This window comes from Lagopus muta, chromosome 1, assembly GCF_023343835.1.
Source record: "Lagopus muta isolate bLagMut1 chromosome 1, bLagMut1 primary, whole genome shotgun sequence".
In the NCBI taxonomy this organism is placed as follows: domain Eukaryota; kingdom Metazoa; phylum Chordata; class Aves; order Galliformes; family Phasianidae; genus Lagopus; species Lagopus muta.
This window is the reverse complement of record NC_064433.1, coordinates 169888489-169960577: the sequence shown is the minus strand read 5'-3', so window position 1 is coordinate 169960577 and position 72089 is coordinate 169888489. Positions and strand designations below refer to the sequence as shown.

The following is a 72089-nucleotide window of genomic DNA, read 5'->3' as shown; positions in this document are numbered from 1 at the left end:
TCACAGCAGAACAACACCAAGAAAGGACACTTGTATTTTAGATAGAGATAATTAAAATATTGGAATCATATTTTTTGTACTCATTTGCCATTATCTATTATTACTTTTCTATCTGTAGTGCTTTGTGAAATGTCCTTTGCTATCCAGCTTCCTGGTAGGCTGAATTCTTAAGAAATAGTTAAACTGCCTTAAAAATACTTTTGGAACTGATTTTCAGAGGAGAAACTCCTATTTTCATCGTCTAATTGTTGCTTCCACACAGTTTGAGGACAGCTTTTAAACTGAATTTTGCACAAAGATATATTTATGAGTAAATAAAGTTTTGGGTTTTTTTTTCAGATATTTCATGGTTTATTTATCACGTTAAGTAATTCAGCATTCGTGAGCGTGGGATGCCTAGACTAGAAACTTGGCATTTCTCTCATATAGATCAGTGCTGATTCACTTCACATACAGTGAAGTAATAGTCTTTCTAAATTTCATGAATTCCCTGGGTAGTCAATGGAGAGACAAAATGAGAGTAAAAGTCGTTTCATTCTAAATTAAAGGTTTAAAACATGTTAGACACAAATCCTTTTTCTGTGTTGGAAGTTGAAATTATCTGTTGCAAGTAGGCTTGTCCAAATGCAGGTAGTATGATTCTTTTCTTACCTTTTAGCACCTCATAACCCATAGTGTTTCTGCTGGCTTTTTTTTTTTTTTTTCATTTTTCATTTTGCTGCTCTCTGTTGCCAGCTTAGATGAAATATTTAATGTGCTGTTCTACATAATAAAATTGGACATGCAGAGAGGGGCTAGTTTGGCCTATATCAGTTGTATATTGTATATGATTGAATTAGCCCTGTGAAAACTGGTATTGAAGTTGGATGGATCTGCAATTAGAGCAGCACTTCTGAAGATGAGAATGGAGAGAGGATCTCTGAAATCAAATTGATTGTGTCGGCGTTTATTTCCTTAGGACATACAGCCATCCTCTATGCATCGACCACTATCTCTGAAGACCATCAGGTGCTGAAAGAATTTGGAGCCTGAATGAAAGTCTTCAAAAAAGCATGTCGAACTTCTTGGGTTTATTTTATGAATAAAAACAAGCAGAGTCAAAGTCCATCTGTGTCCCCAGCAAGCTTTGAGACACTGGTGTTAACAGAATAATATCTTACATGTTTCAGCATGACTAAGGAAGAAAAAATTGCTACAGAGAAGAATGGTTGACAAGAAGCAGCTTGCTGCTTTTACAAGTAGCTATTAAAAGTAGACACCAGGTTAACCAACATAAAGTCATGAATATATTTTTAAAATAAGAGCCTGGGTAAAAGGAAAGTTCAAAACCAAAATGATAATGCTCCCAATAACAAGTAATGAAGGCTTCTAATCAACAAAGTAGGATTCTAGTACTTGTGTGGACTCTCCACGATTAATGGGATCTGTCTGCGTTAGAACAAGCAGACACCAACTTTCTTGACCAAGGGATGATAATCAAGAGCATGAGGAAACATGAGTTGCATTGGTACTCACCCTTTTCTTGTGGAGATTAAAGACTACTCTCTTCCTTCACCATTACACCACTTTTTCAAAACCCTATCTGAGATGTGACAGCTATCTTTTCCACAGTAGCTTGGGTATTACGCAACTAATAAAAGATGGAAAGGTCAGTATTGGTTACTTCTGCTTTCCAACATATTTTTAATCCAACTTTCTTCCCACTAGCTGATCCCTTCACTCGGCTACCTTGGCAAGAACACTTGCCTCACTTTCCTCTGAAATTATGATATTACTTAAAAACATGAATTGGGACAGAGAAGTGAAGTTGAGGAAACATTAGTCAATGACTCCTATACCATTAAAGGATACCTGATGGTTGGGGACTACAACAGGCCATCTGATCAAGGGTAGTCTTTTTGCTGATATGCTGAGAGATGCAGTTGATTATTGGAAAGGACGTCATCCAGAGGCATCTGTACAGACTTGAGAAGTAGACTTGTGAACCAAATGAGGTTCAACAAGACCAAGTGGAAGGTGCTATACGTGGGGCAATCCCACATGTAAGTACAGACTGCCAGAAGAACTCCTTGAGAGCAGCCAAGTCTGGGACCCCCAGTACAGGAAGGATGCGGAACTGTTGGAGCTAATCCAGAGGAGGTCCACAAAGTTGATCAGAGGGCTGGAGCACATTCATTAGAAGGACAAGCTGATGGAGACTGGCTTTTTTAGACTGGCAAAGACAAGGCTCTGGGGAGAACTCAATGAGGCCTTCCAGTACTTGAAGAGAGCTTATAAACAGGAGATAAATTGACTTTTTATGTGAGAAGACGGTGATGAGACAAGAGGGAATGGTTTTAAACTTAAAGAATGGAGATCCAAGTTATATTATATAATTCTATGATTTTATGATTCTAGGATTCTATGACTCAGTTTCTTTCTCTGGAAGAGTGGCTTAAGTTTCTTCCTTAGTTTGCAGGATTGAGAGACATCTTATGATGTAGGAACTATGGAGCAAGCACGAGTTAAGTGCATAATGGCACAGATATCAAATAAAATCTGGGCAACTCTGGGCATACACAGAAGCAGGCTTTGGTGTGGTGAAAAGTAATTTTCAAAAATAGACAATAGCATAGCTTTTAAGAGTCTCTAGGGTTAAGTAGATGCTGCTCAGTGATTCTCAGGGTCCAAATTCTGCCAAGTCCCGCTTAAGGCTCATAACTCCTTTTTTGGATCTAGCTCTTAGCTTCATCTAAATTACTTTCAAAAGTCACTGTATTTATAGTTGTCCATTAGAACATATGAATTAGTGCATAAACATCAAGTCACTTCAATGGGCATATGCTATGTATTTTCTCACTTTGAGTTGAGAAGGGTAGAGTAAGACAAGCTTATGATTCATTTAGAAATTTGCAGACAAAGGAGTATTAATGTGATATGTTGGCAAAATTCTCTATAAGTTGTGAGTTGTTCTTTTTCTGTTGTTGTTCAGGTTTCTTGTTTGTTTGTTTGTTTGTTTTTTCCCTGTGCATTTCAAAGATTTAATATGAGAGAAGTAATTAACTATTTTCCAGGAAATTTTTTCCAGGAATTTTGAATGTCAAAAGAATCAAATTTATATAAGTTTATATAAATTTGATGTTAAATTCTGAGTTTAAAAATAGTCATATATGTTCAGATCTGTAATGTAGAATAGTAGTTTACTGTTTCTTTATCGCATTTGCTATCAGTGATGTATTTGATTCTGCTGATTCAAACATCTCTTGAAGTATTTGTATCCAGAAAAATGCAGTGTTATAGTAGCAGGATGTTCAGTGTTAAAATCAGATAGTTTATTTTCGTAATTCATACTCAACAGATTTAAACATACAGATACCATAAATAATTTAAATTAAAAGGGTTTCAAATTTTCAACATTAAACACATTACTCTTCATTCTATAAAATCCAAATAAATATTATGCCTGTTATATTTTTATGAGATGAGGGAGATCATCCATAACAAAAATCCCTCCCTTCTCTCACCTCCTTAAATCTTTCTGGAGCGCACCGTAAAAGTCTTTTTTTTTTTTTTTTTTTACCTTGGTCTTGACAGTATGGAATAAAAATGAACATTAAAAATTACACTTTCATTTCACCTTTTTAATGTCTTTCTAAAGTTGTGAGACCCATTTTAGGTCTGCCACCATACGTGGAACTTTCACTGTCTCCGAGTTTTGCAAAGTTATGCCCATAATCTCTCAATTTCCAGAAAACGTAAATCATAAACAGCTCTTACATATTCTGAAGTGATCACAGAGGTGATGAGTGTAGTGTCACCACAAAGCTGGGATGCTGCTAAGCTTTACAAGGAAGCTAATACCACTTTGAAACAAAAACACAGATTAAATAATAAAATACGGTGTTCAGAGGGAAGAAGGTTAGACCAAGGAATACTTTTGAAAAGGGTAACTTCACTTTTTTTCAATATACTGTCCTGAAAAGATGGGTTATTTATAATAACAGGTAAAATACAAAAATTCTCTCCTTTTCTCGCAGGGAAAATAATAATAATAATAATAATAAATGAAAACTGCTTCCAAGTAATTTCTGAATCTCTGTGGAATCTTCACAGAGAAGATTTATTACAAAGATTATTTCTTTCTAATCCTAAGGCATTCCTACATATTATTTCACATCCTTCATATGCATAAATCACAATCCATAGCAGCAAAGCGACCCAATACAGTCTGAAAAGATTGTCTTTCATGGGATATTTGGTTTATGTGTAAAAAATGTTTAATCATATGGTATATCCTGAATAAACGCTGGACTGTACCTTAGAGATAGAGACTGTATTTTAGAAGATAGAGGAGGTGCTGTAAAGACAAATGTATAGAGTTTAACAACAGTCAATTAGTAAATCATGAAATACAAATGTTCATGAATCATTCACTACAATTACATTTCAAAAAAGTATTTGTGTAAAGTATTGCACAGGTCCTACATATACCAATCTCATTTCTACAGGATATCTGCAGATGTTTTTTCTCACACTGGACTGTGTTTGTTTAAACATTCATTTTTTAGTAAGACATTTTAAATCAAAGTTTGTGTCAAAGCGAGATTCAGATCCCACTGTATAACACTATTTACAACATATTATATTCATTTCCATTTCAGCCAGATTAAAGAAGCCCAAGCACACTGCTATTTATAGGCAATATAATTTTAAGAATCTAGAGACTATGCTCAACATTTTCATGACAGTACCTAAAATGGATTTATGTGATTTCTGTGGTGTTTAAATCCCAAACAATGATTCGAATCAGATATTGCTGAAGGCTGGAGTTTCTGGCTCCACATACATTATTGTATACGTAATAATCTTCATCTGACTTTGGTCAAAATATCTATTGATTTGTTAAGAATTCAGTACTTTAAAAGTCTGTTCTCTTGGTGGTTCAAAATAGAGGGGAAGTGTTTTACAGTTTGCAAAATCACTTTGCTTATTTTGTTCCAGCAACTCTGTGAGTCAGAAATCAGACAGCTGATGAAATTGGAGATGCAGGGCACATTCCAAATAATTCAAGTCAATAAGCTCTGTGCTGTGTGGCAGAGCCGTAGAAAACATTTTCTCACCTGTTATCACATTAAATAGCTGTCTGAATTACATGGATGTCTTTGACTGTCATAACGAAACTGAGAAAAATGAAGAAAATATTTGATTTGGTAGAAGATTTTTTTGATGTTCATTTCCAGGAGGCTGCAGATATTTTAGGCTCTTGGCTTTTAAAAAATACAGGAAAATAAAAAGGAAAATAAAAACTTGGTAAATTGTCAAATGAAAACAATAATTGTGGGTGTGGGGAGGGGTGAGGGGAGACAAAGAGAAAAAATGAGAACTCCAAGAACTTTCAAGTAGGTATTCTATCATTACAATTGATTGGGGTTGGTTAGGGATAAGATAAGGGTAAGGGATAGGGTTAGGGATAAGGGTGAGGGTTAGTTTTAGGGATACTGTTAGCTTAGGGTTAGTTTTAGGGTAGTGTTAGGTTTAGGGTTAGGGTTAGGATTAAGATTAAGGTTAAGGTAAGGGTTAGGGTTAAGGCTGGAGTTCGTTTTCCAATTAGGGTTACGGTTAGTGTCAGTGTCAGTGTCAGGGTTAGGGTATAGGTGAGGGCAAGGTTAGGTTTTGGGATAGTGTTAGGGATAGTTTTAGGGCTAGGGTTAGGGTAGGGGATAGGGATAGGCTTTGGTTTAGGGTATGGCTAAGGTTCAGTTTAGGGTTATATTAGGTTTAGGGTTAGGGTTAGGGTTAGGGTTAGGTTAGGGTTAGGGATAGGCTTTGGTTTAGGGTATGGTTAGGGTTCAGTTTAGGGTTATATTAGGTTTAGGGTTAGGGTTAGGGTTAGGGTTAGGTTAGGGTTAGGCTTAGGCTTAGGCTTTGGCTTAGGCTTAGTCTTAGGGTTAGGCTTAGGCTTAGGGCTAGGGCTAGAGTTAGGGTTAGGGATAGAGTTTGGGTAGGGTTAGGTTTAGGCTTAGGTTTACGGTTGGTTTAGGGTTATGGTATGAGTAAATATTTAGGGTTAGGATTGTTGGTAAGGCTATGAGTAGGGTTAGGTTTATGTTTTGAGTTATGGTTTGTGTTGAAGTTGAGTAGGTGTTTGGGTCTGGTTTAGGTTTAGGGTTAGTGTTAGATCTAGTTTTTGGGAGTGGGTTATTGTTGGGGGTGGTTTTAGGTTTAAGTTAAGGTTTTGGTTTGGGTTAGCATTAGTTCTATGGTAGGTCTAGGGTAAGGGTCAGGATCAGTGTTTGTCTTATTGCTAGTGTTAGTATTAGGGTTAGTGTTAGTGTTAGGATTAGGTTTAGGGTTAGGTTTAGGTTTAGTTTTAAAACTAGTCTTAGGAATATGGTTAGGGTTATGCTTAGGGTTAATGTTAGGGGTTAGTGTTTGTTTTAGGGTTAAGTTTAAGGTTAGTATTAACTTTAGGTTTAGGGTTAAGGTTACAGTTAGGGTTAGTGTCATGAGTTAGTGTTTCATTTAGGGTTAAATTTAGCTGTAATTTTGGAGTGGCCAGGGAGGTGATTGGTCCTCTCTTCTCTGCCCTCCTCAGGGCCCATTTGGAATTCTCAGGTCTTGGGTCTTGAATACAAGAAAGTCAGAGTTCTGTTGGAGGCTATCTAGAGTGGTGAGGTGCTGGAACAGGCTTCCCAGAGATGCTGTGGATGTCCTGTCATTGGATATGTTCAAGGCCAGGTTGGATGGGGCACTGGGCAGCCTGGTCTAATATTGAATGTAGAGGTTGGTGGCCCTTCCTGTAGTGGAGCGGTTGGAGCTTGGTGATCCTTGAGGTCCCTTCTAACCCAAGCCATTCTATGATTCTATGATTCTATGATATTTTCTTTTTTTTAAAGATGATTTTATTAATATTTGTATGCCAAATATTATAAGAAAAAATAATCTTAGATCTGTTCCAAAAACTTCCAGTCTTCCTCACTTAAATGAAAGTGTCAGACTACATAACATATAATTAGATTCCACATTCCAAAGCCATGCCTAGATAGCTATATGGAACCATGGTCACACTGAATGCAGTATGCACAAAGCTGGTTGCATACGTAGGCACTAAGAGATTGCCCTGGTGGATTAAGACCAGGTATATAGTAGAGTAAAATCCTGAAAGAATTCATGCTGTCTTCTTTTAAATTGTAAAGAAAAAAAAAAAAAAAAAAAAAAAAAAAAGTGATTTGATAGAGCTTTGGAGCTTATCCTAGTAGCAGATGCTTGACAAGAAGGGAAGGAACAAAGCACTGGGAGGCCAGTGATGAGTAATGAAGGACCTTCAGTAAATCCACCCTGCTTCACCTCTTCCTTTGGAACATATCAGAAATATTTCTCTGAAAGTGACAGAGCTGTCTCATTGAAATCTGCCTGAGATCAGCGTGTTCTCTTCTATCATGTCTCTGGGCTTATAAAACACATGTATACCTCAAGCACTGTAGAAGCAAAACACACTGTTACATCTCTGTATTTTTTTTTTTTTTAGAGACATCCAGTAATTTCTCAGTTACTGAGAATCTACAAATCTGATATGATCTGTGAAAACTTAATTCCTGTCGACATAATCTGTGTTCAACTAGGAACTTAAAGATTGATTTAAGAATGTAAATTTTACCTTAAATATTGAAAATTCTTGTCTAGAAAGATGATTGATTAAGACATTGTATTTAACTAGTGAACTTGTCTGGACTGGAAAAAGGGATCTACAGATTCTCTTTCTTCAGAGCTAAATGGCTTCAATATTTTATTTTATTTTATTTTATTTTATTTTATTTTATTTTATTTTATTTTATTTTATTTTATTTTATTTTTTGTCATAATGATTAGCCAACTGTGAGAATCAGACTGACTACACTCTGGTATTTTTACTGAGATGTGACTTTTTTTTTTTCTCACCATGCCCATTAAACTATGTCTCCCAGTGCCATATCTGTACTATTCTTGAATGCCTCCACGGATGGGATGGTGACTAAACTGCCTCCCTGGACAGCCTGTCCCAGTCTTCATCACTTCTTCTGAGAAGAAGTTTTTTGTAATATCCAACCTGAACCTCCCCTAGTGCAACTTGAGGCTATTACTGCTGGTCCTATTGCTTGTTATGAGGGAGAAGAGGCCAAATTCCATGCCACAATGTCCTTTCATGTAATTGTTGAGGGCAATACGGTCTACCCTGAGCCTCCTCTTCTTGAGAATGAATAATCCCAGTTCCCTCAGCTGCTCCCTGTAAGAGTTGTGCTCCAGATCCTTCACAACTTCATCGCCCTTCTCTGGACACACTCCAGGGCCTCAGTATCTTTTTGAAGCAAAAACTGCAGTACTCGATGTGCAGCCACATCAGGGACAACTACTGGGAAATGATCACCTTCCTGCCCCTTCTGGCAACACTATTTCTGATACAAGCCAGGGTACCACTGACTTTCTTCATATTAAACTCAGAGATGATTTCACTTTAAACAAAAGGGATATTTGCCTTTGACTTCAAAAGATGGTTTCCAGCTCTGACAATTTTCTTGTAGACACACACCCAGTGATCTACTAAACCACACAAGTGCATTATTATCTCCAACTATTTAATGTCTTTCTACTTCAGAACAGATTGAATATTTATAAAGGAATTCTGTTAATTACGAAGAATGGGCTTGTGTTTCTCACGTAACATGCTTCATAATTTAGTTTAAAGAGATCATCAATATGAGTGACTGCAGAGACAGAAAGGATGCATAGTAGAAATCAGAGCAAGCTTTATGCTTTCTGCTTGTGTTGAGTTTTTCTGTACTGTTTGTGTGTCAGATCAATAAATACATGTTAGAGAGCAACAAGAAACAATTCATTTTCATGATTGCCAGCAATAAAAACATGTCCAGGAGACAGGATGTGCTGTCAATGGCATTATCACTGGAAGTCTTTTACTTTCCATTAAATCACATTCTCATTAAACTACATTCAAAACAGAGGCAAATGTAACATATAGCTGGTAATAGGAAAGCATGTGTCTTTATGTGTACATGGACATGTTTAAAGCATAAACAGAATATGAGGAGAAAGGTATGAGATAGTGGTAATTTCATAACACATTATTTATCTTAATATGATTTTTGTATATCAACAATTATCAGTGAAATCATGAAATAATTGAAATAAATGAATTATCATTTCATTTATTTAAGAAAGAACAATAAAAAACGCATTCACAATCCATTTATAGTATGATGTAGTGTGATATAATGTATTCCAACTTTATTTTAAATAGATTTCATGCAAGTCTCTGTTGTATAGTTACTAGAGACCCTTGATATTTGTGAACTCCTTGGGCTTTATTTATAAACATTCATATGTGAATTTTCAACTGTGAGAATTTCAGCTATGAGAATTTTCAGCTACAAGATATGTTTTATTGTCTTGTGGTAGCAATGGTGACGGGAGGACAGTTGGACTAGATGATCTTGTAGGTCCTTTCCAACCTTGTGATTCTATGATTCTATGATTCATTATGGGACAAACTTTCTATTGCTTGAGTTCTCCGGATGATGTGACATTGCTAGTAATGTATGGGGCAGTATGCTAAGAAAAAAAGTAATGTGAAATCTTGCAATGGCACAGTCATTTGTACATATTTGCATTATCTGCATTGTTTGCAAATGGCATGAAGCAGAGCTAAACTTAACTAAATTATCTGTTAATGATATATTTTCTCAGGAAGCTCATTGAGTATCTAATTGAGCTTACTGAAGCTCTGCTTCTGCTTTCCATTCTCCATCTCCTTCAGACATAGAAGATTCCCCAAATCAGTTATAACAAATTTATCTTGTATTTATTTCTGGAAGAAGCATAATTTCACCTTGAATTCATTGTGGTCCAGATTCCCAGCCTACCTGATCTGACTGAAGCCACATAGCCACATCCTTCCTTCAGTTGATATCAATTACAGTGTCTTCACTTCAGTGAAGCAAAGCACAGGCTCTAGGCTGGAGTATTCTGTGCTGCTTAGTACTGAGAAGTTGGTTTTCTTGTTAGCTGCTGCCCTCTTCCTAACTTAGTAGGAGGGAGGGGAAGTTATTTGAAAAGACATAAGAAGTCTTTTCTCTTCTGCAATATTTGTGGTCCCACAGTCTTCTTTGCAGAATAGAGCCAGAATGATATATAAAATGTGAATATTTTCTCTTGCAAAAGATGTTGTTATCCATTCTATTTTTACTCTCTATATTCAAGTCTATCAGCTAAAGAAGCTGAAAATTATTAGATGTATAAACAAAGCTGTGACTTCTTGTCAATTCTGCCTAAGAGAATGGTTCCCTTTCTGCATCATTCCAGTCTTTCATGGTTTGATGTGAAGGAGTATCCTCAGAAGGTTATGATTTGACCATGATGCCATGAATGACAGAAAGCACATTTCTTTCTTACCTTTTTTGATGTTGCAGCATCTTCATTTTTCAATTCAGTTTTCAGTGCTGTGCTGACTGGAAAAACAGTGCATTAAAAAAATTAAAAAAAAAAAAAAGTTTAGAAAGCAATACACATCAGAAGAAATCAAAGTTAATCCAAATAAAATCCACAATAAATTCATGAATACAGTGATTTACAGAAAAAAAAAAAAAGTATCTAATTTCTCTTTTAAGGTTTACATTTTAAATCCAGAATCTATTTAAACAAATACATAACTTTGCTCATAAGGTTGAAAGAGAAAGATTAAATATTTCGTTTATTGTGAGATTCTACTGACTGGAAACTGTTACATATGTGACCTTATATTAAACATAGCAGGATCAGTGAACTTTGAATTTGTGATAGTAAATTACTTTCCCATCCAGATCAGGTGATTTTTGCACTGCTGTGTCCATTAGGTAGTAAAGTTCAGTTCTGCTTTTAACTGTGAGTCAGTAGATAGGTGGTGATAGTAGGTGGATAGGCAATGTGTGATATTTGATTTTTTGTACTTTTTATTACCTGAACTGCTAACAGAAATTTCATTTAAATATCCACCAGCCATGTCCTTGCTTCTAGTTGAGCCGTCTTTGCGGGTGATGACTATTCATAAATATGATAGCAATATCTCAGAGCTGCCTTACATTAAGGCAATATTTTCACTGACTTTCAATGAACAATTTTCTGCCTTTTTTCAGAGGTAGAAAAAGGAAGGTAGTATTCACGAACTCTCAGGCATAGAAAATATCTAGTACTGACATCCTATTAAAAATATATTCCTAACTTCATTTCTTCCAAAACTTTGCCTTTCTGAAGACCTGACTGCCTAGGGCTGTGACACTTGTACAGTGACTGAAAAAAAGATGCCATGAACTAAGGGGGTAGATTCATACCCAAAATCCTTAGATCTGAGACGAAGGAAGTGAGACATGGACCGGGATGGGATTCATAGCAGCAGTAAAGTTGTACTGCACTAGGGTGATAATAGCATAGAAGGAGGGGAGAAGAATTGGCAATGTGTCACTTCCAGGATTCATGTACTTCAAATGATTCTGTTTTGTTGTCAATCAAGGCACATTTGTGTAAATCTTATCATCTACAAATCTATACTCAAGTTGATTGTTCGTGATCACATTCGCTAAATCATATTATTAATCTCCACACTGGTTAATGATCAAGCACTGCTAGAACTCATCTCTTTGATCTACCTCATACTATCAATAAATGTTAGGTCTCTATTAAATATAACTGAGTGAAAATCTATCTGTCATTTCCTGCAGCCACATCAATTTCTACTAAACATAACTGAGTGAAATATATTTGTCATTTCCTGCAACAACATTAATGATGAGCCCTAATAGAGTTCCTGTGCCCCCAGGGGCTCACACAGTTCTTTCCTGAAGGTGAACCCAAAGCTACGGTCCTGCCATTCCAGAGCTGTTTGCTAAAGCCTTGGAGGTAGGATGACACTGCAAAAGCATGTCAGTATGCTCATGTTTTGGGGAGTTGCGTGGTATGATCAGTCACTACTCTTTCCATTCTGTCTCTGTGCAGAAAACTTTTTTTTTTTTTTTAAGAGAAACATGGGATAAGGAGGAAAATACAGCAAGCTTGAAGCACTCAGCAAAAAATGTGGGTTGGCAAAAAAACAATGATTTGGGACTCCTACTACATTGTCTCTCTGAACGGGATGAACTGGATTCCAGGGTAAAGCCCCGTATGAAGCTGTAATCACTGAGGTTTGATGAGAAAAGTCTGAGCACTGCTATCCCCTCCCATGCTGGTGTGCACTCAAGAGAGGAAGAGATGAAGAATCCTAATATGGATATATCTGCAGAGCCAGCTTGCATAATACTGGCCCTGCAGATATAGAGGATAGCACAGCTGAGCAAGTCACTAAGGCTTTTCCTGGAGCAGTCTTCTCAGCTTCAACAGCTAAATTCTGTCTTGGTGACATTGAATAGGACAACTGAGAAAACTTACTACAGTCTTGAGCACACAGAAATGTTCCAGTGTTGCTTAAGGCCAGTTCAACACTTGAGACAATTCTATTTCTACCTAAGTTAAGCTGCAAAGTAATGATTGTATTTTTATTTTCCAGATATTGTTTTCTTTTTGATATGTCTCATTTATATTTAGGTCTTCTGCACGTGACAGCACTGATTCAGTGTTTGAGATCCCACTACATATCAGTGTGCCAGTATCTCTTTCTTTAAAAAATCCATCCGCAAATTGACAGGCAGTGAAAAGGTGTGAGATGCTTACAGTCTTAATGACATCTAAAGCAGCAAACATCGGCATGAATAACTGAGAAGATAGTATATTATTACCTACTCTTAGAAAATAGATTTTTTTTTACAGTCAATTTTTACCAGTGAATAAAGAACATACACTCAGACAAACCATCAGACTGAAGGCCAAATCACCGCTGAGAATTCACTTTGTTATAGTTTCCAATGACACCACTGACAGAGAGTTTAAATGCAAAACAAACAACTTGAAAGTTAGAACAAAATGTCTATTAAAGGAAGACTTCATTATATCAAAATGCTCAGAAAAGCTCTTACTCAAGCATCCTTCAGTCTTTCTGATATGCAGTAAGCACAAAATATTTTTTTTCCCATAATTAAATTTTTTTATTCAAAAAACTGTTCTGCAGCTCAGTCCCAGAGATATTTGACCATGGCTTTCTGATAAGTCTGCTCTGCCTCCTGTGTGGTGTCTGGTTTGGTGATATGCTAGATATGAACTGAAATGATTCTGGAAATATTTATTATTGCCCATTGAAAAGTTCTGATGACTTCATTCTCCCTTCACACCCCATGTTGGCATCCATCAGTTCACCATTATTGCAAGAGTGGAGGGTGGTCTTCATTTTGATTCACTAAATGTTAACACTAAAATGTGAAAATGATGATTTGGAGATCCCTTCCCTAGGGCAGTGGTCACAGTACTTAATTTGCTGGTGTTCAAGAAGTGTCTAGACAACATTCTTAGTCATACGGTTTAGTTTCTGGGTGGTCCTGTGTGGGACTAGGAGCTGGACTTGATTAGGTGTATGGATCTCTTCCAAACTGGGATGTTTTGTGATTCTATGATTTTTTGAAGATAAATATAAAAGTCACATGTTATGAAAGAGTTACTGAATTAACGGAACTTTTGCAAGTCTAATTTCAAAATGTACAAATTTTAGGACTAATTCACGTGGCCATGAAATGTTTTAATCAGTATAAGAAGCCAACATGTATGTCTAAAGTGTGAAGGATCTATTCTGAACATATGTAAAAAACAATTTCCAGTGCTGAAAATTAGTCACAGTTTGCATGACAAAGGTCTAAAACAGCATAAAGGAACAATTTACAGTGTTTGTTCTCTCCAGCTGTCCTGCATGATACATTAACTAGTACACATAAGTTTTCTATGACTATTCTTGCTTTGATTCATAGCTTATTAATCTATGATTTTGTTCAAGAGTGCTGCCAGGAAGCTTAATAGAGCTTTTAAGTCTTGTCTGGTTGTCTGTTAATCAAGCTGCCCACTATCTATGAAAAACTGCTCTTGGCACTGGACTTCAAACAAGTCAAGGTATAGAACCTTTACATTTTTTATAAGGTGTAGAAACATGCAGCTAGATCTCCAGAAGTTGTTCTGTGTCTGATCAAGAATGTTATCCTGGAGCTGATTTTCAATAGAGTTTTAATGAGGAACAAATTTAAGAAGTCCTAGAATCTAGAGTAAGGTCATTAATTATTATTTAATACTCTTATTTAACTTAAACTTAATATCTGTATATAAAAAAATAAATTTTTACATAGAATACTAGCTATCAACAACCTGCCATCAAGACATGAAGGTTTCTGTTGTTTAAGCACTTGAGGTTTTTGATATCTTTGAGTAAGCTTTGTTACATTGGAACCTGAAGTTTTGAGTATTGTAATTCTTTCACAATAGTATTTACCAGGCAAAATGCTTTTATATTGACAAGACACCAGTTTACAAGACATATTACACTCAAATATGTTTGGCAAGCTTTGTGAACAGATAGAAAAAGTTCTTGTCAGTGCCAAGAGAAAGGAAAATTAAAAGGAAAAACATTACTGTATTCCATGGCAGGAAAAAACCACCATGCACATATTACATAGAATAGATGCTAAAATTAAACACTGGTTATGTGTTATCTACTATGGAGAGATGCCCTTAGAAGGAGTGAATCATTTTTTCCTAAAATGGACAATGAAAACAGTCAGAGCAATCTACTTCAACTTCTTATAGATACTAAATCTAAACAAGTTGCCCAGATGTATATATTTATATTTTCAATTGTACATATACAGAGTCAAATAAGAGGAATCCCATCCATAAATTCACGTGAATTTTGACACTTGCTAATTAAAGCAAGAAAGATCAGATGTAAGTACAAGGGCAGCTCCAAAAGTAATGCATTCTATTTCATTATGTTGACAACGTCAAAGGCGGATGTTGGTGGTATGTCAGTAGAGGTTGAACTTTCCTGCCAATATTCCATTACACTTCATTTCTGTGTGATAGATGGCAGCAGAAGAGCAGTGTGATACAATGGCATCTGACATGGAAGTGTGTATGAAGCAAGGGTGTGTCACTGAATTCCTCCATGAGGAAAAAAATTTCACACATTTGGCATTCATTGATGCTTGCTTAATGTTTATGGAAATCGTTCAGTTAATGCTAGTGCGATGAGGTTGTGGATGTTTCAGAAATGGTATTGTTATATCAGCTGTGAAAAAGTGGATCACCTCCAATGGTGCAGATTTTAAAAAACACAGCATGCAGTCTCTTGTTCTTCACTGGTGAAAATGCATAGCAATTAGTGGTGACTATGTTGAAAAATATTTTCCTGTAGTTGAAAATTTGCTCTATTAAACAGTGTCATTGTACACTTCCTATCTATTGTTTCCACAGAAATAAATAGGGGGCATTATTTTCAGAGAGACCTACATATATTGCATAAAAAGGATAAATGAAATTGCTAACAATGGAAAAGCACGGAAATTTTAAGAGCTAGGATAGAAGCAGGCTCAAGGCAGATAGGATCGTGTCCATTGTTCTTTTTTCTCAACTGCATGTAAAGTCTGGTGACCTAAAGAATGGAGACAGACATTCTCAAAGGAAATGGAAGGATCCCAGTAGATTCCTCGATTTTACCGCAGTGTTATAGGAAGACGTAGTCCTAAATTGCTCAACTGCATTATGGCATTTTCAAAGAATCCTAGGTAGAAGAGCAGCAGAAGAGAGCAGCAGAAGACATTACTACTCGGTAAGTGGTAAGTTCTAGCACTTCAGAGGAATTCAATAGGAAAGAAAGACTTTGCACTAAGTTTAAATTAAAGCCTATGCTAATTGGTGATAATCTTCTACTGTTGTGGTCAGTTGTTCATGAACCCTCAAAGTTTTGGAATTTCAGTTTAGACAAAATGAAAGACTTAAGACCTTTTAAATGTATTTCTTCATATAAATAAAATAGTTCCTTGAAGCCAACAAAAAATATATTTAGGCACAGATTCAGTAGAGCATTTCACTCAATTTTGTAATCACAAATTTTAATATCTAAAATGCATTCTAATGGAAAATTTCAAAGGACTTAGAACTGCAAATACTCTGTTGGCCTCTGACTTTCATTTGCTTATTACCTTTGTAGTATACAAAATACTTCAAGCACAAGCACAATAAATGTTAACCTGCTGAATTAGAATGGGAAACAAGACTGCAAATCTATCTGATTCTGCCTCAGGAAGGGTCAGCTTAAAAAGAAAAGCAGACATCTCTAAGACTGGTGCAATCTGATGCTCTTCAAAAACAAATTTTTTGCTCTTTTGAAGTGATGCTTAAACCCCAGGTATTTGCTGTTGGAATTTCTAAGTATTTGGAGAGAGTAAAGGTATGAAATTTTATAAATGTGATTTCCTACTGATGGGAAAAATTCCAGCAAGGGTCAAGGCAGACAATGCCTTCAGGAGTGTGATTTCTTGAATAATAGAATTGTAGGATCATAGAGTGGCTTAGGATTGTGGGCACATTCAAGATCCTCTAGTTCCAACTCCATGGCATGTGCAGTGCCACCCATCAGCTGCCTAGAGATCCATTCAAACCAGCATTGAACACCTCCAGGGATGGGGCATCCACAACTTCTCTGGACAGCCTGTGACAGTGCCTCACCACTCTCTGAATAAATAATTCCCTCCTAACATCTAACCTAAATTTCTCCTCTTTTAGTTTAAAGCCATTCCTCTTTGTCCTATGAATATAAGACTGTGTAAAAAGTTGGTCCCCCTCCTGCTTGTAAGCTCCCTTCAAGTACTACTTCAAGAAAGGCTGCAATGAGGTCTTCCCGGAGCCTTTTCTTCTCTGAGCTAAACAAGTCCAGCTCCTCAACTTTTCTTCATAGGAAAGGTGCTCCAGACCTCTGATCATCTTCGTGGCCTCCTTTGAACCCACTCTAACAGCTTCAAAAAAAGAAGAGTAGATTTCAGTAAGCTTAGGTGAACCAAGAGTTCTGTTAGAAATCCTAGAACTTAAGCATCTGAATCCTTCTTGTCTCTTACATGAAACCCAACTTTCTGGTAGTATATTGTACAGAAATCTAGGTTGTGTTTTGTAATTAATATGCAGGGGATGGGAGGAGGAAAACAATTCAGAAGGCCTCAGACTAAAGTCTTAAATTTCATGACATAGTCAACATATCAGAGATCACTGACTCAGTTTTTAAAACACGCAGACAGTCCGTGGGCTTTCTGGCTCTCATGTACATATTGCTAAGTGAATGAAGTCAATACTGAGGGATTTTTAGTGACTCACTCCCCCATTAAATATTCTTCGTTGGTACTAGGCTGATTCATAAGTGGGTGATCAGGACTTCAGTATCTTAAAGATGATCCACGTGTCTTCTAGGTCATCAGTTTAAAAAGATTGATTTAAATGAGCTCATTACATCTGTTTTAAATGATTAGAAATGGCTTTAGCTCACAGTTGTAACTGTTGACCAATCTACAGGTTGCTCAAAAGAGCTCTGAATCACCACCTGTTTGATTCTGCTTTATCTGACTGCTTTTATAAGAATAATCTATATAGACATGTACCAACATATGTTCATATGTTCCCCTGTCAAAAAATCTAAAGTTTATCAGTGGGACTAATGCTACATCTCCTGTTCCAGAACTTTTCTGAATTGATTACTATCAAAAGTCTGTAAAAACAACCTATTTAAGTGTATGCTTGTTCTCATTATGATTACTGTAAAGTTATATGATCTTTCAAAACGCTGTTTTTATCAGCTTGTCTGGCTGTCACAAACTCTTTCTAAGAAGTCCATAAAATATCACTTAGAAGCAACCTCAGTGTCAGTATGCTTATATCTACTTATAAACAGAAGAGTGTAGGGTCTAGAAATCAAATATAGCTAAAACCAAATAAATGTTTCAAGTTCATAACCTCCTGATACAGACAAAAAGCTGCTTATCATTGTTCTAAAGGCTACACAAATGGACAGTGGAATTGTTAAGTGGGAAGAAAAGTTCAGAAACAACTGTCAAGCTGTGGGCTTCTAGGTGAAAACATTCAAGCCACTGAGGACCAATGGTCAGATTCATGAAAAGACAGATATATGAACTTCGTGTCAATGCCATGACCCTCTGTGTGAGTTGAATGGAATGGAATAGGATAGGATAAGATGGAGAATGGAACAGAGAATGGAATGGAATGGAATGGAACGGAATGGAATGGAATGGAATGGAATGGAATGGAATGGAATAGTTCAATTGGAAGGGACTTACAAAGATCAAGTCCAACTGCTTGACCAGTTCAGGGCTAACCATAATTTAAAGCAAGTTATTGAGGATATTGTCCAAATGCCTCTTGAACATTAACAGGCATGGAACATCAGTCACCTCTCTAGGAAGCCTGTTCCAGTGTTTGAACACTGTCACAGTAAAGAAATTTTTCTTGATGTCCAGTCTGATTCTCCCCTGGCATAGTTTTGTGACTTTCCCATATGTCTTGTCCTTAGTTCCCAAGGAGAAGAGAACAACGCCTCTCTCTCTGCTTCCTCTCCTCAGAAGATGGCAGAGCAAAATGCTTCCTTGAGCAGAACAAATTAATCCATGTGGGCTAAGGTCCTAGCATACTTATAATTTACGAACTATACTGCACTGTACAGAGATGGCCTAAACTTGCATACCACCTGTCTTATGTAAAAGGCAATTCAGTTAACAGACACATTTCCTGCTTATACACAGCTCTTTCTGCTTTCTCAGTCTTATCTTTTCAAGGGACACAAAAGGGTAAGCTTAGAAAAATACATATACTATTTTAACAAAATGGCTTATAAAGTTTTCCACAAAGCTTCAGCAGGTTTTAATGCTGCCATTATAAATCAGAGTTTCCTGAATAAATTATTTGCTATTTTCCAAAAGCAATCTCTCTTGTTTTGCTAGAGTTCTTTTGATCTATATATCTCTCTTTCAGTTCAGTACAGCAAAGCCAGTGATTTCAGAAGAGATAGCAATGTCCACATACTCTGCAGGTTCTATTTACTAAATAAGGAACAAAGAGCAGAGGAAATTTTGCCAAAGCTGACTCTGTCTGGCTCCTGATCATAAATGAGTTTATAAAATTGAAGAAAACTCCCTCAACTCTGGAGAGAAAATCCTGAAGCATTAATATGAAACACTGTTTCTGATCTCATATGAAAAACACACTCTCTGTAGAGGACTGCAGGTACAGAGTTCAGAATCAAGAGGTATATAAAGTAAATTTTGGACGAATTGCATACAGGCAGCTTTTAACTGCAGCCTAGAGCACTCACCCATATCTGAAGGAAAGATGCCACGTTTATCGTCCTACAAATTTTAAATTACTTTAATGGGATACAGGAAGCTGTGAATTCTTCAAAAGTCAGTGTCACCTACAGAAAATAAATGTCCTCTGTTCTCTCTTTAGAGCGCTGTAGTGTGAGACAATACATGAATTCTTAGAAATAACATTTCTTATTATTTAGTAACGTTTGAACTTTGTAGACATTTGTAAGACATCTGTGTACAGGAGGATGTTGAAAAGACAAACCATAAGGGTTTGAAAGCTTGGATTCAACAACCTCCTATGTTTGTAGGAGTACCAGATTTACAGTTTTCCTCTCCTAGAAATAAAAATTAAAGGAAAAGCAGTTCAATTCTGATGTGAGTACTTCTCTCACTTTTTTAATTGAACCTGCTACCCTGTGAGTAACAGAAATAAAGATTTTTTGAGCCAGAGCGAGTAGGCTTTTTTTTTTTTTTTCTTTTTTTTTCTAGGAAGCCGAATAAAATGCTACTGCACCAGAGAGGGGAAGCATAATTGTAGTCCCTGCTAAGTTGTCCATTTTGTGTCCATATTAATCAAAACCAGGATAAGGCTCATTCCCTAGCTTTAAGCAGGATTACTGCTGTCATGGAATTGTATGGTGCATACTATACATTACTCCTTGTGAGATTCAGAACCATTTTTATCCTGCAGTCCCACTCACACAATATAAAAACACTGAGCACACATTGATTTCTTACAATAAATTTGTGGTCATTTTGGAAAAAGCAGTTATGTTGACCATTTATTACTGTGATTTGAGAAGTCATTTGCCACTCGGGGGCAAAGCAGATGGAAATATGAAGAGAAAACTGAAACACCTCATCAAAAAACACTCTGAGATGCACTGTCTGCAACAAAGCCACCAAATGCCCACACCATCTAATTAAGCTGCTATGATTGCTGCTGCCTTCTCATTCACCCATCCTTCTGCAAATGTGAAAGGCTTATTTATTTTCTTTATGGTCTCCAACTTCATGAGCTGAAGTATGACTGACAGTCATCTGGGGCTGGTTCTGTATATTATGTCTCCGTTCTGTTTCTCACTATTACTTATAGCAATACAAAACTGAGGGTAGAACACTGAGTCACTACAACCAGATCCTGCCAGCCATTCCTTTCTTGAGCAGTAGGCCTCAGCTGTGTGTTGCACCACCTCTAATAAACACCGGTGTTCGGATAGAGTAGTTGCTTAGGAGAGAAGTTGTTTCTAGACAATATTTTAACTATTTAGGCTACTTTTCAGGAGAAAATAATATCCCACTTTAGTCTGTATGTGTACCCATTGTAGTTGCACTTTCTGATGATTTCTGTCCAGTTTCAGCCAAATCTGATGCTGTGAGAAAGGCCTCACAGTTCCTGCAAGTTTCATGAATACAGATAATTGCATAAAAAAAAAGCACTTCTTTGGCAGAGAGAAAGGCACAACCGAAGCTCTCTGCTTTTCTCACTGACTGCACGGATCCCCATCCCTCCCAACAGGTTAATTCTGAGTGCAGACAATATTAGAAAACCAGAAATCTAACCTCTACGCACAAGCAAGACATGCTTCAGTAATTCTTCTGCTTTTGTAAAGGATTGTTAACCTGCTTTTTCCTAAAGCCCTATCCAAACTAAGGAAAAGAAATACTATCAAATTACTTTGATATACTCCTTGGCTAACATTGGCCTTTGAAGTGTTTGAAGTTCTAAGAGGAAGTAATAAACAGGAGCTAACAGATTGTAAATATGTCTTATTTTCCTAATCTAGACAAAGCCTAAATAAGTGGAATAGTGGCCAGTTGAAAGCCTGTGGCTTTACATCAATCCTAAAGTCTAGATATGAGCATTTTCAACCTAACTACGCTGAAAGCAAGTAGTGGAAACTTCTTTCATGATATGAATGACTTGAGTGGCAATATAGCCTATGTCTATGCTAAAGAATATAAGAATTTTGCACCATAAATATGCTGTTTGTCAGACTTGTTACCATTGAGTCATCCGGATATTGTAACTCTACATCACCGATGTCTATCAAATGTGTCTGTTTGGAAAGACAGTGCTTTTGAGAAATATTACACAAGTTTCTCAGATGGAGAAAATCAAAGACACTCCTGAGCTCTCAGAGAGCTATGCACAATCCAAGTTGCAGTTCTGGTCTCCAGCAAATTTTGAATAATTTCCTTCTTCTATGCATATGCCAGAACTTCAGGTCCCAGCAATCAGATCAGTATTTCTTCGTGTAGTGTTGAAGATCAGAAGCAGTCTTCTGTTCCAATACAGCAAAACAGCAACTCCATATGTTGTCAGCTAATCCACAGGTAGCCTAGAACATGAATGAATAAGCATCTAGCCTAACTCTAGACTTCTCAAATATGAGTACAACAAACAATCTGTGATTTCTCCACTAAGATGAAAATTGTTCGAATGCCTATTCAGAATGAAATTCTGTTTGACCCTCTGCTTCATCAATAAAGTCACTACATTACATAAGTGACCAAGTACTCTGGATAAAATGTGTTTTTCAACTCAAGGACTGTTTACTCTGTCTACTAAGAGATCTGAGACACTTATATTGCATTAGATAATGACCACTACAAACACTTAGACATGGGAGCCTGAATCTGAATTATTGCCTTCAAGACAAATAAAAAAAAAGTGCCCATTGTGCTGACAAAAGTGAGAGACTCTCCTTGGAAAGAGAAAGATTTAATTGTATCTATTGCATTTCCAGCTAGAGATCTGTAAAAGAAGATTGAAATGCTTGATAGGACAGGAGTAATAGTGAGAAAATATACAGACTATGGTTAGTAACAGAGAGCTCCTTGGTTTGCTCTCTGAAAACCACTGAAGAAATATAAAAAATGTTACTGTTCTGCACAGAGGAAAATGGGCAAGAAGTAATACTCAGCAGAAGGTCAATGGAGTTATCTCATGAAGAAACAGAAACAAACTGGGGAGCACTGATTAATGTGGGTTATACTACAAATGCACTATAATGTTCTGAGATTCAGGCCATAAGTTCAAGGGCAACTGGAATGTATTTGATATAGTAGTCATGGAACTGGAATGGAGAGCATTAAATTACGTGCAGAATAAAGCAACAAGGGTATGTGGTAGTCTGCTGCTAGAGATCGCTGTAATGGCAGTCATGCTGAAGGCAACCCATGAAAGGATATCAAAAGGAAAAGTGAATCAGTTTCTTCTAATACAGCAACATGGGATTTCATGTTAACATTAACATTCATGACATATTGTGAAACCACACAGTGTTTTCTCAAGTACTGTGACCTATCATAGATGCAAAGAGCTTATAACCCAGTACAGAAATGATATGCTGATCTAAGGCAAGCTCAAGTGCAAAAGTTATTGCTGAAACTAGCACTGAGTGTAAATGGCTTAAAGGAGGAATGTATGCAAGAGATATGGGAGTTTTACTGGTCAGAACTGCAATGCTATTAGGTTACTATGACAGACTTCATAGCACAGGCTCTAAAACAAGGTGGTAGCAGCAAAAGTGATGTTAAGGAAAAGAGTCAAGCACAGAGCAGGAAGAGAGATACAGATATAGGATCAAGAAAGCACTCATCAAATCAGACGTAACACAGAGGCATGGGGATTTCTGTGGATCAGTAGGACTGTAGATCCAGTGGGACTGGTTATATACTGCACTAATTCTGACCAAAAAGATGAGCAATTGATGACACAAAGGATCTTTAATGAGCTCTTCCATGAAAGCCACATCTACATTGTTTACAAGTGATAAACAAATGGTCATAGGCTTTGGAATATGTCCATTTTTCTTGTAACTTAAGTGGCCCCTAAACTGCAAGAAAGATGTTAGAAAATGATTCTGTACGACCGGGATACTGAATGTACCTCACACCTCGTTCCTGAATGTTTGTTCTGCAACATTTCGATACAGACTAACTTGAATACTCTTTTGGGGAGTGATTCCAACAATGCAATTAGATTTGTTGCTGTCAGTCATAACAACTTTGCAGTATCACAAATATTGCTGTACAAAAATGACTTATTCATATGCAGAGTCTACACAAGTCTAATTGCCATCAGATCAATCATGCTTTTGTGTGTGTGACCTTTTATTCAGGCATTATTTATTTGTCATGAAGCTTCCTGTCAAGATATTTTGATAGGGCAAAAATACAGTCAGTGTTTTTCAGGCATATCTTGTCTTACATGGATCAATTTGCATTCTGAGTAAGCGTCAGGTGAAAATTCATGCAGTCGTATTTCAAAATGTACCAAGTGCTTTGAATGCTAACCAGTCCAAACCTTTCTGATAACAGGATATTTTATTTTGTTCATTGTTCACCACAGCAGATGTTAGGACATAAGTCATGAAAAACTTTACAGTCAGGTTCTTTTGCTAAGTTGCATGTAAAGTTTGGAAACGTAGGATGAAAACATCTCTGCCTTTTTTAAAAGCAGAAGAATAATGAGTATAAAGTGATTCACTAGAAAGGAAAAATAATTTCCTCACTAAGAGAGACAGAACCTGCAATAGATGGACAGCTGTCACCAAAAATTAAAAACTGTAATTTCCCAACTGAGTATTATCAGAATGAGAATTAACAGGGTTGATATTATTGTGCCAGAAGTTAAAATGGAGTTTAAATGGTTAAAATTTGCATGTACTCAGGCATTAGACTGCCATTTTCCCACCCATGCTGATTTCTAGTGCAGGCTTCCTTTAGCATGTTTGACCCAATAGCTGTCGTCTGTGAATTGATAGGACAAAACGCAAGACCCTGTTTTAACAAAGAAACTCTAGTATGCAAGTAAGCAGTACAAATTATACAAAAAATCCAGCTCCAACAGTGCACAACATTAACATCCCCGCTTCTCCCCCCCTTCCACTTCCAAGCAGGAATAATTCTGACACGAGCGATTTTGATGCCATATATGGAGTTGTGAAGTTAGGTTCCCAAATCTGTCTAAGCCATGAACAAGGAAACTTTATTTTAAAGCAAACTGTAGTGACTGGCACCCTGAGCCATCAGCATCATTTCTGGTGCAAGAGTTTGGCAGCTCATGCACTGCATTTTGAGCATGGCAATTAAAGAAATACAAAGCCAGTGTTCATTTAATTTAATATATCATTAAACTTATCATAATAAAAATAAAACATTACAATAAAAGTAGAAATGAACAAGTAACTGAAGAACAGTTCACTGTCTGGAAATAATGAAAAATATTTTAAAATCAAGGACCAGACTAAAAGATAAACTCTCTTCCTACTGAAACCCAAGTGTGTTTTTATCTCACTGTAGCATTCTCCTGCTAAAGCCACATAAAGCCACATCTTGTAATTCACTTTTTCCACCTCTCCCTGTTCTGTCAGGTCAAATTTGCAAATGTCAGACATGCTGGGAGAGCATGGATGAAAAGCTGGACACAAGCCAGCAGTGTGTGCTAGAAGATTGGGAAGCCAACAGTGTCATGGGTGGCATCAAAAGAGGGATGACCAGTGTGGAGAGGGAGGTGATGGTCTCCCTCTGCTCTGCCCTCATGAGGCAGTCTGGACTATTGCATCCATGTCTGGGGATCCCAGTATAAGAAAGATGTGGAGCTATTAGAACAGGTCCAGAGGAGGCTATGAAGATGACCAGAGGGTTGGAGCACCACCCCATGAAGAAAAGTAGAGGGAACTGGGCTCATTTAGCTTGGAGAAGAGGAGGCTTTGGGGAGACCTCGTTGCAACCTCTCAGTACTTGAAGGGAGCTTACAAGCAGGAAGGGGACCATCTTTTTAGACAGTCTGATATTCATAGGACAAGGAGAAATGACTTTAAAGTAAAAGAGGAGAAATTTAGATTAGATGTTAAGAGGAAATAATTTATTTAGAGATTGGTGAAGCACTGTCACAGACTGTCCAGAGAAGATGTAAATGCCCCATCCCTGGAGGTTTTCAAGGCTGGATTGGATGGAGCTCTGGGCAGCCTGAGCTGATGGAGGCAACATTGTCCACAGCTGGGAGGTTTGAGTCTCTTCCCAATTAAGCCATTCTGTCATTCAATGATTCTATGCTTAGAGCAGGCCTGGAGTAAACTGGGGAGCTGATCCAGTAGGTCAAGGTCAGCACCAAGGAGGCAAGAATGTGGGTGCAGGCACGATTATGACACATAACTGGCCGTGCTGCATCTCCTCAGCTTGAAAGCAGCTGCCAAAGGAAAGATGTTGCATGCCACCATTTCAACCCCCACAGGAGTCATGGGCAAGGAGCTGATCCTACACTCCTTCTGGTCAGCTCCTTAGGCCAGTCAGAAAAACTCTGAGGAGAAGGAGGTACTCAGGGCTCCAACACTTGCTACCCGGTATATAAATCCCCTTTCTTTTTGGCTAGCTAACAAGCCAGCACAAGGTTTGCAGCACATCTGCCTGCAAATCACTCAGAACAGCAGTGTGTGCCAGTGCAGCTCTCTCTGGGAACACTCTGAAAGGGGGAGGAAGGAGGGAGGCAGTGCCAGAGAGAAAGATCATCATGATGATATCAGAAACTATGTTGTTTTTTCTTTTTCTTCTGCTCTTCTCTTTAATTATTCCATATTCAGAGAGGGAATATGTATCTGTGTTTGTATAGAAAAAAAGTAGCCTCTTATTTCACTACTGGTAGGAGAGACCATTACATGCCATGCAAAATATCCTTTTGCAGACAGGAGATTGGGATGATTTTTTAATTACTACTTTAAAATGAAACCAAAGCCTGCCTCCACCCATTAAAATCAACTAAGTCCTGCTATTTGCCACACAGACTGAGATTTCATCCTGTGAGTTATAATTGCTCTCTTAATTACACTGGGTGCATTAAAAATTTAACAGAGAGTAAGTGAAAAAGTTGAATTTGTTCTAAGTTATCTGAAATAAAAAAAAAATAGACCAAATCTCCTGATAAATATTATTGTACCAGAGGATGCAGGAAAACCTGTATGCAAAATCTGAGGATTACTGATGAATCTAATCCCACTCTCCTCCCCCACCAAAGAAACCAAGTACTCCTTCACCCATGATGCTCCCAAGATAAATGTGAAGTATGACGTGAATTTTCATCCATTTAAATTTTGTTAATCTTTGAGAAATTCCAAATCTTCTGATTTGGAAATCAAGAAGGTCAGGCATTACCTGCTCAGGCCGCCCTTCATTTTGTCATTTAAACAGTCAATCAATCATACAAATAAAACCTTCCAGCAGATCAGGATCAATCACTATTATTGCAGTTTATAAACAGTCACAGTAGTTCAAACCTTTTAAATCACTGCCTATTATGAGCTCTGCTTCTTGCAAGATATCAATTGATTACTAGCCACATAACTCACTGGCAGGCTGTCAAAAGCAGTCTTTTGACAAGTGATTCATTTAATGACTAGGAAGATGTTCAGACAGCCCAAAAAGGCTATATTTGTATGCTGCCAATATTCCAGTCCTTTTATTAAAAAATGAAATGAAATAAAATGAAATGAAACCAGTACAATGAAGTAAAGAAAAATAAAAAAATCAATGTCAACATTTCTTTGTCACTCTTACTTTTCTCTTATATTATTTCTGGAGATACTATGTGGATAACCTCTTTGAGAAGACCTATTTTTTATAAAGGATGTGTTAGTATAGAAAAACAAAGAAACTTTTATAAAATCTGGTATTGAGTGTTGTGACAAAAAATCTTTGTGTGATAAACACATTTCAATATCATACATAATTAGTAAAACCAAATTAAACCATCTAATGCATCAAAACAAACTGAATAGTTAAAAACTAAAAATAGTCACCATCAATACTGCATTTCCTTAGATCACTTCTTTTGCTTTTGCAAGACATTGACTTGAGGCAATTGTCTTTATTTCATAGTTAGGACTCATTGATAAGATTTCCATCTGCCTTTCTATGTTCTCCTAATGACCAGCTTCACTCTAACACTTAGATTCTTGTCTCAGCTTGTCTTGCTGTATGTGAACTCTAATAACACATGTAGCTGGAACACCAATGGCACATGACATCTCTCAGAAGATAATGTTTTATACATAATTAAATGCTCTAAATAGATTTAAAGCTGGTTTTGAAGAATCATACACGAAAAAATGTAGTGGCAAAACTCAGAAAATGCAGGCTTGGTAAACTTTGCTTCCTTGCCTTGAAATATCTTTGACTGGGAGGAATTTTTAACAGATGAGAGCCTGAACTCAAAATATCTTGATATCTTCAGACTAAATCCTGAAAAGAATACCGGATCTCACAACCATTGCAGTCTAAAAGCCAAAGCAAATTCCTTCTCATAAAGGTTGGGAAAATGTTAAACCTTCATTTAGTGAAAGTTTTGGTTTTGTATGAACCTCCTTTGCAAGGAGATTTTTTGGGACATTTGCACCCCCCCAGGCCCCTCTTGAAGGGGAATATGAAGAATAAGACAAAAAGGAACACAACTTTATGAAGAGTTGAGTTCTGCCCCTCTTACAGCCTGCACACTGTCCCTTGCTTGGGCACTAACACTATGGAGATCACCAAGGTGGTGAGAGAAAAGGCAGATTTCCTCCTCCAAACCAACCTTTAATGTACAATTACATCTCATGAGAAGAAATGAGTTAGAATAGGTCACAATGATTGGGATGCCTGATTTCTTTGATTCTTGTCAGATTTTGAGCAAGCTTCTTATCCTCCATAAGCACTTTATCCAACCATGGCGTATTATGACTGCAGCTAAGAAAAGAAACTGTGGCAAGAACTTGTTATTAAGCTACATTCTATTTTCTAAATGTATACACTAGCTCTTGAGAGTCCTGCCAGCAAGCAGATTAGTAGCCTCATAATCCCCGAGGAGCACCCAAAATGTTTGATTTTGTTCAACTGATTTCTGCAGAAGAAAGAACATACAGTAATGGCATTTTGTCTGTGAGAAAACACATGCCCTCAATTTTCCTTATAAGCCTTACCAAAAGTGGTTGTTTTCTCATAGCAGGTCCTGAAGTTCCACATATATGGGCTATTTCTGGGCAACAGTAGAGATATCTTCAGAAATAAACAACATTATTCTCAGAAAGGAATGATGAGGGAAAAAAAAAAAAAAAAAAAAAAAAAAAAAAAGCTACATGTTGGAAAAAGCCTTCTTGTTGTCTTTTCTCTGTGGAACTATCTCTTTACAGGTTTCCATTTTGTTCTCTGTACAGTTGTATAGATTCCTTCCCAGAGTGATGGATGCTCAGCTGGCAACCACTGCCCTTCTTCTGTAAAGCAGAGGCTCCTTGGCAGCACACGGGCAGTTAGGGCAAGTTGCTTCCATCTGATGAGCCCAGCTGCTGCAGCATGAGCATCTTGTAAGGCATGCTGAGTTGGTGCTGTGCTCTCCTGTGGAAGCTGTGTGTACCTCGAGCACATCTTGCTTTTTGAACTGCATATCTCAGAGTAGTCCCTAAAGCTAACATGAAGACAAGACGTGACAGAAGCTGGATGGAAAAACACATTCTACAAGGGAAGATGTGGAATTTGATTCTCCTTCCTGTTTCATTTCTACTGAAATATATTCCCTTAGAATTTAATCACTTGCAGAGTGTCCAACAGGACTGTGATGGCTGTCCGCTATATGACCCTGGTTGCTCATCATGGACAGTGTTTGTTTCTTTCAACATCACTGACCAGGCATTAGAAAGCACAAGTGTAAGAATGGCTGATTTAAATGTGTTTATTGCCACTATGTCATGGCTCTTCGTGAAATACCTGGCAGAGACCCTAAGTTCACCTTGGGTTGTTTCTGTGTGTGCATATTTCTCTAATTTGTTCAGAATATAAACATAGATTTAATCATGCATCTCCAACCTTCAGATTAATAATAAAAAAGTCTTTTTTTCTGGGAGAAGCGATGTCTCTGCTACTGTGGCCTTTTCATGTGGCCCAGCGGCCTGGTGGTTTGCAAAATGAGATGAATCATCATAACTCTGACATTGCAATGGAGTGCCTATCAGCAGAATATCTTCCTTTAGGCAACAGTGACAGGAAAACAAGTTTTCCCCCTCATTTTCATCTCTGCCAGCATGCTGGGCCTGTTTCCTTTACCACAGACACAAAGGCTCAGAGAAATGTAAAATCTTTCTCCTTTTAAAGGCATTTTAGAATTGCAGAGCTTGACCAAACACAGTCTGTCGGTGATGAAAAGCTGTTTGCTGCCAGAGCTGATTGGGCTGGGCAGGGTTCTGCATCTTCCTCCAACTAAGAAAGCAGCAGCCTTGCTATGGCTTGGCTAATGCCTAATTGTGAGAATCACTAACAGTCCTTTCCCTCCTCCACATTCGGTCACAGGATCCTGCAGTTTTAGGACCCCTTAGTGTACGAAGAGCAGTGGCCTTCTTCAGGCCACCACACTTATAGGCAATCTTCATGCAGGCAGAGCTACCAGGAGGCTAAGGCAGACAAGCAGTCGATTAGATTTGTGGCTCTCATTTACTAAGCACAAAGATCTACTGCACAAACAGACCTGGACTCACTGTTCATGCCTACTAAGTTATTCACTTCCTAAAATACCATATCTTAATGAGCGTGTAAACAGATGTGTGAGAGATGGAGCCACACAGGACTCTGTGTTTACATTAACAAGTTTGGCAAATGCTGCTTCTTTCCACATGTGAGCAATTGTTGAAAGGACTTGCAGCTTTTCACTCTTCCTCCACAGAAGCCCCATTGCTAGAATCAACATTTTAGCAGCCTATCGGTTTTTATAAGCATGGTGTATATGAAATAGAAGCATGGAGCTTGAGTGATGGCAAATACATTTAAATGTTCATCACAGTCGTGGTCTTCAGGGCAAAAAGTATGAATGACAGAAATTTCCATCTCCGCTGTGGAAGAGCAAGCTGAGCCTTGCACTTAATGCACAGACAGATTTTGTAACACTCATGAATATACTCATATTTTTCAGCTCAGCATCTTAGCTTTCATCCTTCCAGAAAATATTCCCAATAGCAGTCATCTCTCTGGGATCATATAAAACACCAAACTTCAACTAAATATAATTTAAATCAGTTAATAATGTATTACTGATGTCTACATTAAATTTGCTCTTAAATGTTTGTATTTCACTGAACTTTAACTTCACTTTGAACTCCTGAAAATTTCAAGAGAATCTCTGAATTGTGAAGTATAGCTACAACTGTACCTCATGTTTTCATTATTTTACATCTTTCCTCATATTTTATGAGAAAAATTAATTGTAATAATCTGCTGATACCATACCTGTTTCCATTCATCCATAATTAATGAGATACTGTTTTCTAGTTTTATCATGAACTTACTCGCTCAATCTGGTTCTGCACTGGCTTTTGAAAATGCTCCAATATGAAGCACTGACTTAGTATTTTTGCTTAAATCAGATAGATTGACAGCACTACTCTATGCAGAGAGAAATATTCCTTGTAATCAAAATTTTCAATCTGAGATCCAGATAACAGTAAAGCACTTCACCTTGAATTCTTGTCTGAATGTTTCATCCTTCTGTTTTTCTTGCACCTCTTTAGCTGTTTTTTTTTTTTTAAATTAAATTATATTAAATTAAATGTAAATGTGTACTGTAACTAGGACTTCTACTTGTCAGAAAATTGGATGTAATTTTTTGAGCTACCAGCAGTATGTTTTGTAGATATGTCCGTATTTTGTGTTATAATACACAGCAATACAAAGAGAAAGAGCATGCTGAACTTAGCAGGAATGACCTTCCATCACATTTCAAAACTGTGACTCCCATTTACAAGAAAGGTTGTAAGAAGGATCCGGGGAACTACAGGCCTGTTAGCCTGACCTCGGTGCCAGGGAAGGTTATGGAGCAGATTGTCTTGAGGGAGATCATGTGGCATGTGCGGGGTGACCGGGGGATCAGGCCTAGCCAGCATGGGTTCGTGAAGGGCAGGTCCTGCTTGACCAACCTGATCTCCTTCTATGATCTAGTGACCCAACTGGTGGATGAGGGAAAGGCTGTTGATGTGGTCTACCTAGACTTCAGCAAAGCCTTTGACACTGTCTCCCACAGCATTCTCCTGCAGAAGCTGGCAGCCAGAGGCTTGGATGGGTACACTCTTGGCTGGGCAAGGAGCTGGCTGGAGGGCTGGGCTCAGAGAGTGGTGGTGAATGGAGTCAAATCCAGCTGGCGACCGGTCGTGAGTGGTGTTCCCCAGGGGTCGGTGCTGGGGCCTGTCCTCTTCAATATCTTTATTGATGACCTCGATGAGGGCATCAAGTGCACCCTCAGTAAATTCGCAGATGACACCAAATTGGCTGGAAGTGTGGATCTGCCTGGGGGTAGCGAGGCCCTACAGAGGGATCTGGACAGGCTGGAGAGCTGGGCTGGAGCCAATGGGATGAGTTTCAACAAGGCCAAATGCCGGGTCCTGCACTTTGGCCACAACAACCCCAGGCAGCGCTACAGGCTTGGGGCGGTGTGGCTGGAGGACTGCGTAGAGGAAATGGACCTGGGGGTATTGATTGATGCTCGGCTGAACATGAGCCGACAGTGTGCCCAGGTGGCCAAGAATGCCAATGGCATCCTGGCTGGCATCAGAAACAGCGTTGCAAGCAGGAGCAGAGAGGTGATTGTTCCCCTATATTCAGCACTCGTGAGGCCGCACCTCGAGTACTGTGTCCAGTTTTGGGCCCCTCACTGCAAGAAAGATATTGAGGCCCTGGAACGTGTTCAAAGGAGGGCAACCAAGCTGGTGAGGGGTCTGGAACACAGGCCATATGAGGAGAGGCTGAAGGAGCTGCGAATGTTCAGCCTGGAGAAGAGGAGGCTCAGGGGAGACCTTATTGCTCTCTATAACTGCCTGAAGGGAGGTTGTAGTGAGCTGGGGGTTGGCCTCTTCTCTTGTGTCATCAGTGATAGGACCAGGGGGAATCGTTTCAAGCTACGGCAGGGGAGATTCAGGCTGGACATGAGGAAGTATTACTTTTCAGAAAGGGTGGTCAGGCACTGGAATGGACTGCCCAGGGAGGTGGTGGAGTCACCGAGCCTGGGGGTGTTCAAGGAAAGACTGGATGTTGTGTTGAGGGACATGGTTTAGTGGGAGCTGTTGGGAATAGGTGAACGGTTGGACTGGATGATCTTTTAGGTCTTTTCCAACCTTGGTGATTCTATGATTCTATGATTCTATGAAAACTATTCAATAATATGTACTCAAAATTCCCCCTTCTTTACTGTAAATGAGTTAAAACCAAACATGCACACACAAAACAAGGCACACATCGCACACACGCACATAAAATTCTACATTTTCTAGAGAAATATTTTTCAGTAACTGATTTGAATATTGAAATAAATTACCATAAAGCTCATCAACAAAAGATGTAATTCTAATAGTTTAATCTGTATGATGTAAAGAGCATTGGTAAATGTCAGTGTATGATTAAATACTTTCCTTTATTTCTACTTGGAAAAAAATACAGTAAGAAATATTTCATATGCAATATTTTTAGAACTTTCTCCTCTAAAACAAAAATAATAATTGTTTTATTTTTCAATATCCATGACTGCTAACAGTACAATTTTATTAATGGCACGAATTCACCAAGAAACAGAAGTCTGAAAGCTTTAGTTACATAGCAAGGTAAATAGCTAAAGGGACATTCAATTCAAAATACAAGTTAGATCACTGAGGTATTAGTAAACTATGCACATCAAAGTCTTTTTCTTTTCTTTTCTTTTCTTTTCTTTTCTTTTCTTTTTTTTTTTTTTTTTTTTTTTTTTTTTTTTTTTTTTTTTTTTTTTAAGTAAGTTGCTCATAAATTCAGTCCAAACAGTCTTTTTCTATTTAAGTACATGGACAGATAATGACAAGCAGAAATGTCACAGACATAAAATGTGCCCAACTTTCCCTGCATTATCTTTTTGGCCTTAATTTTTCATACCATTGCTTTTCTCACCATCCGATAACGTGGGGTTTTTTTTGGCTCAGCAGAGAGAAATCCAGCCTGATGTAATTTCTCAATTTGCCCTTAACTCAAAAGCTTTAGAACAGAAAGTGGGATCAGTTTTCAAATGCATGTTCTTGTAGACATTCTGAGTGCAGAATTTTCTCATCTGTCCGTGTTGTTTTGCCAGTGGTGTACCTGTCTCACATGGATACACGGCAACGTCTCACCAGTTCTGGTCTGAATCTAGTGTACAACATCATGCATGAGGAGCTGTTGAAGAAGCCCTAAGGGAAGGCAAATTTGTGCTAATGTGGTATCATATAAGTGCTCATGCCTCACAGGTCTGGGAGGGGCATCTGCCACAACATCTCAGTTTGCATAATGGAGCATTCACTACAAATATGGATAAGAGGTGCCATCCCATGTCACGACGCATGAAGCTTCAGGTTTTGGGTCTTTAGGGAGGACTGAGTGAGTAACGAAGCAGTGAGGTTGGTGATACCTTGTAACATTTTAAGGATTGAAAGATCTTAACTGGAAATTTGTTCTTTTCCTGCAGGTGATACAAATGTTGCAATTAGCCCAAAGAGAACACTTTCAGAGACAAGCTTGAATATATTTTATTTCCACTTCAAAAGAGCTCTGGTCAGTTCCAGATAGAGTAGTAGGGCAGGCCAACCGTTTGGAAACCATTTTGTTAGGTGAAGAACAAATGATAAATTCTATTTCTTGCTCCAGATTAATACAAAAATGATAAGGGAAGAGACTGGCCCTACACTTGATTCAGCTCTAGATGTCAGTGAATGGTCCAGTAGGATTTTACCAAGAAGGTTGACATTATTTCCTCACTAAAATTATTCTCATTTGTCTGATGAGGGCTGTGGGGTCATGCCTTTCCTTCCATAGGAATAGATAAAGGCCTTGGAGCAAGTGATAGGAGAAACGTGATCTTTAGGTAATGGCCAATCTGTGGGGCAGGGGATGTTCTTTCCTTCTAATTTCTTGCTTTTCCCCTCAAAGAAAGGTAGAGCCTTTATCACAGCAATAACGTGTTTCCTGTCTGTCTCTGAACTGTACTTTTCCAGCATTTTAAACCTTGGGCTGAAACATCCTTCCCTTGCATCATTTCACACTTACTTAGTGGATTTTCTAGTTTTCATTCTTGGGACAAGCAGGACTCAGCATCTCTGACATGCTCAGGGTCTCATCACACAGCAATGCCTCAAGGAGCCAATGGCCCCATCAGAGGCAAGAGAAATGTGTTCAGGTTGTGGGTGGCCAAGTTTCAGACTACTCCTTTGATGTAAACTCACCCATTAGGTAAAGAACCTCACCCTACACATCATTTTTATCTTTTCCACTTCTAAGCTGAAATAAGAAGCCTTTAATTCCAGTGGAAAGCTCATAGATTTTGCATCCCCCAAAAGTGACTCCCTGCAGCTCCTTGTAAGGCTCTTATATCACTGAGGATGGCAGTCTTCGAATACACTCATCATACTAACACATCTTGCTGGGTGGTGACCTAAATTCTGAGCAAGGATTTTGTGCATGCCATTCATAAAGAACACTACAGACTACAGTGAAGGAAGTACTTAAGACTAGCAGTACTAAAGACACAGCTTAATACAACTCTATGTTGCATTTACACACATGAGACATGCTTGCACATCCAGTGCTGTACTGCTTCAGCAGTAATACTGTAATAATAAAAATAAATACAGAATATAATAATTTTCAAGAGTAATCCCTCTGTAGTATTACAGAAGAATATTCAAAAGTGATCAGTGCAGACTGAGCTATCTAATACTAGTCATTTCCTCGTTGTTTCCAACTTCTTACTAGAGAAAGGCAAAATTCATTGAATACACTGCATAAGAAATCTCTGTAGATAAAAATGCATTTTTTTTTAATACCAAGGAACTATCTTTCTTCAGATATCTAGTCAAAACTATGAATAATTTAAGCAGAATTGATTTTGCGTGGTTTCTTTCCATGATTGTGTTTTTTACAGGTTCATAGATTTTAAAGCCAGAAGACCCATTATAACAGTCTAAACTGATTTTCTGTCATAAAATCATAAAATCATAAATTAATAACTTTTCACTGAGTGAGTAGAGCAACTTGTGATTGAAATAAAACTTAGATTTTTAAAAGCTTGTACAAGATAATTTAATGACTTCCTGTGATAATGTACCACAGCCCTCAATAAATGCTTTCAGTAGTTAATTACACACATAATTGTTATTTCCAATTTGAAATTGCCTTAGTTCTATTTACAGATGTGTTGTCAAGACTTTGTTCTAATCTTTAAGATCAAGATTCAAGTTTTCAGTACATTTTTCTCAAAAAAATTGCCATTGAAATCTCATTCAGCAAAGAGCATTGAAACCATTTTCCTTAAATTTATTTATTTTGAATATCAATGTGGCTTATAACTAGATAATGATGTCCTAATGCTACCTTATTCATCTAATTTTCCAGACTACTTACACCAATGCATATTTCTTTCTTTATTTTTCATCAGCATTTTCCCATTTTGCAACATAACTTATATATTTCAATCTACAGTTGTGGCACTGAATTTATTTTTCACTTTTGTTGTAGTGTTGCTAAAATATGTAGTCTTGTGTTAAGACAGATCTGAGGAACCAGCTGTTTTCTTGGGCAGTGCAAACCCTAAAATACAGCTTCAAATTTTCCAATTTCCTATAGCAAAGAAAGTAAAAAGAGAACTATTTGGAAGCACGTACCCAGAACTCAATATTAGAGCCTTCTTGAGAACCATTTAACAAAAAAAAAAAAAAAGAAAAAAAGTTTTTTTTATTCCAATGATAACACTTCTAACAGTTTGACATTGTAGCTTCCTCTTTGTTTGCCATACCATACTACTTAAAAACTGTTCCCAACAAATGATGCAACATGCTCTTGAAAAGGAAAAAAAAAAAAAAAAAAAAAAAAAAGAAAAATTAAAAACCTGATTTCAAAGCTTTTCCCAGCATAATTTTTATTTGCATCATCCTATATTTTCTATGGTAGTAAAGTGTTTTCTCTCTTTTAAAGTACTTTGTTGTTTTTTTTTTTTCCTTCTACCCTGTGTAAATATCCTGCACAAACACTTTATATATTTCATACTCTATTTTATATTCAGAAGAAATATTTATCCTTTTTAAAGAAATAATTAAAATCTCTTATCTTGCATGCAATGTGCCACAGTCTCTGGTTTTGTTCATTTTGAAGAGATGGCATTTCTTACATCCTTACATTAAACTAGTTTATGATGACATTTTGAAGCATTCAGTGAAGTTCTCATTATCTTGTCTGAAGCTTTATCAGCGTTATTCTTTAAATTGGCTTTCGTCCTGACATAAAATGGAAGCTGAATATTCAAGTAGTATTTTTTTTAATATAAACTATAATAAAAGAAAGTGGTTAATTCATTAATTCATTAGAATTATGTGCATATGAAGGATGAGATTCCTCAGGCAGTCAGAGAATGAAGATATGAAAAAAGTACCCTAAGTTCTGGGTCATAAGAGTATTGCTCTGAGGAAAGGCCTTGTTTGGAAGTGTTACAGCCTTAAGTGATGTCTCCCTGACTGTTCTGGGAAGCCAAAGAAGCATGTCCCTGCCTCATATGAAATCATCCACCATCACTCATGTGAACACTCCTTTAGAACATCACTTCATCAAGAGAACCTTGCACTCTGTCAAAGATGTACAAAAAGCTTTTACTGTCATCTTGTATCACCTTGTAGGGACGACATTTCTATCATGGAGGAGCCCAAAATATTTTGGCAGACAAAAAGATCCTTCCAAATGTACGTGATATCAGGACACTCTTTTCTTTCAGGGTGTTCATACAGTCCTAAATGTACTGGTGCACACATTGTCCTGAACAGCACCGAATGCTGAATACACAGTACATGCTGTCTGTTCAGGTTAGCTGGATGGAGTCCTCTACTCAAGCACCCAGATGGCTGAGCTGCAGGAGATACAGAACAGTCCACCCTTGAACAGAAACACATAAAGGTCAAGTGAAAACCTTCCTAAGGCTTTTAAAGCTTTTTCTGGCTTTCGCCTTTATTTACAAGATTCTTCTGACATAGGAGTCCTTACTTGTTGAAAACCACAGAACTGAATTTGGAGAGAATCCAGAGTACATGCTTGCTTTTATTCAGTTGCATGCCTGAGCACCATGCATCACAGTTATCTCCAAGTCAGGAAAACAGAAGATGGCTGCCAGAATCTCCTCATAACCAAGAAATCATCCAGGCCTATATTACTTTCCATATTCTAACAAAATGCTTTTGGAAGACAGATGCCTTTCTCTCCTGAGAAACTGACTAGTGCAGAGAAAGGCAAGGTCAGGATGAGGTAAGGGCAGTCTAAGCTGTGGAGGATACAGAGGATGTGGCTGCTGAGTGGGAAAGGCAGGGGCAGGTGAATACAGAGCTCCTCCAAGTCACTATATGTCACTGAGGACCAAAACAGACCAGACTATCAGGTGTGTCATCACAGAATAAGATAGACAGCACTAATTCTGGGGGTCTAGGAGCTGTACGAGGTGAAGAAGGCCATATAATGTATTTGTCCCCAGGAGCCTGTTGAAATCACACTATGAATGAGCAGGGATCACCCAGGAACTTCAAGGGACTGAAAAATTTAAAAAAGGGAATTAGGTGCTCTGTACCTTGTTTACTGAAGGTTGTGTTTTTTACACAAATAAGAATCACTTACTCTTTTTTTCCTGTTATAAAGTAGGAAACAGGGATGTTAAGATGATATGCAGGATATGTTAATACATACTCTGGCATATTCTTCCTTCAACACAGATTTTTGTGTTTAATCTACACATAAATATCAGTGCTGCAATATGTTTGAACTGTAAGAGTAAATTTCCTTATTTAATATTGACAAACAAGAGTACTTCTGTAGCTCACTGAATGAAATAAAAACATCAAAGTTACTGAGACAGTAAAAAATCCATACAGCTATTTCCTGTGAGTACCAAAGAGATTGTAAATCACTAATACAAATAACATCAATTCTGTTTAAGTGAAGCGGTACTAAAGTCGAACTGCCATAATTATAAATATACGTCTAGCCCTTCATCTGGCAGATTTCCTTCTGATCTTAGTGGAAGTTAGTCACACCAAGACCTAGTCCACAGTTGACCACCCTCTCCTTCATCATAAAGGTGAAGGAAATTCTGATTTCTAATAGTAATTTCTAATAATTTCTAATTCAGTCAGCTCTCACGAGGAGTAGATGAACTGACAGAGGATGCTAGAAATTATTCTTCCACCTCTACACTAGGCATATATATTCCAGCCTCTCCTCAGAAAAAATAAATAGATACTTGAGTCTCTCAGATTGAGAAAACAAGCAAATACACATTCTTGATGGAAAATTCTACAGTAAGATGTAAGGTCAATATTACTTTTAGTATCAAGAAATAAGACTACAATGAATTTTGTAAGTCTCAAGCTGACGGTTAAGTTACCAAAATGACTATATTTGATGACAAAGAAAACAAAATACATAAATTATACACTTCTGTTGGGAAAAAGTAATAATTTCAGAGTATAAAATATCTGTCTAGCTTTTATTTAATCACTGATTTCAGTTTGGGCAAAAGGAAGTACTGATGTCATATTTTGACTTTTTTCTTCCTTAGTCTTATCTCTTTTTAAATAGAAGTGACTTGATATTTGGATTCTGACTGAAACACTTCAATCACAGGTCATTTTATGTCTGTGTATTTTCACAATTACTTTGATGGAGTTGTTCTCAATTTATGGTGGTACAAGCTAATTCAGAATGGGATTTAAGGCTGTTATAACTTAAACAGATCTGGATCCAAATTTGAGAACTGTAAATGTCATGACATTCCTTCAGAACACAACTTTTTTTCTGCCACCCCAACAACTCATCCACTTTCATTCCCTCATTGGAGCAGAATGTGGAGTTTTCCATTTCTCCAATTTCTACTTTTTCCCAGTTAGAACTATGTTGGAAGCAGGGCAACATAACAACAGAAATAGTAGAATCATAAATAATAATAATAAATAATTCACGTAGATGAATGTATGTGAAAGTAGTACAAAATGTTCTTTCCTTTAGAATAGATTTTTTTTTTCCCAGTAGTTATTTCAACATAGTATGTAAACTACACAGCAAGAAGAGTTTTTTACTTATAAAACTAACCAGTAAACAAGAGGAGCAGCATCTGGGGTGTTCAGCAGAGGGATTTGTGGAATAAATATTAGGAAGAATAAAAAATAAAAATATAAAGACCACAAGTATAAATCTGTCAGATTTTCTTGGCCATCAACTGAAGATCGTACTCATACAGGAAACAAAACCCTGCCAAAATCTACAGGGATCATGTTTTCATTTATCTGTCTGTTAAAATCACAGATGGGAAAATACTCAGGGTCAATGCTATTTCTAAGAAATGAGGAAAACCCCCACTGAGCAAATCCTCTGTGTCACCAAACTGTCATCTTCCAGAGGTTGCTATCCTGAGCAGCCTCCATTTTCTATCCCTTAGGACTTTGAATTTTCCCATGTTGATGTTTTTTCCTCTTGAATTTTACCTCTCTTTTCCCCAGAGACTTTTGAGGTTGAGCAATAATGCAGCTGGACCTTTCCTTGGTGCACAAGCAGTGAAACATTGGAGAGAAGAGAGCCTTGCAGCAGTGCCCATGGAGAAGTGTGCTAGGAATTGCTGATATGTGTGACAGAGGAGAAAAAACCTGTGCCTTAAAGACTCTGAGATCAAAGCCATAGCCCTTAGTAGGAAACAAAGTGACTCTCTTCTAAAAAGAATGGAGAAACCTGTCTGCCAAACAGATGTATCACCTTGGGGGATACTTCACGTCCCAGAAGTGAACCCACATCTGACAGGGTACCAAGGCCCATTTGCCAAATTACCAAACATTGTTTATTCACGTTGGCAGTAATGACACTGTCAGATGGACTCCCAGACAGATAGATGAAAACTCTGCAAGCAGAGATGAGCTACAGATATCAGAACAGATAATCTCATTAAACTGAGAACTGGTAGATAAACCTCGCAGAGAATAAGTTTGAGAAGCAAAGGATTTCAAGAAGAACTGCCAGTTCCAAGGAGAAATGATATCAAGAATAAAAATAGAAACTCAATTCAGCGAAAACCTTACTCAGAAACTTTTCTTTGTCCCCAAACACAAAGAGAAATAGAGAAAATTGTCTAGATGACTTCTTGCTATTCCTTCAAACCTACCTGTCTTTGAAGCTAGTTTTTGTCCTTCTTTGGACTGATAGAAATTCATTAGAATCTGAATCTGATAGTAATTTAAAAAGTTCATATGAACTTCCATATTTTTCAAGGACATCTATGAAGAAATCCGTTAAGTGGTGACATCCTCCTCTAGATGACTAAAATGATGTGGAATTAATCTTGTTCACTGAGCCACGCTCCTGTTTTGTAAGTGTACTGAATTCCAGTGAATGCTGTCACTGTGGAATATGCAAGCAGCAACTTTCTGACTCATTTAAGATTTATTTATACAAAACAGCACAAATCCAATACAATGACAGTTACATTTACCAAAAATGGCTTAAGGCCTCTTGTTGAGAACGTCATCAAGAACACAGAAAACAGCTGTCCCACTCACTGTTCGTAGGATGATTGCTCCATTATTAAAGCAATATTTTCTTAATGTGACAGTGGGAATTTGAGAAATTTTCAGAAAGTTTTGGAAATAAAAATGAATGTATTTCTTACATAAGGCAATAGTTCTCATGAAGTAGTAGTGTGGGAATAAGGGGAAAACTCAAAGGAATATTTTCAAGCTTGTGGAGTTACTTGGACATTTCTATACATGCTTTAAATTTCAAAAGTGAAGAATAACTCCAGATTTTACAGGTTTAAATATGAGCTGCAAGCGCTCACAGCATTCATCGATCCATCTAATTTTTGCTGCCAAATCTTGGGTTTCTGGATATATCTTCAGGAAGATTAGAAAAAGCTGGTTATAATGTGAGAATCTTCTCTTTTTAATTACCACTTGGAACATTGTAGCACCAGTGAAGAGAGTACGTATCTCGCACAAATGAAAACTAAAAGCACATTCTGAATATTTTCACAAAGCATCTGTACAATTAAAAAGCAATGTGGTACTTTTGGCTATATTTTCATCATGTTTCAACATATTAAATTTTTTTCTTCTTACTTGAAGTTCCAACCAAAGAGGAAATTCAGGATACTGATTTGTCTTTTTCAGAATATAAATTTTGCTGACAACTGGTTATTGGTTTTCCCCTCATTTCCTTATCTTTTCACAGCACAGTACTGTCTGAAACATATTCCTCTCACAAGTACTGTCAGTTTGATTTAAGAAGGGAAAGCTCTTTTCAGTTCCACTGCCCAGAATAATACCAAGCTCTTTTTCACTGCAAAATTTGCTGTGTGGGAAAGCAGCTGTTTCATCATATAGCAGAGAGCGTTTGTAAGAAAGACTGCAACCAGTATAATCACCTCAATATTATTGTCCAAGCAGTTGTCTTTCTCTTAAAGGTGCATTTACATCCACACTCTGTTTTTGTATTGCTTTACATGAAAACTGGCATAGTAAGCAGGATCATACAAATAACAACTTCTACAAATGTTTACAAAGAAAAGCCCTCTCTGGCATCCCATTCTTCTATATTCTTCTGACTGCCCATAAAGCAGAGCAGGTTTTTAGCAGTCAAGGAGTGAAGGGATGTAGGACACAGCTTACAGATTACTATGCTTTAATTTTCTTTTCTCTCTCTCTTTTTTTTTTTTTTCACCCTAAATGTTAAATAATTTTGGACTATCACATATACTGTTATAGTACTGATCCTCTTATAAAGTTTCATTATTACATGTAAGAATAGAAACAAGGGAAATACAAAGTTAGTTCAATAAAGCGAGACAAAGACAGGCTAAGGAGATAAATTACTGTGGATTGGTCTAATCAAGTCACTCCCACCAATACTCTGAATCACAGTATTTTGCTATTTAAACCATAAACAATCAAGTTTGTCAACGAACAGGTATTTCTGCTTCAGGCCTAGAAATAAATCAAAAAAGGTAAATCCAAGAGCAGACTGAAATTTTCTTAAGCCGTAGACAAGCACTTTATTAAACATTTCTTACTGCTCATATAAAGCAATTTCTATTTCTTATTTAAGTCATTAGATCACCTTCTTAAATCACAACCCCTTCAATTTCAATCACTCATTCCTGTAGAAAGACCATTAACTCTTCTTTGGTTGAATGTGTTACACTAATATAAAACTTCCAGAAAGACTTTTGGTTTTCATTTAAAAATAGCAAGACATGCGCCATTTCCCTTACAGTTTCTTCAAAAGCTTCATCACTGTCATTGCTCGAAGCTCTGAATTTGTCTTTCTCTTGCTTTCAGCTGTCAGCTGCTAAACTAAGGAGGTATTATGAATGGTAGTCAGTAATGGTGAATTGTCCCTGGGCTCTATTTGCAAGCAGAGATGGGGCCCTCCAGGAAGCAATTCAGAGCACAGGAATTTAGGTGTTTCTAGCTGCTGATTATTGCCAGCTAATTATCCCCAGGAACATCTTATCTTTCTATATAGATTGGGGAAAGATGCATAAGAAGTAAGGTCTTGGGGATGAGAGTTAACTTATGCAAATATCATAGACTAGAGATCCATATATTTTCCCACGGAATCCATATGTTCCATTTTTAATAAGCTAAACAGGTTGAAATACTTAAGCAATACTTCCATCTCCCAAATCCAGAGAAACTTTATTTGGCTTCTTTTTTTGAATTTCTAATTTTGTGGATATCAGAAATACATATCCATCTCACTGAATGAGCTCACTAATGACGACATTTTTACGAAACCCCACTAAAAAGTTATATAAAGAGGAAGACTTTGTGCTTCTTATTAAATTCTTACAACATCTTTGTTTAAACAAAGGCAATTTATACACAAATCACACAAATCCAATGTGCCTTTTAAAATCATCTTTCTTACTTTGATTCTTATTTGCCTACAGTAATGACTAACTCAACTCCTAGGCAAGATTTTCCACATGCCTAATCTGGAGATTCAGATAGGGTAAATTACATCAGTTATTTTGTTTCACATTCAGTTCACACGTAGAAGAATTGAGCACCTTCTTCCCGTTAAAATGTATTTTGAAGTTGTTATATTCTCCAGTAGCTCTTGTTTTTCCATTTCAGCATAATCAGTTTTTTGGTTTTTTTTTTCTAGTTTCCAGCCTTTGGATGGTTATTTCATCTGATATCCTGTTGTTGTTGCCTTGATATGCCCATCTTCAACACAACACATGCACCTCCCTGTCAAAGTACATTTCCCAGAGATAGAAGGAGTAATCTTCAAAAAACATCACTGATGTATTTGAATGGAAATAATTCTTTCACACAGTTTACATTTCTGTTACTACCTCCTGGACTGACATACGATCATTTGCGTATGTATCTTTGATTTTTGTTTTTGCTTTTTACAGCAAAAACATTTTTTACATTTCTGTAAAATTTACATTTTACATTTACAATTTTTACATTTCTGACTTATTTTGTGATAATTATAGTTCTAATTATCTTTCTCAGCAGTAATATTGCTGAGACAAGTCCCCATTTTGTGTTGATGCATTCCATTTCTCCATCCTTACATGAAGTGCCATGCTCTCCCCTGTACTGTTTTATTTTTGTTGATATCAAATCAACTATGTAATTTAATACAGAAATTTTGAATTCTTATTCTACCTTTCAGTACTTGTGAGGCAGGGAGTCATCTGTAGGTTTTACAAATCACTTCTAATGAGAATTCAGGCATTAAAATAGCTATCCAGTAACACGAGACCAAGACAGACCGCTCTGGTACTTACTGGAAATGTAATTTTTGTCTAGCAGTGAAAAGCTGATAAAAACTATTTGAGTATGACACAGTGCAGTGCAAAATTTCCTTTATCTTTTGTGCTTTTCAGGCAAACACCTCACTTTGCCGGCAATTTCAGCAAATGTCTTTAAAAAAAAAGAAAGAAAGAAAGAAAGAAAAGCAAAGCATAAATAGAACAAAGTACTATAGTAGAACAAATATTTGAAAAAAAGTTCCGGTTGCTTTTTAAAATTTACAAAAATTTATTTCTGTAACAAAAACAGAAAGTGTGAAAATAACCATCAACCATGTCATAGAATCATAGAATCATAGAATCACAGAATGGACAGTGTTGGAAGGGACCTCAAGGATCATGAATCTCCAAGCCCCCTGCCACAGGCAGGGCCACCAACCTCTCCATTTAATGCTAGACCAGGCTGCCCAGTGCCCCATCCAACCTGGCCTTGAACATCTCCAGGGACGGGGCATCCACAGCCTCTCTGGGCATATAAGAACATTCAAACATTTTTTTAAATTTTCTGTTTGATACTTGAAAATGGAAGAAACTGCACTGTTCTAAGAAGGACAAAGTTGTTATTAACATGACCAATGTTTGTATGTGAGAATTCTCTTCAAATTCTATTTTTATCAAGTATGTCCAGCTATTAGCTCCAGTTATTTGTTCTTGGTTGCTCTATGCATTGCCAGAAAACAAGAAATTTAAAAACTATTTTTTTCCAAAGCATACTCTGAACTCTGGAGTTAATGGAGATTACGTGACAACTGACATTGTTTTTATACTTATTAATGCTTTTAAGATTTTCTTCCACCTCAGTTTCTAAAATTAATAAACAATAAATACAATATTGCATGAATAATAAACCGTGTTTGCTTGAACACAAAATATAGTTAGCTTTTTTTTTCTGAAAAGATCCAGAGTTCTATTATGAAGAAAAATCTAATAAATTACTGTAATGGTCTTTATGGTTGACTTTGGGAAATCATTACCCTCATAATGGAGAAATTGTAACACAGGCCTTATTTTGTTTAAACAGATCTCTGTGGGTTTTTTGTTTTTTTTTTTGTTGGAAATTAAATATCATTCCAGGAGCCTTATTTTTCCACTAGAAGAGCAATGAGTGAAACATACATTATTACTTCTGAAATATATTTTAGCAAAACTTCGGAGACACTGCCTTCTATTGGCAACTTGGCTTGTCCTGCCAGTGTATGCAATCATGTGCTGGAAAGGAGGTATCTAATTAAACTGATGAGAAAATCAGCTTGAAATTGTGTGCTAATTCACCACCTTGAAATGTTTAAGGCATTATCTACTTTAATTTTATTTTTAAATGAAAGTAAATACATTTTACATCTCTTATCTCTGCAGTTTACATGAATACATCTTAACATTATCCAGCTTTTTCCACAGCACCCTCAGTTTATTTGTGTGAGTGTTCACACAAGCATATTCATACATAATTAGCAGTATGTGGCTAATTTGTGACTAGTTGGTCAGACTAAGAGCGTGACAAGAGCTACGTGTCTAGTCTGTTGTTCAGCTAGAAAGAAGAATAAAAGACCACAGAATAGCTGCATTTCATTATACTCGTTTTGGGGAAGGAACTGGGAAAAACAAGATCAAGACAAAGGGAATTTTTGTGTGAGAATCAGGAAGACGTATTTTGCTTTGATTCTAGAATAAGAAAAAACTTTTAGCCCCCTGCTAACACAGAGCTGAGAAATTGTTAATCCACTGCCATAAACTAGCATAAGAATGGTTACCAGTATGTATTACAGCTGCATAATAATATTTAGGCACAGTTTTAAAAAGTTAAATAGTAGTCATTTGTAGATTGTCCTTTTACACTGGTATTCTAATTTGAAAAACATAGAAAAATCACACTGATGTCATTATGATTTAAGGACATTTAGTGTAAAATTAAATTATTTCCCATCAGAAATAGGCTATTTTTTGAATCTGAGATCCATGTAATGATAAGAATAATAACAATAACACCTAGTTTTAATAAAGCATATTTTATTAATTCATTTCAGCTAGTTGCAAATACCAGCTTCAATATTAAAACGTAATTACAGTATATGCCAGGTGAATGTCATACTCTTTAATTAATTACCATAGCAATAGTCTCATTACAGTCTGTGATAAAGAGTTCATTCATTTTTGAAGAACTGCACGTTTCCATTAAATGTGAATCAAAAAGACTTTAAAATAAATAATTAAAAGGTGATGTGCCCTTTTATAGAAACCTTCAGGCAAAATGGAAGAAGAGAAGTCTGCTTAACATGAAATGATGGAATTTCTCTGAGGAGTAGATTTTAGCAATTGAATGATGTCAAGCCTTCCAGTGTATAGATACAAACTGTATTGGCTTTTATCATTTGCCCACAAAATACTGATCAGCACAGACTCTTTTGTTCCATGTCCTCTTTGGAACAGAGTCATGCTTAAGATTTCATTAAAGCATAACTTAGTCTTGGTGATAGGACACAGAAGTAGGCAACTCATGGTTAAAACACTTCCTTTAAGAACATAAATGACAGCAAGACTCTTCTGCTGAATAGCAGGGTTTTTTATCTGACATCCGGATTTAATAAGAGGTATGAACTAGGTTTACTCTGCCTCCTGTAGTCATCTACTTTGTCCTTATATGTTAGGTCCTTGGTGAAACAACATTTGTGAGAACAGTTCCTGGAGTCTCCAGTGTAGCCAGTGAAGGAATGGTACTTCAGGAGGTCTTCAGATGAAGAGCCAACATTTAAATGCACAGGACTTGCTTCTGGAAGTCTTTGACTACAGTTCACTCTCCATCTCTGTTGTCACTATAGAGAATGTTGCACTTGCAAAAAAAAAAAAAAATAAAAATTTGTTTCATTATTCACTTACAGTGCAGGCACATACCAGGATTGTAACTTAGCTGGAAAGTGCTATCATAAGAAGATCTTATGGCAAGTGACTACTGGAACGTCATCGCATAGGTGCAGTGAAGAAAAGAGTTGAGAGGCAGATGAAAAGAACAAGGGGGATCACCAGCAGGCAGTGTTAGTTTTTATCCCATGGAGGAAGTATAAAGAAAAACAAAGCCTTTAACCAAGATCTGAAACCTTCAAGTCATAGTCCTTGATATCTAACATCACAGGTAGTGCATAACAATTTTGATTTTAACATCAAAATGCAAACGAGTCTAAGAACAACTTTCATAGTACAGTAATAACAGTCATTTATTCAAACCATTCTGCTGCATTAGTTAACTCCATTAGTCCAATTACCATTAGTCAGTGAAAATACAAAAAGCAAATTACATAACAATTAGCTTTTCAAGCAAAATGTGATTCTCAGACTTTGGGGTCTAAATTCTGTGGGTCTGAGGAGATTTGGGGAGAACCTGAATGTGAAGACAGAAAGTTTTTAGAATCACTTGTCATTATAGACTACTTAAAAGCTACACCGAAGCATCTGAGCATGTGGCTTGTTTTTCAGTACCCAGGAAATCTGTTGGCTTACTGGGGCGAACTGAGATAACAATTAGGTGCCTATTCAGTAATTATAGGATAACAGGATCATAAAATAATTTTGACTGAAAGAGAACTCAGGAGGTCTCTAATCCAAATTTCTGTTGTGATCAGACCAGATTGCTCAGAGCTTTATCCAGATAGGCCTTGGATCCCTACAAGGCAAGTCTGCTCAGCCTCTCTAGCAACCTATTCCACTGCATCACCGCCCTTATGGGGAAAAAGCTTCTCTGCAGATCAGCTTAACTGAGTTTTTTTTCTGACCATGTATTTCTGAGCATGTGTTCATTGCCTCTTGTCCACCCAGCTATGCTCCACTTCATCATTTCAAAAAAATATTGTGAGGTTGCTAAGTTCCTCAAAATCATGTTTTCTCAAGGATGAATGAGCCAACCTCCTTTCCCTTCTTTCTCTAGAAAAAGTCTTCCAGATTCCAGCCATTGTATTGTCCCTCTCAGTTGAACTCAGCTGAGTATGGGTCTTTCTTGCTTCAGGGTGCCAAAAAATGGATGGTTTACTAATTTCAAATGGTAAATGAAATTTCCAATTTCAAATGGATGGTGCATAATTTCAAATATCTGTGTCTGCAAAATTTTTCTTCCAGCAGCACAGTATTTCCCAGTTCTTTGCTCACAATACTAGAGCTGGCCTATGCAGTGCAAATGCGTCTATGACTAAAATAACAAAATACATCTTACTGAGACAAATCCACTTTGTACAAGACCATTTCTGTGGAATGACGCTATGTTCCTCAGCCCTGGGTGAACTCAGTAGCATTCAGTGCAATACTTATGAATTAAAAGTATTCAGAGATACATTACAACAGAACTGGGCAGCAGGGAGAAATAACTAAACATAATTCAGAGAAAGAGAGGCAAATGGTCTCATTCAAAAACCTATTTGTTTTTGAGTAGAAATATAAAACTGAAGAAAAAAAAGACTGATAACCAGGGAGCACTGCCTGTGGTTACATTGTACTGCTCATTTTACTGGTGATTCCAGTGAACATTTAGTCAGAAGGAATTCATTTGAATATGAGCTTAAAGATGTCTAAAATCCATGGTGTGTATTCAAATTATAAAGAATGAAATGAGTAAGTAGAATTACTTAACAATTAACACTCTGCATTCTGTACTCAGAAAGAAAAGCACTCCACACTTGGATTCTGAGCAAGCTGTTAACTTATTTTCAAACTAATGTAGCGCACACCAAGCCTCCCTTTTTCTTGGCCTGGCATGGAAAATTCAGAGGCTGAGGACTTCCATGGCCAAATTTCTACATCCACTGCACAACATTGTACAGCACTCACTTTTTGTATTCAAAAACAAAGGACAACAGACAAATACTATAAAGATATGTTACAAAGAATTTCCATGGCTCTGAGCATACACTGCTGCTCAGTTCTTTAAGTTTGCTTGACAAACAATACCTCCACTTTTGTGCCCCAGGTTTTGCAAGTAACTTAATCATTAGCTCTATTTCTTTGATTCTATTTCTTTGATCTTTGATCATCCTGGAATCCTGATTATCCTTGGTCTAAAGAGAATGAAAGTACTAAAAAGACAGAGGACACCAATTTTTATGCTGTTTAACTCAATGTAGAGTATGGGAATTTAGAGTAGCTTTTAAAAAATCTTTCAGGTTGGGATAAAGCAGACGTGTTCAACATGCATCTCGCTACAAAATGAAATAGAGTATTGGTAGGAAGTTTCGACCTCTTCTGCTATACCACCAACATCCAAGTTAATAAAATAGGAGGCACTACTTTCAGAGCAGCTCTTGTAGACATGTACTTCCCGTTTGGAGAAGTACATACTAAACATACATCCTAAATGTAGAGTAACAGCAGAGTAACCACAGTGTTCTTTCCAAGGGTATAAAAATGTTTGTTTACATTAAAAAAAAAAAAAAAACAAACACCCACAATACAGAATCAAGACAGGGAAAATCAGCTACAGAGAAGCTGTCTTTGTATCCTCAAGGACTGGAGTACACTTCACAGAAGTGCTTCTGGCAGAACATTTTCCTGCAGGTGGCCAGAACCCAATCAACGTGCTTCTATTCTTTGCTTATAAGTGAATGTTCATCAGCACTGCTATTTGTTAAGATTTCTAGAGCTCACAAAAGATTAAGCTGGAATACATTTAGGAATTCTGACTTCACGTTGATTGATTTCACATTTATATCCATGTTATTAGGAAGTAATGAGTCAATGTTTGCACATTTACAAGATATAAATGTTAGATAACTAATAGGCATTTGAAATGAGTGTACTGTTGTTAAGAAAGAGAGCTTCAGATAAGCTTAGAGAATGCAAACACCTGTATACAAAGTCCAGGAAGAATGGTTAAGATGTGTACTTATATATAAAGCAAAATTTTCAGCAATACTTCTGAAAACATGTTACAAAAATGAAGTATGAAAACACAACCTTTAGTATAACACTCACAGGAGCAGTTTCTGGAATACTAAGTGTAACAAAAGCTGCTGCATGAAGTGGGAGGAAGGTGAGGCACGGCCCCCACAGAAATGCAGAAATCTCACTATGACTAGGATAAACAGTTTCAATATCTCATTTTCCCAATGAAAAGTTCCTATCAATAGATGAAATAAAATGAAAGATCATCTGATTTAGAGCTCTGTAATGTGTAATGACTGAGATTCAGAGACATCAGTTATACTCTCCACTTCATTAAACTGATTAGCAAGTATATTCAGCAGTGCTTCAACAGAGACTCCTAAAGGCCAGTCAGGTAGGAAATTGTTCATATTCTCTGATAATAAGAGTTTAGCAACTAAGACTGTGCTAAGACTGCAGGTCAGTACTTGACATGAAACACCACAAAACAAAGTATTTAAGAGAAATTGTACAAGTGATTTTTATATATCTGGAAGGAAAGAGAAATTTGTTTGTAAAGACAGCATTTTAACCAGAAAACAGCAAAGCGTGGATTTCTATAAACGATTTAGGAGCACAGCTCTGATTACTGTCAAGGAACAAACGAGTCTCTGGATTCTTAATAAAATTAATTATTTGTTCTTGTGAAGGACTGTTATCAACTCTAGTGTCAATACCTATTAAGATTTTAATATCAAGTTAATTTGCAGCAATATGAAGTCAGTTGTGAGAGCCATCAAATTTCTGTTCATCTTGATTTTTTCCACTTTACAGTAATTCCACGCTACATCAGATAAGTTTTCAAATGCATATGTCTCATGTTTTGGTTTGTATACCAAGTACCTACCAACAATCCTCTAAAGAACAAGTCCACTAATTTTTTTTTTTTAAACTCTGGATGTCACTTTGGAAACTGTGCTGTTGAAAAATTCTAAGCAGTATAATTGAATGGCTAATACAAGCTCCCTTCTTTGGCTGAGGAAAAGAACTATAATTTGATGTGGGATGGGCAGATATCACTGCTGACCTGGTTGACTCAGGAAACATGGAGTAAATTCAACTGTTAGTTAATCTATTATCCACCTCTAAGGCCCGTTTTTTCAGAGATGCTAATCAGAAGCTAATTCATATGTGGGACACCTAAAAATAGTATTAGAAAGCATAATTAGTCTGACTCCATTAATTTTCATTTAAAAAGATTACCTGTAAGTTCTGTTTCTTTGATTAGTCATCTTTATGTTACTAGACCACCCCCTCACGTAATCAATTCATGCTGAAATTTTTCAATCCCAGATGATCTGAAAGGACAAATAATGTCCTGGAAACTCAAAATGAAAAAAATACTAACTTTCTTCATATCTGCCTGTCAGTCAGTAAGGCAAAAACTCCTCCTCTTCTAACATTTTCAGTAAGGAGATAGCTCATTTTCCTTATTCTACTTGTTCTGTACTGTTATACTGAACTATGCAGGAAATGTGAACTGATTTGTTCACATTTTGAAGACTGAAAGCAATACCTTCCTGATATTTATTTGCAAACCTATGATAAGTAGCCTATTTGGTTGAGAAGGGATGTGAAACTGGAGTCATTTTAAGAGGAAAGAGAGCATACAAAGTTAATAGAACAGCTGTATGAATCAGTTTGCTGGTAATGTCATAATACAGCTTGACAGAAATGTTCCCAAATAGCTGTTAAGTACCCATGGGAGAAATAAGGCTTCTGTATTTGAAGTGAACTGCCCTCCAAATCTCTGGAATAAAAATGTGCAGTAGACAAAGAGGCAATAGGAATTTCAGTGGTGAGAAAAGTTACATGGAGAGGTAAAAAATAAATATTTGTGATTGGTACCTCTGCATTTTTCCAGACATTGAGTACAAACCTATAATGCACATATAATACATGTATGTGTGACTGCATACACAGACATTAGGGATACATTTCTATTCTAATGGCTACAAAAGGCAATAAATGAAGTGAGGAAAAATAAGGTGGTACTTTGCTGTTAATTGATTCAAAACACGCTAAATGCAATACTCTGAAACAACCATTTATACCAGAAGCAGAAACTTCGGCATTTATTTCAGCTTGCTTTCAAAATGATTTTACTTGTATCTGCCTATGACAATACTAGAAGACTGTTCTCGAATTAATCTTTCCTAGAAAATTAGCCTTTCTTACAGAAAACTTGAATAAATGCCATTTTTTTTATCTTGCAAACATTTGGAATACAGGCACTTTTGTAATACTAAGTTGATATTTTGTAAATACTAGTTATGTCTTCTTTTAATGAGTCTTTGAATGTAAGATGAAAGTTCTGTCACTTTAACTTGAGTTCTGCCATCAATAAACAAGGATATTGCTCTAGTGGGCATCCAGCCCATGAAAGCTAAGAATCTTCAGGTGCAACTGGAAGAAAATTTTTGTTCTCTTCAGATTCAGAGAGAACTGGACTCTTCATTTGACACCAGAAAAGTCTTTCTTGTGCAAATTTATACTATAAGGATTTTTCCTAGAACAATAGCCACAGAACTGATCATGTCTGGAGAGACTGTTAAAAGAGCATGACTAAAGTGAAACACAGTCCTTTTTCATTTAAAGTTTGGGAAGTGTTGGCTTACTGAACACGTGGATATCTTGGAAGGAACACTGCTGTTCTCCTAATACTTTGTTTAAAATCCCCTTTGCCAAGTTGCCTGCAAAAGGCTTGGCAGTATTTTCTGACCTATCTGGCTTAACACTTTATTGTACTCCAGCTTTAACAGAGATTATTTTTGTGTACTACACTCACTTTGCATCCTATTGCCATTGCTTCCACCTTGCTGTCAGTGCCAACTGTCACTTTTCTGGAAATGAACAGTGATGCTAAGGTTATCACAGGCATACAGCACATATCTTTTTGTGGACAACATCCCCAGTCATCTGCCTCCAGCAACAAGTTGTTGTAGACTGAGGTGATAATGAACTCTGCAAAACATCTGATGCATAGAAACTGTACTTAACCATAATGACCCTTGTTTTACATCTCTATTCAACTGATGGAGTTATCAGTGGAACGTCAACCTCCTCCATCCATATCAGAAATATCTGACTAAAAAGTGAACAGGAAAGAGAAATTGAGTTAAGCCACAGGGAAAGAGGCAAGACTTCTAACTCTATTCCTGGTGTTGTTTTATTCAAGAGAAAAATGTGAGATGGTGCAAATGTCACAGTGTTTTCTTACATCACGACTTAATATCTGAAGTTAGAGTCTGTACTAAAATGTAAGACCAGAACATGCAGAACTTGTTTAATATTTCCTTGTTTTCATTTCCTAGAAATCACAGAAAATAAGGCTTGGAGGCAATGCCTAGACTATCTCTTCATGACAATTCAGAGGCAGCTGCAATTAAAACATTTCAGACATCTGTTCATTGGTGACTAGATCATGGTGATAAACTCTTTGATGTGTTATATTGTCACTAACTTAAATTTGATCCCAGTGAGGAAAACTGTTTATTTTTTCATCCTAAGCCTATTATGTTTCACTCTCTCTCTCTTTTTTTTTTTCCCCCTCTTTTTGTTGAGCATTTATGTCTGTTATAATTATGGTCCCAAGGCAAACTGTAAAATCTAAAAAAACCAATATCTGAGAGCCCCCCAAATCCTTGTTAGATTTCTCTCTTTTATTCATTTTGTTTTGAAACCTTTTCAGTGTAATTGCTAAAATGCATTAGATGGAGATGGTTGCATGAATGGATTTCAAAAGGAAAAATGATTTCTGAGAAGAAAGGTTGTTCCATTGCTCAAAAAGATCTTCTTGTCAATGTATTCCAATCCATCACAGAGAGAGTTATCATGTTCGTGTAATTAACACTGCAAACAAATCAGCAAGCGATCAGTCAGTGACATCTCTTCAAAACAGTGTCCACTGAGAACACTTCCATGAAGAAGAATCATTGAGCCAAATAGTTCAGACATTAGTATCATGAATTGCATTAATTTCTATAATTATTTTATATTTATATTATAAGTATATTAATTCTATAATTAATTTCTATAAGTAGTCTTCTTTTCTAAATGCCTTGACTTAGCAAGTGACAGCAGCACAGCCCTGTTCTCTCAGAATTTATATATTGTGCCAGAGGGTACATGTACATTACAATATGCTCATCATATTTGTATAAAATGTTGAAAACTGTGTATTTTCTACATAACAGTATAATAGTTATCACTAACACCTGTGGAAATTTCTTAACAGTTTTCACAATTCAAAATGAAAGATTAAGGGCAATAGAACAAATAAATCATTACAGTCAGCTACAGAGAGATTCTTTTCAAGCCTTTAAAACCAAAGAGGAAGCTGATGTCACATCACCAATGATTGGTGACAATGGAAGGACTGCCCCAAACTGAATTTCTAAGCATTGTCCACTGCAGGAGTTAATACGTATCATTTATTTATTTATTTATGTGACTGAAGAATAAAAAAAAATTGTCAGGCTCAAAAAGGTCTGAAAACAAGGCAAAAATAAAATAAAAATCATAAAATCACCAAGGTTGGAAAAGACCTCTAAGATCACCCAATCCATCAGTACAACATCTACAAGTTTCTTGAGCACTTCCAGGAATGGTGACTCAACCAGCTCCCTGGGCAGCCCATTCCAGCATCTGATCACTGTTTCAGAATAAATAAACCTTTGCACTCAGTCTGTGCTTTCATCCTTTTAGGTACTTTTAAGAAAGTCAAAGAATTAAATTCACAGGAAGCTGGCATCACAAAATACTATCTAACTTTCTGAATAGGGAACACATAAAAAGAGTTGGAATTCACAACTCCTGTCTTAGGAAAGAGCATAATCTACTGTAAAAGATATTAGCAGATAGTGAGAGAAAGGGTATATTTCCTTGAATTTTGGAGAATTGTATCTTAATCTCGCATCATTTGCATTTTGATGTGTTCATTTTGAATTCATGTCTGTTTTGAATCAGCAAAAATAGAGGCATTTGTTAGATGAAAGAGAAATTGTTCTTTTTTGTTTAAGACCCAACTCTTCTAACTTCCCAGGGTAAGGAATATTTTAGAAAATCTTTTCTTTAGGACACAGTGCCCATTGAAAGACAGCTTCATCAGAGAATTTTAAATATATATATATATTAAAAAAAAAAACAACACAACAATAGAAAAAGGAATAGATTCCATTTTAAATGGCACAGTCATGTATTTCTTCAGTATGTGCTCTTACATTTCAAGCTACAACTGGTTCGCACCTTAATTAAAACAAATAAGGCATGGAGAAATAACTTTATCTATTGATCTTGTGTCTTTCTTTCTTACAGTTCTGGAGGCCTTTGAGGACTTTTTGGTATTTCCTTTCAGAATTTCCATTTCAAAGAGTATTTTCTGTGTTGTTGGGAGTGGGGGTCCACGTTATGATTTGATTTGATAAATATTTAAATAATTTATATCTATCAAGGCTTTTTTATTAAAAGGGAGAAGGTATATGTGACAAAAATTGAATTCCCTAACACTGTGCTGGGCCACCTTCACACACTGTGACTAACTTGAAATTATCTACATTTTTTTTGCTCCCATAAGTGACCATAACTTCAATTTTCTTCTGCGTGCATGGTGGGACTTTCTAAAACATCGATGACTCAGTGTTCTTTTTCTCTTTCCACTCCTGTGATAATGGGTCCCAGTCACAACCAAGCTGTCTATTTAAAGAAGACATTATTTACTGCATAAAAGGTTACCTGAGAAGAAAACCTCATTTAAACTCCAATGAGTCTACATGAGTCGCTGTTTCTTTGGGGAGGTTCACATCTGCCAGCTTCCCAGCTCTTGCACAGGGGCCATTTGGTGGCTGATTCCTCTACTAGAAAGAGCCTTTCAGCTAGGGATAGCTTTTTGATCTCCTTGCACCCAGCCAGCAGAACAGCTGAGTCCTGTGGCTTGGAAATATGCCATCGCACTGCAATTGCTCTCTGAAGTTTGCTGCGTGATTGCTTATCTGTATAACAACCAGGCTTGCTTTTCTCAGGCACCCTATTAAGATAGACTGTGTTCACATCAGAAAGTTTATAAACCAATATGCTCGTATCACCCACAGAAGAGGCCAAAAGCAGCACTCTTAAGAATCATTGCATTTCTTTGGTCATGGTGCAATGTCTGCATCTATCATACATAGACAATTGCTCTTGCAACTTCAGTATTTAACAACTATTTGAAATATTTATTTAGTGTGTTTTAACTGATGCATGACTTTTTTTTTCATATAAACATCAAAAATAAATGTTAGATATTGCAACACCTTTCTGTTTAGTAAACGACAGTCATGTAACAACAAAATGTTGCCAAGTTATAAGAATTTGTATTGCTAAGGCTTATTAGATAAGCCAGTACTTTGGTGAATTAAGATTTTGAGTAGTGGATTGAATAAGCAGCAAAGTTCTTCATAAATCCTTTGATAATGATGGAGAGTTCATGCTCACGTCATTGGAAATATAAAACCCTGCTGCAGGAAAAAAAAACAGCTGTCTTTATCTCTTGCAGATTTAACCGCTTATGTCAATACTGTTGACATGGTTTCATTCGTTTGCTTGTGTGTTTGCTCTTTTTACTTACATTTTTGAGAAAATCCTTAATTCAAATGTAATTTCAACCAGTTTAAGGGTTCAGTGTGTATGTTTTATTTGTACAGTGCTGTGCAATGCTTGCTTTTTTTTGCAAAATGATGCGACAGTCTCCCACAGTGAAGACTCTCACAGCAAGACATATTTCTTTTTGTGTTTTTATTAATATTATTATTTTGGAGGACTTCTCACTCTTGCAAAGTGAAGGTAAATTCAAAATTTCAGGACAGGAACAATTTTAAAGACAGTGTTAGAAAGAAAGCAAAACACTGTACATTCTACTGAAAATCGTCTGAATGCTTTCACAAGGAGTAAAATTTAAGTGTAAGTCATTAGTTGAAACTTTTATGTTAAAAATGAGCAAGCTTTCCATTATGATTTTTTTTTTTTTTTTTTTTTTTTTTTTTTTTCTTAAAATAAACATCTCTAAGTTAGATTTTGGATTTACCTAGTCATAGGTGATACAAAACACTCTCTACAGTATTGCTATTACTTTTTTTAATGCTAAAATATTGTTTTGGCTTTTCTGAGTTGGCTTTTTTTTTTCAGCAATGGCAATAAGTAAAAAAAAAAAAAAAAAAAAAAAAAGTGATTAATGATTCTTTCCCATGCATTTAAACTTTTCTGTATTCTTTATTTAACAGGGAAAAAAATCAAGGATTCAGATCTGTGCTCTTGGCAGACTCATGGCAGAGCAGATGCCAAGAAATGACATTTTCTTTTCTTTAATCATCTTCAGTCCTGTCATTAAAACAAAAGACAGTCTGATGGCATTAGGATTTATTGCTATAAATGAATGTCAGGTTCTCATCTCCATCCATAGATGAAAATTATCACTTTCTCCAATGTTTTCTTTAAAATATATTGACAAGAGTCAATGAAAAAAAGTAAGAATATCTCCAAATAACTATGAGGCAAAAGCAATCTTTTTATCAGACCAGACCCTTCCCGAGAGAAAAGGATTCCTTATAGAAGGGGAAGGAGAGGAAAGAGAAGTTCCTATATGTAGCTCAGGTGTCTGAGTAGTGATGTTGACATTCTTTACTGATAAAACATTTGGCATTTCAAGTGTTCTTGCTTGTTTTCTAGCAAAATAAAATGAAATAAAATAAAACAAAACAATGTACCATAGTCAATTTTAAGATTGTAACATACTGTAACTTGCAGCATTCCAGCTCAAGTCCTTTTGTTTTAATTTCTCGTCCTTCCTTCCTTCCTTCCTTCCTTCCTTCCTTCCTTCCTTCCTTCCTTCCTTCCTTCCTTCCTTCCTTCCTTCCTTCCTTCCTTCCTTCCTTCCTTCCTTCCTTCCTTCCTTCCTTCCTTCCTTCCTTCCTTCCTTCCTTCCTTCCTTCCTTCCTTCCTTTTTTCCTCTTAAGTTATGCAAGAACTTATGTAAGATATGCAGAGATCATGGAGCTGAGGTTTTCTTAACAGTGAATAAAGATGGAACTTTGCTGTTTGAGTTACAGCCTCTGGAATTAGCCTTCTGTCCTAAATTATCCTGAAATCCTTTATTCATGCAGAAATTACTGATTATTATTTTTTTTTTTAATTTGCCTTATAATGAAGGAGGGAGACAGACTGACTAGATTATCATAAGGCATTAAAAACAGCCTACCTAACATAATCATTTCTTATTGCATATTTATGATTTATAATAACAAAAAGGACTCATTGAAGTTTTCTTTATTTAAAGTTAGTATTTCTAGAAAGTTTCCTTCACTACAACGAGTAGCTGTATGTGCAGAATACCATGCTTACAAATGCCACACACACACACACAAAAGAAAAAAGAAAAAAGAAAAAGGAAAAAAAGAAAAAAGGAAAAAGAAAAAAAAAAAGAAAGAGAAAAAAGAAAAAAGAAAAAGAAAAAGAAAGAAAAAGAAAAAAGAAAAAAAAAGGCCAACACACTGCTGAATTTCCGAACGGTAAAGTGAAATAAATACCTCACCCATCAGCATACTTCTCCAGACTCCTGATTTTGTGTTTAAAAGGAAAGCACTGGCTGTGCTGCGTTCGTGAAGTAGCAAAGTTCTAAAACTTTTCTTGATCGTTCAAAGAGCAAATGGAGATAATTGCCTGGTCTGTGGATCCTGCCTTGGACAGGAATAGAATTTAGTTAGAGAAATATCATAAAGACTAAGTGCCTCCAACTCTAAATAGGACATTGCATTGTCAAGCTCTAAGTCAAAATTTTGGGCATAATATGCCTTAGTTCTTCTTTAGTCTCACAGAGAGATCTGAGTGTTTGGGGTTTCTAGTGCTCCATTGCCTACAAAAATAAAATAATTGAGTTAAGTATGAATAAAAATCCACAACTTTTTAAGATCTAGGCTTTGACTCACTGACTTTTAGAAGATAATAGAAAATAGAATCTCATAGAATAGAATCTAAAATGGAATAGACAATACATATTTTTTCATTTCAATGTATGAATTAAATTTAAAACAGTAATCCATGGCTTCTTTGAATACATTTGGTTTGTAAAAAAGGAGAGTTTAATAAATAGCAGTTGGCAATGCTAAAGGCACACAAATTGCCATCAGAATGAAAGATCCTCAGCTCTGCATGTCATTGAAATGAATATCTCAAAGTACTTTGCTGAGAGGTACTCCAGATTCTCTGGCCTGTGATAATGTCCTCTTCCTTACAACCTTCTATCATCCCTCTAGGAGTAGGACTTAGAAGTGCATTATTCTCCCCTTTTGCTGGTTTCTTTGTGAAGTGTTATTACAGTAAGCACAATTAATTAAAAAAGTGTGCTCTTGCAGCTCTGAAAGCAAATGGTATCCTGGGCTCCATGAGAAGAAGGGTGGCCAGCAGGGACAGGGAGGTGATTCACTGGAACAGGCTGCCCAGGGAGGTGGTGGAGTCTCCTTCTCTGGAGATGTTCAAGACCTGCCTGGATGCCTACCTGTGCTACCTGGTGTAGGGAACCTGCTTTGGCAGGGGGGTTGGACTCGATGATCTCTGGAGGTCCCTTCCAACCCCTACAATTCTGTGATTCTGTGATTCTGTGATTCTGTGATTGTCCCTCTCTACTCTGCTCTTGTGAGCCCCCATCTGGAGTACTGTGTCCAGGTCTGGAGCCCCCAGTACAAGAAAGACAGGGAGCTGTTGGAGAGGGTCCAGAGGACAACCACAATGATCAGGGGACTGGAGCACCTCCCCTACAAAGACAGGCTGAGGGAGCTGGGCTTGTTCAGCCTGGAGAAGAGAAGGCTGCAGGGTGACCTCATTGCAGCCTTTCAGTACCTAAAGGGAGCCTACAAAGAGGAGGGGAGTCAACTCTTTGAAATGGTAAATAACAGCAGGACAAGGGGAAATGGTTTTGATGGAGGAAAGATTTAGGTTGGATGTCAGGGGAAAGTTCTTTACAGAGAGAGTGGTAAGGTTGTGGATGCCCCATCCCTCGAGGTGTTCGAGGCCAGGTTGGATGGGGCCCTGGGCAGCCTGGTCTAGTATTAAATGTGGAAGTTGGTGGCCCTGTATGTGTCAGGGGGGTTGGAGCTTGATGTTCCTTGAGGTCGCTTCCAACCCTGGCCATTCTGTGATTCTGTGATTCTGTGAAAAGGTTTGCCTACTTCAATAAAACCAAGCACTTCTGTTGATTTCAATAAATTGGCAACTAGCTCCAAATTGCATAATCTATACCTACCTAATAATGTGATAAAGTTTACCCTAAACTGCTAATTGTGAACTGTGGAACAGCTGTTCATACATTCAAGTAAGGCTATTGTTGAGGTGGAATGTTTTTTTCTATATGCAACTGAATAGCTGTTAGGCATTGGCCATACTTGAGCTTATTTATAAAACATACTAAGTTTAATGTCTGTTGTACATTTTTTGGAAAACCACATAAATTTAAGGGAACTATTTATTGAAAAAAAATCCTTTATAAATTAATAATTGACACTTTATAAACTAAAAAAAAAAAATATCACTGTATGCATCTGCATCTCTGTGCACGTGTATGTACCTGAAGTTTGGCAGCTGCTCATAGACATAGTATTCAATGCTGTTTCAAGGTTTTATTGACATCCTATAAGCCTGAGTACTATAAACGGTTTCTGCTAGACAAATGCAATACTGAGGAGATTAAAAGAACAGAATTTTGGAATTTCTGTGTAAGATAATTCTAACAGTGGGTAAATCTTGGTCATTTACTTTGACTTCCTCAGAAGACCTTTTTTTATACAATGAAGTTTTCATGTTTTTCTGTTCTTATGACTAACTCATTTTAAGCACTAAATTTGACCGTATAGCTACTATTTTTTTAATAAACATTACTTTAAATATTTGAAAAAATGCCTGCTGTGAAAAAGGATCCATTAGCTTGAATATGATGACAAATTTTAAGAAGAAAGCCAGTCTATTAAACTTCCTAGCTATTTGGAGAACCCATTCATTCTTTAGTTTGTTGCGTGTCTTCATTTTGAAACTATAATTGAGGAAAATATAAAAGTTATTTTTTAATTCAAAAAGACTTTGAACGTGTTTTTGCTATTGAACAAAATAAAATGTTCTCTTTTTTCCCTAATCCACTAGACAGCAAAAGCAACAAAGTTGAAAATATGATGTCAGAGACACAGTGCATGGATCCTTGATGGCCACAATATTTTTTTCAGTCCGTTTGAGATTTTGTCAGAAGATGCAATTTTTATTATTTGAAAAACATCCTTAATGAGGCAGCAGAAATTATGTCCCATAATCGCCATTTTTGAGGGCTCAATTAATTTCTATCTTTTAAACCTGCCATTCAAGGGTGAACATTCCCAGAAATTGCATGGCTTGATAACATTCACACTCATAATCATGAAATAAATATTAGCTCACCAGCAAATGGCTTAATATAGTTATTATATGAACCACAGAGAGAGCTGACATACTTTGGAAATGAGATATCTTCAGACAGCAAATCAAAAGAGTGAAGAAATGTACAGTAATAAATAGAGGGTGAGCATATATAGCAGTAATTGTATGCATACCAACACAAGTACCTACATATCTGCTGTGAGAAAATTAAGTGAAAAGTTCCTCAGGCTTTTTTGTACATCCAGTTACTTTAAAAAGATTAAATGGATGTTACAAGTATGTCTTTTTTCACTGTGCTATTTTTGGCATGTAGTTCTAAAATTCAAAATCACAATTATATTGCTTTGCTACAAATTTCCAAAATTTACACAATATTTCAGATTTTTAACACATTTGTTCTTCTGGCAATATATTTGCAGCTCATTTCCTGCAAGCCCAGTTTACTTCCCCAGGAATATAATGTAATTGCAATCAAATGCCAAACAGTTCAAACCATAATTAGATGCTGAAATAAGTTTTTGAGGTAGTATCTTTACTGGAAAGCTTATGATAATTGCTCAAAATCTTGAATGTTATGTTAAGAGTTGTTTTGTACCCTGATTTAATCTAATTAGCAAAGTGAAAACTAACCCTAAAAATTTATTCTCATAATATGGCAATTTACACAATTCATGGAGAGATTTTAAAATATGATGGGTTGATGTTTATGCCAATAGACTAAAGAGTATCTGAGAGAAAGCCAAAACATGGAAACCAATCTTGTATTTCATCTGAGAAACGAAAAGTGCTTTAAGTATAACAAAGCTGAGTGTTATTTTCTGTATCTGAGAGCTGGAAAAGCTACAGTGTACTACACCCAGAATTATACTATTTAAATCTGACTATTGAGGTCAGTTGGCAGAAAGTCCAGTTTTCACTTTTCATAGATATATTTTAACTATATTTTAATATTATATTTATTGAACATAAAAGCCAGTTGGCTAATAGTGAAATACATTTCCATGTAGTATTTCTATGATATCCTTATCATACTCTTTCCATTTCCTCCACCTGAAAAGTATCTTTCCTATTTACCTGTGAGAGAATATCTCCTGCTTATGGCTTACAGAAGAGTAATGTGAGAAAATAATGGCAATTAGTACTGTTGCTCACTCATTTGATGGCTGGCATCATTGAGATATTGCCCTGTAGGAACTGACAGAAATGCTCAGAAGACCCTCAGAAGCTTTATATGCAAAGTATAAAGTAAACTTATAACACTCCTTTGGCATTAGCACTGATTTGGGAATAAGGTTCTTGATTAAAATACTGGAATCAATGCAGCTATCCTCTCAACCACAAAAAAATCAGCCTGTTTCCATTTCTTCGTTAATGAATAGAAAACTGAAGAAAATAAGGACACATCATTGGAGAAAAGACAACTTTTTGAACTAAGATTGAGAACACAAATACTAATTGCCATGACAATGACAGTTATGCTACAAATACACCAAAAAAAGCATTAAAAATTAGAGAGCAGTATCTTCAGCAAGCTGCAGTCATTCAGTGCTGTTCTGCAAGCTGGCATCGAAAAAGTGACTTATTTTTCCCTAAAAAGCAAAGGTAGACATGTATACAGGATGCTCACAAAAGCCAGGTTTCTTTCACATGATATCTATTGTGCGTGATTTTTTACTTACATTGTTGTTACTTGATTTTGCTTTTTCTGTCAAAATTGCAGACTGAAGACACTGAAGTGCATGGAAGGAATAACATCCATGACATAACAACACTGCCCACTCTTCTGGTGCTGCTCCTGGTGCCTGTAAGGAGAGAAGCTGGGCCTTCCCAGCAATCAAGTGAAACACATTTGACAGTGTCATCAGTGTTACTACCTCTGAATTTATGTAAAAAATTTACCTTGGCATTTTAGATTATGTTTCTCTAAAATAATTGTTACGCAGATATATGGTCATTACATGGCAAAAGTAATGAAGTACAGCTATTGCAAATGAGATGAATGTGGCTCCATGATTCTCTGTCGAGACACTACATACCAGATTCAGACTCTCTTGATGCAAAATGAAGTGTCTGCTGTAGCTCTGTCTGAGAGCTGCATCTGACCTAAGCACTGGCATGATTTATTTATGGATCACTTGGTTGAGATGAATAACATCATTCATTTTTATGATTTCTTTTACATAAATGGGCTTGAAGAAAATGTCTTTCAATAAACCTGCTAGGGCTATTAAGAAACAATACCACATGAACTAAAAACCTCAGTTCTTGTCTTGTTGCAGACATTAGTTTTATGTGTAACAGCAGGGAATCACTTCAGCCTGGCTACTTCAGCATAGCCTCCCTGTCTGGCTTTGTAAATCTTTTCCTAAATGGTGCAGATGCACAACTGGGGTTGGAGAGCTGCATCTGATGAACCAGGCACTTGCTACATGGTTAAATTTTCCTCTGGACTAAGGAAAAGGGGAAATGAAACGTTTTTAAACTGAGCAGGTCCCTGAATAGAAATCTCCTGCTACCTTACCTCTGCCTCAGTGCTAACCCTGCGTTAAGAGTCCATGTGACATGAATAAAAAGGCCTCAGCATGGCAGACATCCTATGAACTGCACCAAGTCTGAACTCAAACACTAGACCTAAAATCCATATGAACACTGGGAGACCTTAAAACCAATGGGAAAAAAAAATAATTAAAAAAAACTTATGTAATTATAAAAGTGATAAAGTCTACTGGAAGAATGGATGCATTATGGCAAACAAAGAAATGTGGCAAAGTTAGAAGAAAAATTGGTGAAATTAATATTGCTTTATAATTAAATGCTCAGGTTTATCACAGTAACCCTTGGGTTTTTAGTTTGCTTGTCCTTTCCTTGTCTTTCAGACACTGCAGTTCTTTCATAATGTAAATGTATCAATTGGTTATTCTTTTGCAATTTTGTGTGGCTCTTTCTCCTCCCAGTACTTTATAATTTTCTCACTGAATACTTGATCTACCTCCCTTTCAAGTCTCTAATATTTTCTAATACTAATTAGAAAACCACTAAAATATCACTTTGCATGGTCCCAGTGGTTGTAGTGGTTTGCTGCTGAACACAATGCAGCCACTCTGACATGATTTTCGATCTTGGTGGAGATGCAAATTTCCAGCAAACCAAAACAAACTGTCAGAGCTGCAAACAAACTGACAATGTGTAAAAGAATCTCTACTTTCAAAAAACATAAATTCTTTAATTTGTTCCCAAGAACTCTTGAAGACATTGCAGTAAGGGTACATTTTTCTTCCTCAAGTAAATTACTGGTTTATATTGTTATTTATTTATTAAAAAAAAAAAAAGTGATAACCAGATAACCAGCAGAACAGGACCAAGGATGTAAGGAAGGTAGAGCTCTGGAAGCTCAGTGCTCATCCAAGTGATAAAGTTATCTTTTATTTGGACTTATTCCATAGATATATCACAGAATATAGCTCCCTTGTGAGAAATCAGGAAATCTATATTTTTTTTTTCTTAAATTTCAGCTTCTCACTTTTTCTTTTATAATTTGGATATGAAATTTAATATACACTGACTTTCTAGTGTCTTTTAGTCATGTGCATTGTTCTAGAAGGCAAAGAGTACTGACTTAAAAGATTTATGTCAAACACTTCCACAGTTTTAAGTACCTCTTCTTCTGGCACATGTTGAAATCATCCAGAGAAAAATGTGTCTGGACATTTTGATTAAAAATCTTATACCAGTGAGTTTAGCAATATCCTTTTAATTGAATATTTAGCTTAGAAATGCTTGTAAAGGAGCTGAGATGGGAGAACAAAGAAAACATAATCAAGTTCTGTCAGCTGCAGACTGGAGAGGGACCTTAGTCCCTGTCCAAAGATCCATTTTTTCTAAACACATTATTCAGCATTCAGTGTCATTCAATTTTTGCCCTCTGCCTTGTTTTCTTTAAAGTGAAAACAACACACTCCTTTTAACTAACACTTCTGGTAGCATCAGCAATACAGCAGATTGAGTCTCATTTACCCAGAAGCTTTAATTTCCTAAGATAACTGCCAAAGATGTGTATTTAGATGGGCCTTTTCTGGAAGGAAAATAATAATAACTTTTACACCTTCATTTCTATTACTTATATAAATTGTGGTATTTACTATTCTTTGGGAATTACACTGAAGTCATTCTGCAATATCTGGGACTTACCTTTGGTATTATCTGTATTTGCGTTAGTAATTATTGTGATGAATTGTGACTTTTGTAAGCTGGGTGAGCACAGTGAGATGCAGCCATAAACAACAAAAAATCATGTGAAGTGTTTCAACTCCAAACTGGCTTATATTTTACAGGAAATGCATTCATTCACTCACTGACCCCTAAGACAAGATAGAGGCATATGTAAGCATTCTGTGACACTGAGCACATCTTGTAGCCATAGGCAATGATCACATACATATTACTACTAAAAACCAGGCATACAGAAGTATTAGAAATGAATCTAACATATTTTTCACAAAAGCAGAAACATCAATTCTCTGTGAAAGTAACATGAAACACTAATTAAAAATCATTAGAATAGTTGAGATTTTATAATGCCAAAACCTACAGAACAAAGTACTTCAGAAACTAATATGTAATATGCTACAATATAATGGCTTGTCTCCTTCCTATAATAGGATTAATTGCTTGATTAAGAAATTATGTTGTATTAGTCTTTCCAGCCTCTTATAATCATAGAATCACAGAATGGTTTGGATTGTAAGGGAACTTAAAGACCAACTAGTTCCAAACCCTGCCATGGATGAGGCACCCAGCAGCTCAGCTTGCCCCATCAAACCTGGTCTTGAATGCTTCCAAGGCTGGGGCACCCACAGCTTCTCTGGACTGCTTGTGCCAGGACCTCATCACTTTCTGAATAAGAATTTCTTCCTGATATCTAATCTAAATCTCCTCTATTTCAGTTTAAAGCCATTATCCCTTATCCTATTACTGTACTCTCTGATAAGGAGTCTCCCCTATCTTTCCTGTAGTCCCCCTTTAAGTACTAGAAGGCCTTATGAGTTCTTCCTGAAGTCTTCTCTTCTCCAGGGTGTTACAAATCTAACTCCCTCAACCTTTCTTAGCAGGAGAGATCCTCCAGTCCTCTGATCATTCTTAGCCTCCTCCAGACTCACTCCAACACGTCCATGTCCTTTTTACGCTGTAGATTCCAGAACTGAACACAGTGCTCTAGGTAGAATCCTCATAAGGAGGAGAAACAGAAGGGGATGATTCCCTCCCTTGCCCTGCTGGTCACGCTTCCTTTGATGTAACCCAGGATGCCATTGGCTTTCTAGGCTGCAAGCACATTTTGGCAGCTCATATTGAGTATCTCATCAGCTGACACCCACAAATCATTATCCTCTGGGCTTTTCTCATTCCATTCTCTGACCAGCTTGTGTTTGTGTTTGAAATTTCTCTGAGCCAGGAGCAGGATCATGTCTTTGGCTTTGTTGAAACTCCTGAGGTTCACATGAGCCCTCCTCTCAAACCTGCTATCATCCTCTGCATCTAATAAAAGTGATGTTTCATAAGATTTGATTCAACCAGGACCAGTCCAAGAATTGAAACAAAATCTTTTTTTCTTTCTCTACAATTTTTGTCCTTTGGCTCGCTGTGGGCAAAATACAACATTCAAGAATATGTTTTCACTCCACAGTAGCCAAACTATGAATAATTTTACTTCCTCCTGAATTGTTTTAGAATATAATTAGAAATTTATCTCTCCTGAAATCCTTTTGCAGGGCAAATTATTATTAGTGTTCTGACTTGAACTCAAAATTTATTCTTTTTAAAGATATTATTAAGATTAGTTCTCAAACCCATCAATTTCTTCCTATAAAAGTTATAGATTCTCTATGTATTATTCTTTCATACTAAATGTTTCTGGTAAAGTCTGTTCAACAATACTTCCTGAAATCTTTGGAAGCAAACACAAACAACCAAATACAGTTTTGCAATTAACCTATGTTGAAGTTAGTGCCCATTGTCACTGTTTTGATCTAGAATAATGAAGCAGTACTGAATTGAATTTCTCGGGCTGCTGGACTCAGTGAAGTTTTTTAATGACTAGAAGTATCAAATATTCCCGAGTCTCCTCAGGGACTTGAGTTCTCTCTCAAGCAAGAGTGTCTTGATGATTTTGGAGAAAATGACAGGGTAAATGTTTCTAAGACTCTTACCTTTCTAGGTAAGAGTGGAGGTCATAGAACATACTGAAAACATAAAGCATGAGCATTTTCAAGTGTACTTTGAATATGTTCCATTTGGCGAATAATTTTTAAACCCTTGTAGCAAATGGGTTTCAAAATGTAATATTGTCCTTTGCTAATTACAACTTGAAGACATTTGGCTGTGTTCCCTCCAGATTAGGTTTTTGGCTATCATTTCTTACTGAGAAAGAGATTTAAAGTTGCTTGCTGGTTTTCCTGTAATATTTAAAGGCCCAATTGAACAATACCTTCCCTTGTCATGTTGTCTTTGTTTTCTTTTTCTATTAAGTTAATATTGTTGTGGGTTTTCTGTTTTTTTCCGGTGTGTTTTTATTTTTATTTATTTATTTATTTATTTTTCAGAAGCAAGAGAAAAATGTTAATCTGTTTTAATCTGTTATATTAAAATACATTCTGGGGAAAAAATTGTAAATTATCTTCATGTAATATTTTCCTAATGATAGTTCTGTCAATATGGATAATAAAAAAAACAGAAACAAAGCCAGTGAAAGTAATGAGTTTTCCCACCTCCTTTCCCATCTTTTTCTTTGTCAACATTTCACTATCAGCATGTGAATCCAAGAACTCACTGGTTAGGAGAGGCAATGAATTTTTTTTTTTCCTTTTTTCATCTGTTTGGTCTTTAATAGAAAGTAGCTTTTCTCCAGAGTCTTTAAGACTTAATCTGCAGGATTCATTCTCTGTTATTAGCTTTGCTTAAAAATAGTGCTGCTAGAAGAGTGTAAGTTTTAATTCCATCTAGCATTTTGGTGATTACTTTTCCAAGATTACTTCTAACAAGAAAACTTCCCTAAAACAGGCTATAGTATATTCCAGATCATCAAAGACAAAAACCATAATATATAATTCACCATTTTTACTGATAATATTTGCCCTCAAATAGATTGTGAGTTTTAACAGTTTGTTTGATACCAAAAATTTGTTAAAATATGAATGGCCTAGTGAGAATGAATGAGATCTTAGTTTATCACTGTCTCATAAGCAACATGACTAAAATACTGTAGTGAGATTGAGGTAGTCATTATCAATACTCAAGCTGCACAGATGGTTAGCTAAATCTCATGGCACTGCTTGCAGTATCCAGTCAAAAATTTAATCATATAAAACTGCTTGCAGCCAAACTGAATTTGATACTAAAAAAGAGAGTTTTCTTCTTCATGATTAAATGGAGTTGACATGGGCCAAATATTCACTTACCATTACCAAGTATATGTACAAAATTTCTGTTATTTAAAAACAGTGACTGAATTTTGGAAAATGCAGTATTGAAACACAGTCCAAAGCAAAAGGCTTCAGGCCTGAATATATAATCAATGAAACATTATCCTCTTTCAGAGAAATTCTTTCTGGACTTATTTGGGCTGGGTATTTGCTTTGCTTTCCTTACTTCTATGTACTTACTGTAGAAAATTTTTTGTTTGTTTCCAAAATATGAATGTTTCAGTGTAAGTCAAGTGTAAGATAATATCATTAATATATCTTCTGGCTTTCACAGGGTCAAGCATTCATAAAATAGCAAGCCAGTGAATCAAATTCAGGTAATCAATTCACTGTCTGGCCACAGCAATAAGCTCTGTCTACTCTTTGGGGGGTTGCTTTGTTCTGTTTTGTTATGTTTTGTTTTGCTTGTTTGCTGTGTATTACTAGCATTTCTATACTTAAATTATCATATATTTTTGTGAAAGACATTAAGGAAAATTTAGCTGCTTGAATAGACACAAAATCTTATAGTTCTGGAATTACAAATATGAATGTTTCTAAGATATGATATTTTATATCATAATTTTTCTAATATCTGCAGTACCACATATTCTGTATGGTTTTGTCCAGTTAAATTTCTCAGTTTGTAAAAGGAAAAACTTCTGCTTCCTCTCAAGAGAAATAAAGCAGATCCAATTTCAAGAAGAGCTGGCCCTTATTTTTTCCATAAGGTTTTGAATTTATCAACCAATTGATTTTTCTGCTTGTATTTCCCTTCATCTTTTGAAACAAATATCAAACTCATGAACAAAAAATCCTACAGAATGGAAAAGAATTTCCTCCTCTCTCTATGTGACATGTTTCACAGTTCAGTTAAGGACTTCCCAAAGTTAGAAATAAAACCGTAGGAGCAAACAGAGCTCAGATTTCTATGCTTCTTCTTTCAGCAATAGACCTTTTTTTCCCAGCTTTACAGCTCCTTGGAAGGTTTCTTCTCACTCAATTTTACTCACCTGTATGACCATTATACCATTCTCGTGCCTCAAAATATCATATTCATCTCTGACTTCACCTTGGACACTCAGACATCTGAAATACATCTGAAACTGGGCAGATGAAGAGTAACTACTGTGCTTTCTTTTCTTTTTTCTTTTTTTCTTTCTTTTTTTTCTTTTCTTTTTTTTTTTTTTTTTAAGAGGAACTCCTGAAAGATCTAAGGTTATAAAAGAAGTGAACTTGCAACACATTCAATTAAATACCGAATACAGAGTCAATTAAAGCATGCACAAAAAGATAAGAACATTAAAAAAATCTATCTCCTCAAACTCTAGCATTTGAAATGATATTCATTTTCAAAGCAGTACACAAACATTAACTATTCTTCACAGTACATCAGTGAGATAAACAAGAATCAGTTAATGCTAACCAATGAGGTAAGAGAGAAGAAAAAGACTTCATATATTAGGACAAGAGGTCATATTGAGGGGAAAATGAGACTGTTTATGAACAAAGAAAGAGAGCAGTGAAACTATTGTTGACTATAACAGCACCAAGATGCAGAATTTTAGTCACTGAAATCTAGCTAATTTAGGCCAGACAGACTGGACTATCTTACATGGCCAAGGAGGAAAATGATGGCTTCCACAGTGGTTCACTCCACAAGGGTTTCAATCTTTGAGGAGCTCTGGATTGTCAGTAACTCTTTACGGCGATGAGAAGGGCCCAGAGATCTGACTCATAAAAGAGGGACATTCGTTGCCTCCTTAGAGGTGTCCAACCTACCATTATAACTGACACAGTTATGGAGACACAGGCAGCACAATCAACAGAACTGAGAGGGTCCTGTTCATCTTAAAAAAAATACCCATGGTGGAATTCATCTGCGTGAGCACAGTGCACCATTCTGAAGCACCCCACCTCCAACTCCAGAAGGACTTGAGCTTCCTTTGTGTCCTGCTTCTGAGCAGGACTCGGTGCAAGGTGGCCATTCCATATGGCAGCTCAACTCAGGCAGGTCCTGATGAGTCCCCTTTCTGCACATTACTGAATAAGGAGACACAAGTCCCCTTTATTTCCATCTGCTGCCTTTCTTCTCCTGCAATGAAAATTCTCCAGAAAGGGTTTTGTTTTTCTTATGTGTTTATTCAATCTATGTAGTACAGTGTGGCTCTTAACCATGTCTAGGGCTCCCAGAACTGCAGTAAAAATACAATTGTGAAATGGAATTTTCTTCAGGGAACAGTAATAAATCAGCTTTTCTGAATAAGTGTGAAATGACAGATGACTTGGGAAAAAAAATGGAAAGAAAGATGAATGTGGCAAGAATACAGCTATGCAGTGGCATAATGGAGTGTAAATAGTAACTCTGCAGTTTGGAGATTAAATGTAGTTCTTTTATTTCAACTACCAAACACAAATATTACTTTACCTTAAAAGGAAGAAAAAGTCAATTTCATAATAACTAAACACTATTGTTATAAAATAAACAAACAGCCTAGCCTATTGAAGTCCTGAAAACTGCCCAAATGTTTATATTAATCCATGTGAATTATTGTTATTGTGATTTCTAATCATTCACATTGCTGTAAGCTTACTCTGCTGAAGGAAATCATCTTATATCAACCAGAATATTAAAGTCATAGGATTACTACATTGCAACTCTGGAATTTTCTTTTTATCCATGGAAGAATTAGACTCAGTGTCACATTTTTTTCCTCTGTCTTATTTGAGCTTACTTAGAATGTAGAATACCTTTGTGCAGTAGTAGAAATATATTTTTTAATTCTTTTGGATTAAGCTAATTAAAATATAGTATAACAATGGTTTAGTGGGTAGCTGTCCAACAGCAGTATTTTTCATCCCTGTAAATTCTGTACAGAACTGCTGGATATAATTGCAATGAAGGTCAAGCTTTCAAAAATAACAACAAAAAGCTAGTTAATTTCATCATATTCATGCCTTAGAGAAAAGAGCAAACCAATGCCCAGGTACACTCTGCATAATAAACCAAAATGAACATATAAACTAGAGTTTCCACATCATATTTTCTTTTTTTCATTTGTTTGTTGTTTCTTATTCATTGAAATGCTTTTGTGAACCCCCATCACTGATGCATCTGAATCATCAATTTACAAATTGAGTCATTCCACTAATTTGAGCTTGATAGTGTTCAGACAAATTTATGGACAG

General features: G+C 36.5%; 1 long non-coding RNA gene across 2 annotated transcripts; it reads right to left on the bottom strand.

Moving 5' to 3' along the window:
* Positions 1 to 46646: 46646 nt before the first annotated feature.
* LOC125688388 (uncharacterized) lies at positions 46647 to 70029 on the bottom strand. 2 transcript variants are annotated; one of them, XR_007374705.1, is made up of 3 exons: positions 63126 to 70029; positions 58578 to 58728; positions 46647 to 46948 (listed from the first exon to the last, which is right to left on the bottom strand). It is a non-coding gene; the product is annotated as an uncharacterized LOC125688388 (long non-coding RNA). The 2 variants fall into 2 exon arrangements; XR_007374704.1 differs by having other exon boundaries at positions 58578 to 58724.
* Between the last annotated feature and the right edge of the window lie 2060 nt (positions 70030 to 72089).